Source organism: Miniopterus schreibersii (genome assembly GCF_964146895.1).
Source record: "Miniopterus schreibersii genome assembly, chromosome: 10".
Classification (NCBI taxonomy): Eukaryota; Metazoa; Chordata; class Mammalia; order Chiroptera; family Miniopteridae; genus Miniopterus; species Miniopterus schreibersii.
Genome location: NC_138110.1, coordinates 62679806 through 62750894, shown reverse-complemented (window position 1 = coordinate 62750894; position 71089 = coordinate 62679806). Strand labels below are relative to the sequence as shown.

The 71089-nt window shown below is 49.7% G+C and overlaps 2 protein-coding genes across 5 annotated transcripts in view; one reads left to right on the top strand and one right to left on the bottom strand.

Moving 5' to 3' along the window:
- The window catches only part of FAM110A (family with sequence similarity 110 member A), an 11582-nt gene extending 9940 nt beyond the window's left edge, over window positions 1-1642 (bottom strand). Inside the window, exon 1 of one of the 3 annotated variants that reach the window (XM_081149445.1) lies at window positions 1383-1642. The gene's annotated coding sequence lies outside the window, so the exon portion shown is untranslated. The other 2 variants (XM_081149446.1, XM_081149447.1) reach the window with 2 other exon arrangements.
- A 17603-nt stretch (window positions 1643-19245) lies between these two features.
- SLC52A3 (solute carrier family 52 member 3) lies at window positions 19246-34352 on the top strand. Of its 2 annotated transcripts, XM_081148678.1 has the most exons (6): window positions 19246-19316; window positions 20543-20921; window positions 28998-29606; window positions 30645-31162; window positions 32665-32788; window positions 33225-34352. In XM_081148678.1, the coding sequence occupies exons 2-6, from the start codon at window positions 20886-20888 to the stop codon at window positions 33435-33437; spliced, it is 1500 nt and encodes a 499-aa protein (XP_081004804.1). In that variant the 5' UTR covers window positions 19246-19316; window positions 20543-20885; the 3' UTR covers window positions 33438-34352. The 2 variants fall into 2 exon arrangements, with proteins under 2 accessions (XP_081004804.1, XP_081004805.1); XM_081148679.1 differs by lacking the exon at window positions 20543-20921 and having other exon boundaries at window positions 19252-19316.
- Window positions 34353-71089: the final 36737 nt, after the last annotated feature.

The window sequence follows — 71089 nt, the reverse complement described above, 5'->3', positions numbered from 1 at the left end:
CCCTACTGCTGCCACTTAGCCTGGGTCCAGTCTCTCCCTATTCCACGCCACGCTGCAGCATAACTGCACCTACATCACTTTGCCTAGAAGTGGAACAGCTGGACTGAGGGATGCACTTGTAATTGTGACAGAGATGGGGGGCTGTGCTGCATAGAGACCTTATGAGTTATCTTCAGCCAGCAGAACACACCACAAATGGTCAATAATGTCAGCTTTAGTTACTTTGATTACAGAGGTTGCTGGCACCCCTAAGTTCTGCACTGGAGGCGAGTACCTCGCTTAACTCATCCTAAACCCCCTCCTAGCATCAAATTCCAGGTGGGGAAGATGATAAACTCACTAAAAAGTGATACATAGAGGATAGCAAATGGAGCAACTGCTACAAAACAGACAAGGGGAGGGCAGGCCATATGGCATATGAAGTCAATAAATATTTGTTGAAAGAATGAATGAAAGACTTTTTTTCTTCTGAGTTCCCAGAGCTCTTATGCCCAGAGCCAGGAAAGTTTGGAGGAGAGAAGATAACTCCCCATGAAAAAATCCAAGACTCTCAGATGCTATGATTCTGAGTGTCTAGGATTCTAAGACTGAAGCCAGACAGACTGGGAGCCAACTGCAGCAGTGCCAAGTCTGACTGTGTGACTTTGGGCAAGGGTCTTATCTTCTTAGAACCTCAGTTTCCCCACCTGCAAAAGGAAACCAACAATAGCAACCTGGGGGTGGAGGTGAGGGTGGGGGGTCTCCAGGAGGCAGGACATAGTCTAGGTCAGAAGGGCACCTGGAAGAGTCCTAGCCCCACCCCCAACTCCAAAGTCTCTAGCGGCTCTGGTGACTAGTGGCTTCCTCTGAGGGGCTGCCTCGATCCTTTTCCCCAATCTGGGCCAGATTCCCAAGAGTCCAACAGTGACTCCAGGATCAGAGCACTTGTTGCCTACGAGGCATCTAGCCCAGAAATGTCAGTCCCGCCCTAAACTCCCGGAGCGGCCCTCTGAGAGAGGAACAGCCCAAGTCCAAGCCCTAGCGTGCTGGAGAAGGCAGATACCCAGAGAAGGCACCCAAAGATGGTGTGGGGTCAAGAGGGAGGTGATCCACCCAGGGCTCCATGGGCCGTGTCCCTGCTGCTAGGAGGCTGAAAAAGTGACCACCAGTTGCCCCTCTCACAGCAGATCTAGATCTACCCAGGCTAGAGACGGCGAGGTGGAGCAGAAAGTCCTGACCTGGATTCTCCGCCGGACCGCGCCTCTCTGAGTCTCAGCGTTCTCATCTGTGAAATGGGTTCCACCGCCTCCCCGCAGGTATGACCGGGGAGGACACACACTGCAGGCTCCCGGTGAACGGAGCCCCCAGACCAAGCTCGCGCCCCCGACCACCCGCGCCCTCACCTGGAGCCCACCCTAGGTGACTCCCGGCTCTTCCAGTTCGCGTCGCGGAGAGGCTGACAGCTCGCACCCCGGCCGGGAATGGCCACGCCCAACGCCGCTCCGGGGGGCCAGGCCCGCGGGACGACCCGCCGCGACCTCTTCGGAGCCGTCCTCCGCACCCGAGTTGAGCGGGGGGACGTGGCCGTCCCGAGGAGCCCACCGGAACGAAGGTCCCGGGCGCAGAGGAAGGGGAAGTGAGCGTGCCTCCTCCCTCCACCCCCGCCACGGAAATGGTTTGCTCCGGACATCCTGATTGGTTCCTCGCTTCCGTTCGAACGCCGCGCCGCCCGGGTTGCTAGGCGACCGTTTAACTTCGGCTGCGCCGGGAGCCGGCGACTCGGCAGCCCCGCCCCGCCCCGCCCCTTCGCTCCGGCCTCGGGTTCTGCCCGCGGCCGCCGTAGCCCGGCTGCCTCGACGCTCAGCCCGGACTCTCTCCTGCTTCCCAGCTGCATGAGGCACCGGTTAGGGTCCCGGGGCTGGTTCCTGGTCCTGACTTTGCAGCTAACTCGCCGTATGAGCCCGCGCAAGCGCCTTTCCCTTTCTGTACCCTTAACAGCGCAACGAGTGGGTTCATTTTAAAATGTGCAAACCCAGCCGTCTCGAAATTTACTACCGAAATGACCAAAGATAGGAGCAAAGACTTATGAAGCCCAGCGTTATGTATCATAGCAAAATAATGGAAACAACCTTAATGCTCGGCGAAAGGGGATTGGTTATATAAATCCATTCTGCGGAAGAGCTAAGTTTATTGAGCTTTTTACATGACATAACTCTTGTCAGTGCTCATGGCATGACCCTTTGAGATGGGTACCTTTAATTATCCCCACTTACTGATGGGGACTATTATGCGGTCATTAAAAATGGTGTAGTTAAAAGATATTTAAAGTATGAAGAACAGGCTAAGAAAGTGTTGGGTTTTTTAAAAGTATGTTTCAAAGCACTATGCACAACATAAGTATGCATTAAATACATAATTGTATCACATGTATAGATGTATACTCATAATAACTGCAATTAATTTTTTCTTTGTGCTTTTGTGGATTTTCCAAATTTCCAACATTTAAACATGTCAAAAAAAATTTTTTAACAGGATTATATTAAGTTAACTCAAAAGGCTCTTAGAGATGAGGAAATTTCATAGCTGTGAGTCACTGAGTCTAGGGCATTGCTCAATTTAGAACCAACCTCGGTTTTCTATTCCAGCTAGTGTCTTTCAAATTCTTGGATTGGATTGCCAATGATTAAGCACTTACTGAGTAAATGCCTTGGGTAGATAGGGGAGGGGGCTAATAATATACCAATAGCTCACAGCTGGGTGTTCTGGCCTGGGCACCTACCAAATCAGAACAGCTACTGTCAGAAACAGGGCATCTGGCTCTATCTGTGAGGACCAGCTAAATATCAAACCTGGCACTAACTGTGCCCTCTGCTAGATTGTGCTTGAGGCCCCACACACCTTGTCTCACTTGACTTTATTACTATCTGAGAAGATAGATTCTATTATTCCTATTTTATAAATGAGAAAACAAAGGTTTGTCTGGATCCAGCAGAAGTCCTCTTAACTATTTTGTTATTTCCCTGTGTAAATGTGCAAGGCCTGTTTGGCAGTAGCAGTGAGGAAAGGCAATGAGGGTCCTGTGATCCTAAAATACAGAGAAAACTGAGAAGGGGGAGATCCAGACTTTGTACTTCCTGAGGCTTATACAATTTAGAGAATCTTACTTAAGAAAAGAACTACAAAATTACAAATATAAAATTAAGTAATGAAGATTATTAGGTTAGAAAGATAAAAGAAATCAGGACAAATGACAAATTCCACAAACATTACAAAATCCAGAAAAATAATATTACTTTTATGAATAACCCCCATAATACTTTCCACAAACATGTAAGACCTTCGTATGTACTGAGATATAACCTCTGGCTCGTGTTTTCATGTCACAGTACCTCTTGAGTCAGCTCAGTGTGCTAGGAAGAGGCATTCCTGGAATGTCAGTTGGTAATAATTTATTCACAAAAGTGACTGGAAACAACATAAATAAAACCACTAAATCCAAATGAAATGTCACAGTCCTCTCAGCCAGATCCCCAAAATGCTAGCACTCACTCCTACATCATCTAACACAGGGGAAGTGAGAGTGAAAAGAGAAGGTGGTTTTAACAGAGTGAGGTTAAAATGCCTTGATTTGGCAGATTTTACTAAAGCATGTAACCATGTGAACACATTGCTAGACCTCAGCTTCCCCATTTTAGGGTCAGGAATGACGACAATGGTGTGGTGTTCAGATTCTTCTCTAAGGTCTACACCTGTAATCAGGGCTTGGGAGATATTTGAGATGCCTTGATAAAGAGCCTGCTGGCCCTAGCATCTTCAAAGCTTGCCTCTGCCCTGCATGCCCTGGAGCTTAAAATAAATAAAACAACATAAAAATGCTGAGCCTCTGCCCTGGCTGGTGTGGCTCAATTGGTTGGAGCATAAACCAGTGCACCGGAAGGTCGTGGGTTCAATTTCCAGTCAGGGCACATTTCTCTCTCTCTCTCTCTCTCTCTCTTTCTCTCTCTCTCTCTCTCTCCCCCCCCCCTTCCTCTCTAAAACCAATTTTTAAAAGAATGCTGAGTCTCATTCCCAGAGTAAAAAAGTGAGGCAAAAAGAGGGCAGAAAGAATCTCCCCTGGACTCCAAACTAGGCCTCACAAAGAGAGAGATCATTTGGGCACATTCAGAGTTTAGAACTCTGAGCATCTCCACCTGCCAACAGCGTATTGGTGATACCCCTATCTCCAAGGGTTCCTTAAGTACTTGTGCCAATTCAGAGAGACTGAAAGCACCCCAGTCCTACCCCTCCCTAACCATGTAGGGGTGGGGAGGGAGAGCCCGTGAAAATAAGGTGGACAAGCTGTCATTAGTGTGCCCAGATCAGAGGGAGCGGGAGGATCATTATGACCTTATCCTGACCCAGCACGTGAGCAGCAATAACACAGTGCCCTGTGCACAGGCCTGAAGCTGTTTCCATGCCTCCTCCAGCACCCTGACCTTGGCTGTGTTTTCTTCACTCCACTCGAAACCGAGATGAAATCAGCCTCAGATGTTAGTTCCCTATCTTCTGTGCACCCCATAGCTGTACTTTGTTTTGTTTCCTTTCATTGAAAGGGAGTTCTCTCTCTACATATTTGCTTACATCTGAACTCTTCTGGAAGGACCCACCAGCTACTGGGCTGACTGGGGACTAGAGAAAGAAGAAAAGCATTTTAGAAAATAATTTTTATACTTTTTGAATTTTGTACCTTATAAATGTCTTATCTTTTTTTTAATCCTCACCGGAAGATATTTTTTTTCCATTGCTTTTCAGAGAGAGTGGGGGAGAGAGAGAAACTCCGGTGTGAGAGAGACACAGTGATTGGCTGCTTCTGGCCTGGGGCCGGGGACCAAGCCTGCAGCCGAGGTCCGTGCCCTTGGCCAGAATTGAACCCGGAACCCTTCAGTCCATGGGCCGACACTCTAACCACTGAGCCAAACTGGCCAGAACTATATTATCTATTTTTTTAAAAATAAGTAACACCATTAAGGATACTCTATGAGAGAATAAAATAAGGCAGTGAATTAAAAGACAACTCAGCCCAGCCGGGCATGGCTCAGCAGTTGAGCATCGACCTAGGATCCAGGAGGTCGGGGTTTGATTCCCGGTCAGGGCACATGCCCGGGTTGTGGTCTGGGCAGCAGATCAATGACTCTCTCATCACTGATGTTTCTATCTCTCTCTCTCCCTTCCTCTCTCTGAAATCAACAAAGACATATTTAAAATATATATATATTTACTACAGCATTGCTATTAATTTAAAAAAAAAAACAAAACACACAAAAAACCCACAACTTAATTTCCTGGCTACAGGGCAATGGGAATGGTGAATGAGACTGGAATGGAATACCATACAGCCATAAAAAATGATGGTTTTGAAGAATATTGAGTGACAGGGAAAGCTTTTTTTGATAATGTATCTCCCAATTCATTTATTTGTTCCAGAAATATTTTTAAGACCTACTATGTAGATACAAGCACATCTTCCTGAGCTTCAGTTTCCTCACCTATAAAAATGGGATTTAACCATGCCTACCTCCCAGGCTTGTGAAAGGCACAGCACCCTGACTGACTCTCAGCACCCCAGGGCTATTGCTCCTGCTGCTTATGAGGTTGCTTGACAGTATAAACTCATGAGGCAGCATGTCCCCAGGTGTCACTCCCCTGCCCAAACCCTCCAAGGACTCCCCAACAAGCTCTGAATACCATAGCCTTTGGAAGCTGACCCTTGCCAACTTCATCTTCTACCACCTTCCCCCTCAGCCCAACTTGATCCAACCACTCGCCCTCATGTTACTTCTCAAATACACCGAGCACCCTCAAGCCTCAGGGCCTTTGCATATGCTGTTCCTTCTGCCCAGGCCCTTCTTCCCCACACAGCTGCCCCCTTACCTCCTTCAGGTCTCTGCTCAAACATCATCCTCCCCAGGAAACCCCTCAGCCTCCCCTCATCATTCACATTTCTCTTCAAAGCACTCCAACCTCCTGACACTTGGTGGGTCCCTGTGCTTGTGTCTTGTCTGTCTCCTCCAGTGACTGTGAGCTCCCAGAAGGCAGGGTCCACACTTCTCTTGCCCACTTTTCCCACAATCACCACAGTAAAGGCTCTGAGAAGTACTGGGTCAGAAACATTTCTCTTTGCTTACTCTACTATTTCCCAAACATATTCAACCCTGAAGCCCTATGCCTCACAGCACTTAATAAACAGCCCACAGAAACAGTGAAAATACTTTCTCCCGAGGATGGGTCTCTAGGATGTGACTAGGGACACTTCCTCCTCTGCTAGAGCCCCCTTTAAAGTATAGGGTGCCTACCCTAGGACCAGACTGCCCAGACACAGGAGCTGTCCTCAGTCTCTAGTTCCCCACAGTTCATGCCCCTCAAACCACCTTGGTGCCTCCAGAGGGCCAGGTTCCACCTGCCAAAGACTCAGGCCCAGCTTCCTATGGTCATATTCCAGGTCTGAGGACACACCCTGCTGGTCAGCCACACTGTTTGCTTCCCCCCATTTGCCAGGCTGGGTGGCCCTGGGCTGGGCCCTTCTTATCTCTGAGCTTCAATTTCTCCATCTGTACAATGGACTTAGGAAGGTGCCCAGAATACACAACCCCATCGAGGTTCTGGGTTTCTGTCCTTGGAAAGTTTTTTTTTTCCTAAACCAGGCAGGATCAGAGCAACCTCAAGGCCCAAGGTGCCAACACCTCATGGGGCGCATGGATTTCCAGGAAAAGCGTGCAGCCAGGAGGCCCAGCAGGGGAGGGCTCCGCTCAAGAGGAGCCCCCTGAGAGCCAGCCCATGGAGGAGAGACTGTTCCATGACGTGACCGCTTGTCTGTCCTGCAAGCTTGAACCCAGGCTGGAACGGAGATTGCCATCTGCAAACCCCTCGTAGAGTCAGCCTGATTGCAGTTGATGTTCATTCTGATACAAATCAACACCCCTCCCCTGACTCCTGCTATGTGCTGGTTCCGGAGCAGGTTGTTGCCTGACTTGGCCAAGTGTGTAAAGTAATTTCCACACCTGGCAGCATTCACAGACTAGTACCCGTGACTGTTCCCCCCCCCTTACACAGGGGTCCAATTTGTCTTGCAGCTCAAGACGTGTCTCGTATGTAAGTTTCCCTTAATAAACTCTATTAATTACCAGACTGAAGCGGCTAGCCTCTCTCTTTGGTTTTTCCCTGCCCTCAGCTTAGGGAGGGAGATTTTTCTCTGGGTCTGGATGTATGAACAACCCTCACAGCCTCCATGACCAACTCCCTGCCCTGTGTAGCCGCTCCAGCAACACCCAGCTGCTTGGAGCTGCCCCTCCACGCCACCACCCACTGCTCCCCTCAGTGCCCACTGCCTGCAATGCTCTTCCTGCCCTTCCTTCTCCTTCTCCTGGCCCATTCCACCATGTCCTATGGAAGTCCCTGCCCCAGAGCCTTTCCTGTCCCCTCCCCAGCTGAGCCAGGGACCCTTCTCCATGCTCCCACAGTCTCTGGTCATACGGAATTGTGTTGCATGTGTCCATTTGCAGGTCCGCTGTCCCCATATGGGCAACAGTGAACATTTTATTTAACTATGTTTTTATTGATTTCAGAGAGAGGAAAGGAGAGGGGGAGAGAGAGAAACATCAATGATGAGAGTAATTGATCTGCTGTCTCCTGCACCCCTACTGGGGATTGAGCCCAAAACCTGGGCATGTGCCCTGAGTGGGAATCGAACCACAATCTCCTGGATCACTGGTCAATGCTCAACTGCTGAGCCACGCCGGCTGAGCAACAGTGAGTATTTTAGATGTAGGAGGGCCTGGCCTGCTCCATCTCCCACACCCCAGTGCCCAGTCCAGTGCACACAGCAGGCACTCAATTGACATTTGAGAACCGAACTGAGAAAGTGCTCAAAGGTCACCTCCCACACATCCCCTGTCCTCCCTGTTTCTCTCCTCCCAAGGGGATTTCAGGGGGTGACGAGGTACAGGGTGGCAACCCTGATTCAAATGCTGGTTCCACACCCTCCTGCCTGTGTGATCGTGGGAAAGTGGCTCCACCTTTCTAAGCTATAGCTCTTCCCCTGCAAACTGGGAATGGTGACAGCACTTCCTAGGGATGTTATGAGAATCAAACAAGATAATAGACACCAAGCATTCAGCATGGGCCTTGTCACATGCTAAATGACCAACAGCATGATTACTATCACAGCTACTATTAGAATCACTGTTACGATAGCTCAGAGTGAAATTCCCACCTGGTTCCCCTAAAAGTACCTGCTCTGAATCCTGGGATGCCCCATCAGAGTATAGACCTACCTGTGACCAGATCAGTCCTGCTCCCCTTTCTGTTTTGTTGGGGAGCACTGAAGGCAGATTCTGTCTTTTTTTTTTTTTTTTTCCAACCTCCTGCCCCAGCAAGGGGTAAGAGTGAAGCCAGCACCCTTTCCTGAGACAGAAACCTAGGATACCCCCTGTTCTGCCACGTGGTGTTCCACCCCCTGAGCAGGCTGCAGGTTTTTTATTAGGTAAATGGAGGCATTGATGGCTCCCAGCCAACCTCCTGAGTGCTCCCTGGCTCCCAGCCAACCTCCTGAGTGCTCCCCGACTAACCATCTGAGAAAGGGCTTGGAATGTATCAAAAATGGGGCTTTCAGAGTGGGGCTGTTATCACTGAGTATAAAGCAGAGTAAAGAAACAGGCAAGATGGAAAAGGGGCTGCTGAATATAGCAGGGCCAGGGAGGCCCGTCCTCTGAGCTGAGACATGAAGGGTGAAAAAGAGGCAGCCATGCAAATGCGTAGAGGATGGCAGAGCGGGAGCAGCATGGGCAAAGGTCCTGAGGCAGGAATGAACTTGATATATTTGAGCCAAAAGGCCAGTGGCTGGAATAGAAAGACAGGAAGAGACTGGCATTAAATTGCTGAGAGTCTGTAGGCCACAGGGAGGGCTTTAAATTTTAAAGATAAAAAGTTTAAGGTCAAGATCAGGAATTCTGGGATCAGCCTGTCAAGGTTCCAATTCCAGCTCTACCACGCCCCCACTGCCTGGCTTGGGTAAGTTCCTTATACTCTGGACTTTCAGTTCTCTTATCTTTGATGGAAAGAATGATTTCACTTACCTTGTAAGGTGTTACCTTGAGTCCCTGGGATGATGCCAGCAAAACCCTTAGCACGGGACCTGGCCAGAATCTGGCTTGATGACAGTGCTCTATGCTAATGACCATATCAGAGATTATCCAGTACAACCTTGGGGGCTCCTGAGAGATCTCAAATCCTGGCAGAGAGCGCACATGCTTCTGCCCCGGGTTTTCTGGGGGTGAGGGACAGACTGAGGCAGCTGAGGGAAGCAGGGGGGGAGCGGACAAGCCCAAGGATCAAGCTGGATTTGGCTCCAGCTGAGACCCATCAGCTCTCCACTTCCAGTGCACTAGAACTTTCTGTGAAGGTGAAATGTTCTGTATTTATCCACTACAGTAGCCACTAGCTACATGTGGCTATTGAGACACTGAAATGTGACTAGTACAACTGAAGAACTGACTTTCAAATTTTATCAAATTTTAATTAATTTAAATGAAAATAGCCGCACAAGGCTAGTGACTATTGTATTCAACCGTATAATGCTAGAGTCAAAGTCATTTCATCTTCAATTCTTCCACTGTTTTTTCATCTCAAAGAAAAGGGTCTGTTTGGTGTTGCCCTGTTAGTTACCTGCTCCCTATACTTGCTCATTTCAGCAAAGAGGGGGGGCCTCAGAATCAGGACTAAACTGGATATTTTGTTCCTTTTTAAATTGTTGTCTGTGGAGGTAAATTTAAATACAATAAATCTCACCAACTCAGTATACACTTCAATGATCTTTGAAAAATGTGTATAGTCTGTAATCACCACCACAATCAAGAAATGATTTCCATTGCCTGGGAAAACTGCCTTCGTGCCCTTTTACAGACAATTCCCTCCACTTTACTTTGGCCACCACTGATCTGTTTTCTTTCCCTGTAGTTTTGCCTTTTCTAAAATATCATATAAACGTGTCCTGCTTCTTTCACTTGAAGCTAGACTAGAATTTAATAGCATAGCTTTATTCCCAGTCCATCATTTCCCCCATATTTTTCTAATTACGGCAAACGATAATGGATTTCTACTTAGAGAAATTTCTTTTCAATTGAATCTGTTTAAGGCACGTACATTCACTTAAAAAACCCTAAGTCACTAATAGAACAAGTGGACCATGGATATGGCAACAATTACATAAGTAGAACAGAAGCCACTGGAAAAGCCACCCAGTCCCACCTCTGCATGTAACACATGGGAAACCAAGGCCCCGAAAGGGGAGGTGACCGGCCTGGATCAGATGGAGCAGGCGACAGAAGCCTCGTGCAGCCCTGAACAGATGGCCGAGGCTGAGAGGAGAGGCTTGGGTCTCCCTTAGGGTTGGGGGCCTCTCCCTGCCCCCCACTCTGCGGCCTGCGCTGACTAGGCTGTCCAAGGTCAGAGGCTGGGCCTGACAGATGGGATTTTGCAGAGGAAGGGGGTTCTGGGAGTGAGGAGCCTTTGTCCTCTTAATGTCCCAACCCCAGATGGTAGGGCCAAGCCGGAGGCAGTTGGGGGTGGGGAGTAGGGCCCCTCCTGAACTGGAAGGTCACAGCCTAGAGACAGATTCTTTGTGAAAACTTAGCAGCCAAGACCCTCCACCCAAGGTGCTGGAGCAGGCCTTTCCAGCTTTCAACTTGACCTGTCCACTCCACATGCAAACCAGATGCAAATGAGCCTTGCTGCTGTGGAGCTTGGCCTCGGCTTCCCTCTCTCTCTTGCTGGGGTCCATCCCACAGGTCCAAACACTCATGACACCGAAGCCCCAGGCCCACATCCCAGGCCCAGATTCTCAGACCCCTTGCACCAGGGCAGGGGCATGAAACAGCCTCACCTGACCCATTTCTGCCTGGATGCTGCATCAGACCTTGGGCCACTCCTGCCCTCTCTCCCCCATCCACCCTTCACCCAGCTCAAGCAGAACTTTTATTTTCTTTACCACTAGAAATTTTATTTTCTGATTCTCAACTTCCTCATATGTGATATGAGGCTAATTGTGCCTCTCTCACATTGCTGTATCAAGATTCAAGCACATACCCTGGCCGGTGTGGCTCAGATGGTCATTGTTCCTTGCACTCAAAGGTTGCTGGTTTGGTTCCGGGGCAGGGCACATGCCCGGATTTCGGGCTGGATCCCCAGTAGGGGGCATGCAGGAGGCAGCCAATCCATGTCTCACTTGTACATCCATGTTTCTCTCTCTCTCCCCCTCTTCCTTCCTCTCTCTCTAAAAAGTCAATAAAAATATATTTTTTTAAAAGATTCAAGCAGAACTTTTAAAACATAAATCAGTATTACAAAGCTATCAAAAATAAAAAACCAAAGCTATAGAAATAAAAACAGTATGGTACTGACATAAAAACACACATAGATCAATGGAGCAGAATCGAAAGCCTAGAAATAAACCCACACATATGTGGTCAACTAATACTTGACATGGGAGCCCAGAAACACTCCATGGGGAAAGGACTGTCTTTTTAACTAATGGTGTTGGTGCAATAGAATATACAGATTTCAACTTATAATGTTGTACACCTGAAATTTATGTAATGTCAGTACCAATGTCACCTCAATACATTTAATTAATAAAATAAAATAAGTGGTGTTGGGACCACTGGATAACCACATGCAAAAGAATGAAATTGGACCCTTATCCTAATACCACTCACAAAAATTAACTAGAACTGGATTAAAGACGTAAACAAACATGAGACCTGAAACCATACAACTCTTGGCAGTGATTTTTTACAGATGACACTGAAGCAAATGCAACAAAAGCAAAAATCAGCAAGTGGGACTACATCAAACTAAAGGCTCCTGCAACAGCAAAAGAGACAATCAACTACATTAAAAGGCCACCTAAGGAATGGGAGAAAATATGAGCAAACCATGTTCTATGATAAGGGATTAATATCCAAAATATATAAAAAACTCATACAACTCAATAGCAAAAAAGGAAACAATCCTTGAATAGACATTTCTCCAAAACAGATATACAAGTGGGCAACAGATACATGTAGAAATGCAATGAGGGGGTGAAAATTTGTGATATCTATAATTCATGTTAAAATACCTGAGAAAGAAGTAGATGATACAAATATGAAAAATTCTAATGTTAAATCTGGGTGTTGGAAATAGACTTCATCATGTTATTCTCTATTTTTCTGTGTATCTAAAATTATCTAATTCAATCTAAGTCAGCCGGTGTAAAGAAATACATTAAGAAACAATCAATATAGAAGACCCTGGTAATGGCCAATATTGTGAACATGAAATAAGAATGGAGGAAGTCTGGGCAAGGCAGGGAGAACTTTCTGGGCAGGGAAATCCAGCCGTGCATCTGAGAGGCTCCTGGGCCCTGTGCATCCCTTCCCTGTCTGAGGCCCCTCCCCTGGGACACCCTGATTCTCCTTCTCAGTGCTGGCATCTGGCACTCTGAGTGGCTCCTGGGCCCTGCCTCTCACCACCCCCCTTCCTCGTTACACCTGCTCTCAGGTTTAGGGCCAAGCAGGAGACAGCTTTACTGTCCCCGAGCCACTCTGCCAGTGCCTGGAGTGGGAGGGGGCAGAAGGACAGAGCCCCTTCACATCAGCCCATTCCTGGGCTGGGGCCTAGGTATCTGTCCTCTCACTGTCTAACCTCACTGGACAGGCAGGGAAACTGAGCCCAGGCCTGACCCAGGTCCCCTGTTTCCAGGGCTGATATCCTTCCTAAGGACCAAGGACACACACTGCCAAGAAAGAAGAGGTGAAGAGAAGGCCCAGGGCACAGAAAGGGTCAGAAGCAGGCCTCTGGCCCCCAGGAATCAGGGTCACAGGCAGAGGGTAGGGAACAGGACCCCAGAAGCCTGAGATCTCTGGAGCGAGGGAATCGGTGCACTGTGAGCTCAACCCCAGCAGGACAGGACTCTCCCCTCCTTAGTCATGCCCCCTCCCTCAGTGCAGCCCGGGTCTCCCCAGCTCCAGGGGCAGTGCCCCCTCCACCTGCTGCTCAAGCAGGAATCTCAAAGTCCTTGCAGCTCCTTCTCCCTCACCCCCAAATCTGGTCACTCGCCCATCCGCAAGCTCTCCCCTTCCATTCAGTCAGTCAACAAATATTTCCTTTGCTCATTCTCTGAGGCACAAACTCAGCACCAGGGCTTCAGCCATGAGCAAAACAGACACAGTCCCATCCTTGTTAGCTGCCCTTGGTGGGAAACGCCAAACAAGATACGTGAGTGAACATCTAACACCATCAAGGGCACATTAAGGAAAACTGGAGGGGCATGAGGGAGCAGAGAGTGACAGCAATGAGGCTACTTTACTAAGGGTCACTTCTGAGGGATGAGATTGAGCAAAGGCCTGAATAAAGACCATGGTTATGTGGGGAGAGCCTTAGGTAGAGGGAATGGCAAGTGCAAAGGCCCTGAGGCAGGGAGTGCTTTTGCCTCTGAGGGAGCAGCAGGGGGGCAGTGTGACTGGAGCAGAGACTGAGGGGTGGAGGGAGGGAGACATGGTCAGGTGTAAGGGGGTCTGGTGAGGAGGAACCAGGAAGGGTCGGGAGGGTTCTAAGCAGAAGTAGAGTGGGCTCTGACTTATCTGCAACAGCTTCCCTTTGGCCGCGAGTGAGGTGATAACATTTGAAAGGGGAGAAAGGGTGGTAGTAGAATGGCCAGTGAAGAAGGGGCTGCAGTAGTCCATGCAGGACAAGAAGGAGGCCGGGTGGGGCGGCGGAGCAGGGGTACAGAGGGGCCCGGTTCTGGATCTGCTAAGATCACATGTAAGGTGCGGGAGAAAAAAGAGTCGGGAGGGGAGGTAAGTCCAGTTTAGAGGCCACGTTCCTTGCTGTAGGCCCAGTGCACAGGACACAGTGTATCTCAATCAATAGTTACTGAAAGAGATGGCAAATAAAGGAAGAAAGAGAATCTGTCTCAGGTTCCCCCTTCAGACCAAACCGGCTTTCTTTTTCAACCCTGTCAGAAGGCGGCCTCTGGTGGCTGATTATTGAAATTACTGCACACACACACACACACACACACACACACACACACACACACACACACCCCGCCCGCTTGAGGGCCATAAGGATGGAGAAAGGGCCCTGGAAGATCCCCAGCTGGATAAAATCAGAGACCACATTCCACCCTTAACCGTTTGACAGATGAAGATACTGAGGCCCATTGGCCTTGTGCTCCAATCTCCATTTCAGAGGCTGCCTCTTCTGTCCTCCCAGCTATTGTTTTCCGGAGCTGAATGGGCCTTTCAGGGAAACCCCCAAACCCTCCAAATTGGATGCTGAAAGTCCATCCACTGCCTTCTACATTCCTAGGAAGCTTCATATGCCTGCAGCTGCACACATTCCAGGTCTAGGCAGTCCCAAAATACCCATTAGCCCATATCACCCCTACCTAGCTGGATGGGAAATCTTTAACTCCTGTGGACTGGAATCTCCACCATCCTTCACTCCTAGAATCCTGCCCCAGAGCACCCAGCAGAGGTTTATCTGCAATAATCCGTTTTCCACACCCACAGCTGGAATCTGCTCCTCTCCCAGCTCAGTTCTTCCAGCTTCAGTAAAAGGCATGCTCCTATATCAGCACCCCATCCAAATGGCACCATGATTCCTCCTGCCTTCAACCCTTGGTGTTCCTCGGGCTGTCACTGTTCTTTACACAGGACAGAACCAAGGAGACGAGGGGAGGCCCCAGGTGTGTTCTGAGCAGAGCAGAGGGGGCCTTCACCTCCCTTGAGCTGCATGTAAGACCTCTACTGATGCAACACAAGGTAACATTTGATGTTTCATTTCTTTTTCTTCATGTTTCTTTTTTTAAAGTAATTTTTAATTTTACATTACACAGCTATCAGAGTTATAGACTCCCAGAAAACTGAAATATTTCAGTGAAAGCTAAAGTCCTTGCTCAGCAGTTGAGCATTGATCTGTGATCCAGGAGATTGAGGCTCAATTCCCAGTCACGGCACATGCCCAGGTTTCAGGCTCAATCCCCAGTAGGGGATGTGCAGCAGGCAGCTGATCAACGACTCTCTCATCATTGATATTTCTATCTCTCTCTCCCTATCCCTTTCTCTCTCTAAAATCAATAAAGACATATTTTATTTAAAAAAAAAAAAAAAAAGCTTAAGTCTCCTTTGATCACTCCCCGTTCCGGACTCCCTGAACAAAGGTAGCCACTGTTGTCAACCTGAAATCCAGCCTTGCAGATTTTTTCCTTTGGATGTATATGTGGCACACGGGCACACACCCCACTAAAAATATGTAGCATTTCCTTATGAGGATTATTTTTCTATACAAGTGGCCTCGTACTGTACATACTTATCCCGTGACTCTGTCTCCACTCTGCTCTGGACTCGAGTTGAGTTCATTGATATGAGATGAAATTCTCTTTGATGGGGAGCGGCATCATGTGCGAGCCCTTATGGAAAGTAAACCCATCCCCGGCTGGTCTGCAGGCACCCTCGGAAGCCCCTCTCCCTAACCCTCTGTACCCCAATCTCCTTTTCCCCTGCTCTCCTCCCTCCTACCTGCCACTTCCTCTCACCTTGGTACTTAGGCCCCACACAACCAACCCCTTGTGAGCAGGTCCTAAGCCGCCAGATGCCCTGGGAAAGGTTCATCTCCTGAGTTTGGAGCTCCTGCGATGCCTGTGGTTTCTCTGCCTCCAGCCCCCTGATCCACTCACCTGTGAACGAAAAGGGGCCACGTGCTCAACCTGACAAGCTCAGGGCAGGCCTGCGTGGCGGCCTTGCAAACTCAGAGACCTAAGGTGACCACCAAGGATGGTCTGAAATTAAAACTTTTTAAACATAAGTAGTGTATGGTTGGTAGCCTTGTCCTGTATTTTTCCCTAACAAAGGTTAATTTTCACCTTAGCTAAACCGGTAGGCAGTCTTTTGCATCTGAGATAACACACCTGATTAACACATGCCTTTGCAAAACGAAGTAATTTCCCCTTTTTCCAGGCCCTCCATACACCAGTGCAGAGACCAGGGATCCGCTCATTGTTATGGCTGTCTTCTATGTAAAAGAAGTGTGTGTCTGTCATTTTACTTTATCCAATCCCAGAGGTTTCCCCGCTTTGCTTTCTTTCACCTCCCTAATCTATCACCAGTGGATTTCATGTAACCCACTTGCGTCTCCCCCTTTGATTGTAATCTTTAAAGCAGGGTGCAAAACTCAATCCGTTGAAGTTTTGGCTCCCCGGAATATGTGGGCAGTCTGGCTCAAATAAACTCACAAAAAGGTCTGACCGTTTCTTGCACACGCCCATCAATTCACTCAGGACACTGCCTGCTCCTGAACCTATCTGCACCTCGTGGGCAAAAGAACAGGTGGCCAGGGTGTTTGCTGCAGCTTCGTTCTTGACAGCAAATTACATGTGCCCAGCAATGAAGCCACTAAGTTCATTCAGGCGCATTAGGGTAACAGAATATGTCTAGGTCCAGCCCTTCCCGGGCCTGGCTCTCTGGCCCCCTCAGTGTCGCTACTGGCTTTCCCAACTCTTCACCTGCCCCACTCAGTCCTCCCCACTCCAGGTCCCCCTGTTGCCGGGCAGACGAGGAGGGGACCTCGGTTCTTGTCTTCTTGAGGGAAAGATTTCAATCAAGAGACTAAGTGTAGAAAAGAAAGCAAGAATTTATTGGCAGCAGCAAAAATATACTTATGACAGTGAAACAAGGAAGGGCATAGAAGTAACAGGATAGCCTGGCTGGGCTGCTTCGGCTCACTGGGAAGTCACAGAGAGAGAAGAGGGCCTTGGAGACAGATTCAGGGACCTTGGAAACAGGTTCACGGGGTAAGGCCGGGACGAGCTGCCACTGCCCATTGCTCCCCTGGTTGCAAGTCCCATGGGGTCCCCTCGGAGGGGAGAAGGAAATGGAGCGGGCACGATCCCCTGGTGGGGAGAGCAATTTGGGAATCTTCATTTTCAGGGCTTTTAAAGGCTGGGTGTTTAGAGGAGGTCTTAGGGGAGGACAATAGAATATTCAGCTTTATGCTGATGTACCAAAATGAGATTTATTCTAATTTTTCTGTCCTTGAGTGTGGTTAGCAAATGACACTAATTGGATTTCTGTCATCTGTCTCCCTGAGTAGGGTGATTTGAGCTATGTACCCTCTGGCTGGGGAGGAAAAATGAAAACCACTTACTCTCAAGCATCCTGGTTTAGGGAAGATAGGATTTACTAGATGGCCACAAACTGCTGTTTAACTATCAGTCTCAGTTTCCCTGTTCCGCTCATCCTGGAATTTTCCTAGCTTCGTACTATACTATTACACCCTCGCCCTCCTCTTTCTTTTCTCTACAGGGCACATCTTCTATCTCACGAAGTAATTTCCTTACTTATTATGTTTATTGCCCATCTCTCTCTCCTAGAATGTCAGCTCTCCAAAGACAAAGGCTTTGTTCGATTTTAAACCCCACACACCGCTCACAGTCCTTGACACACAGCTGACTCTTAATAGAGGTTTGGTTAATGAATGAAGGTCTCAATGTACAGGATATAGAAAGATCCCTAAGCGATATTAACCAAAAAAGACAAGCTTCAGACCAATGTTGAATGGTGCACCCCACTGTATAAAGAATGTGGGTAGGATGCCTTCCTGTAAACCTAAAACCGTTATTTGTTTAAAAGTCTATTAATTAAACAACAACAAAGGCTATAAGATTTTCTGGAGATGACAAGGAAGAGGAGAACATTTTGGTTGGGTTTCATTCATTCATGTATCCAAAAAACAATGTATTAAGTTCCCGATACATACCGGTTATATTAGATAAAGATATCAGGAAAGATTTCTTTGGAGGAAGTGGCATTTGAGATTGGCTTTGAAATATCAACAGGCTTGTGCCAGAAAGAAATGGGGCAGAAAGGATACTCTAAGGGGAGGTTTGGTGGGGAAATCTTGTTGGGCAGGTGTACTATAAAGACTTCGAGAATGGTAAGCAGTTCTGGCTGTAAGTTGCAAAGGCTACACTCCAGAAAGACAAGTGATAAACTCGTCCGGGCTTATTGGTCCCGGCTGAGGAAGGACGTAAATGTGAGGCTAGGACATTCTTCTTGATTTGGTAAGCAACAGAGGAGTCATTGAAGGTTGATAATAAAGATACATTTTTAAATTAAAAATAGCAAAGAGGTACCTCTGAGAGTGTCAGAGTGAGGCCACATGGGCAGGGATGTGGGTCACACCTAAGGAAGAACTTCCTGTTGGAGTGGGGGGGGATTGGGGTCAGGAGCTGCCTCACTGCTGGTGGAAGCCAAACATTGCAGGCTCCCCAGGAGCAAACTGGTGTGCCCCTGTGACCCAGAGTGCTTGCTGCCAATACTTCCTGAGCCTCTGCCAGCTGAGAGAGGGGTCCAGGGTCTGCTCACCTGTCATCCCAAGCACACACCTGGAGAAGGACTCCTTGTTAAGTAAATGCCTGTCTCGGAGAGCGATGCAAAAAGGAAGCCAGAATTATTGGTAGAAGTCAACATTCAATGAGCATTTACTAAGTGCCAGGCCCTGTGCAGCTCATTTTATACCACGTGGGTCCCCCTTTGAGTCTGGGTTCGAATCCTGACCACTTACCTGCTATAGCACCTTGAACAAGTCGTTTAACCGCTCTGAGCCTCAGTATCCCCATCTGTAAAGTAGCACCTACCTGCTGCCTAGGATAATTGAGAGATTTAATCAGATAGGAACAATTACAGTTTTTCCGAGTAGTATTTGTCAGTGGGCATCAGAGACCAGCTCTGCCCCTGCTTGCCCATCTCTAAAATGGGGATATTTCTAGTATCGCTCCCAAACGCACGTGGAGCGGTCCTGGCACAGGGGCTGCTGTGGCGACTTCTGCCCTGTGAGGCGGGTGCTGCCGTTACTCCCACTGTCCAGGAGACGCTTAAGCGCCCGAAGTTTCTGCTCCCTGCAGGCAGGTTTCTGTGGGGAAGAAAATACAGTAGCCAGGGGGTGGGGCCAGAGCCGAAGGCCAGGGCAGGTCCTCTGCCTTTTGGAGACCAGCCCCAGGAAACGGGAACGGCCGTAAACTCTGGACACTGTCAGCCCTTCACTGCGGCAGGACTCGGCACCCGGCGGTGCCGCCCGCGGATTCCCCGCACACAGTAGGCTCTTGCGCGCCGGGAGCCCCGCCCCCGAGCCCGCGCCCCCGCCCGGGGGAGGGGACAGGTTAATACGCGCGGCGCCTCCGCCCTGCCTGCCGCCCAGACCGCCGGGGAACCGGCCCGCAGCGGAGCCGCGAGCGGAGCGCCCCCGGGCTGCGGGCGCCGCCGGTAGGGAGCACCCGGCGCGGGGGGGAGGGGCGCTCGCCCGGGGCGAAAGGCGGCCCGTGGCCTTTCCCTGGGCTGCAGGCTGCGGGGGGGGGGGGGGCGCGGAGGGACGAAGGGCCCCCCTGCTGACCAGTGGGGCTCGGGCGGGAGCTGGGACACCGGGAGCCCCGCGCGCCCTCCAGACCTCCCCGCCCCGGCCGCGGCGCGCCCCCCGGACCTGCGCCCGGCCGCCGCTCCCTGCTCCCGGGACCTCTGGACGGCAATGTTAGGGGAAGTTAGACGGGAGCGGCTGGGATGGGCCTGCCCGGTCCGAACAGGGGTCGCGCCGGTATTGCCTTCGGACCGCCCCTCCGTGGGCCCATGGCCAGCAGCCTGCAGGGGTCTAAGGGCGGGACCAGCAGCGTGCTGGCGGAGGGTACAGCAGGCTGGGAAAAGGTTGTTTTCCCAGCTCCGCCCCTCACTAGGCATCGGGGCTCCCTGCCCTGGTGAGTTTCTGTACCTCGCCCATTGTCCTTGCTCTGCTCACGTCTAAGTGCCCATATAACTGCCAGGTCCGGGCTGGAGCCTCACCAGCAGGGCACTGAGACTGGGGGTTGGGAGTTGGGATGGGCACTGAGGGGAGGGGAACCCAGCCAAGGTCAGTCCTGTAGGAGACCTGAAGCCCTTCCAGGCCCTGGGAGGGAGGAGAGAGAGGAAGGGAACTCACAGTCCCAGCTGGCTGGCCTAGGCTCCTGTTATCGCCCCACTTCCTCCCTAACACTCAAGCCCAACAAGCCTTGGCATCCTCAGAGCCTTTGGTGAAACTTCAGCCCGGAGAGGGTGACCATCTGGCCTGAGGACACCCAGCAATGAGCACAGGCCTGGGTGACTGGAGACAGGGTTGGGGGCTGGATAGAGTATGGGCAAGCACTGCCTCCTCTCTGGGCCTTGGTTTCCCCACATCTGTGAGATGAGAACATTGAATTGGATGAGGCCCTGGCAGAACTTGGAGGCATGGAGGGGTGGAAAAGGCCTCTTGGTGCTCGTGGATGTGAGCTGCTGCGTGGCTGAACCAGCCAGGCATCCAGCACACCCAGCTGCTCCTTGGCCTCCATCTCCTCACCTCAGCTCCTCTTTTTGCCCAGCCTATGTCCCTGTCTTTCTTTCTGCCCATTTCTGCTTCTAGCTTTTGCTTTCTTCCTGTCTCTCTGTGTGTCTCAGTCTCTGTCTTTCTCCATCTCTCCGTCTAGGTTGTGGGTTTTGATGCTCTCAGTGTCCCTGTTCTGTTGACGCAAAGTCAGCCTCCCCTCCACTCTTACTGGGGGGAAGAGGAGGCCCTCGGAGGGGGAGGGAGTCTGCAGGACTCACCAAAGACTCTGGGCCAAGTTCTCCAGCTGCCTGAAACCTGGGACAACATTGACTCAGACGCTTGTCCAGTCCTTGTCAGATTCTGGCACTGCCCAGGGCCACTCTGCCCAACTCAGCTCATGTGGCTAAGGCTGGCTCAGTTGGTGGCCCAGGCATTGGCAAACCAGATAGCCACCTGGGCACTGGAAGAGAGGACAGGGCCCTGCTCTCAGAGACAGATACTCCATGTGGGAGAGACCATCACTCAACAGATGGACTCAGGTATACTCCAGTAACGAGTTGTTGCACCATCACCCTGTGAAGGAATAAAGTAGAGAGCAGAACAGAATGCTAGGAGTGGAGGCTGCTTGGGCTCTGATGGTCAAGGTCAGACAGGCCCCTTCCTGCCTGCTTAGGGAGGAGATGGTCCAGCCGTACACTGAGAGTGTGCTGGCCCAGGTGGGAACTCCTCCTCCACTCCCTGAATCCCTTGGGCGTGGGACTCTAAGCTTTTTATACAAGAATGCAAAGAAGACACCCCTGCCTGGGGCTCTCCTGGCTTCTCTGTTTGCCTACCTGTTATGGGAGTGCCTTAAGTGTCTCATTCAAAGCCTTAGGTTTCTGATCTCCCACAATGGCAGAAGGGGCCCCAGGAAGCAGGTATATCTTAAAGCTTCTCTCGGGTTCTCTAGGGCCTGTACCCCTTCCCCGCCCAAGTGCTAGGGAGGCCTGGGGTTAGTGAAAAAGAATCCTGCTCAGCTTGGTCCCTGCAGCCTCTTCATAATGCCCTTACTCAGGCTGGTTAAGAGGCCTGGGCTCAAATCTCAGCTCCCAAGTGACTAGCTGTGTGGCCTCAGGTAAATCACTTTCCCTCTCTGAGCCTGTTTTGTCATCTATAAAATGGAAATAATCATAATGCCTACCTCGGGAGTGTTGAGAGGATTTGATGCATAATGTGTGTAAAGTGCTTAGCACAGGGCCTGGCAAAGCTGTATTATCTTTTTTACCTGAATTACTACACCAGCTTCTTAACAGGTTAATAGGTTTCACTCCTACTTCCACCCTGGCCCCACATGATTCTGTTAAAAACTAAATTAGAGCTGGTCCCACCTCTGCTTAGCAGTGAGGATTTTGGCTCAGAGAAAACACCCCACCCAACTCTCGCCTACAAGGCCCTACGTGACCTGCCCATCTCCGCTTACACTGCTGCAGCCTCCTGGCTGTTCTTCCAACACCAACATCTGTTTCTGGGACATGGAGGTGAGGCCCCACCCCAGGGCCTTTGCACTTGTTCCCTCCCCCTGGACTACTCTTTCTCCTCACACGGCTCACTCCTACCCTTTCTTCATGTTCCCTCGGACAACCCCACTTGTGATTCCAGCCAACCTCCGTGACTGCCCAATCCTCCCAGCCTCACTTTCCTTCATAGCCCTGATTAGTGGTTGACTTGCTTGACATTTCTGTTATTTTGCTTAGTGACTGCTTCTCACACTTCCCTGAGAGCAGAAATTGTTGTCCAGCACACAGAAGTACCTGACAAATATTGGTTAAATGAATGAACAAGAGAAAGTAGAAAACAGAGATAGTCATTAAAATATATATATATCCCAATGTACTCTATTAGTCATTCTGAGCTACTCCTTAGTTCTCTGAAAACAACCAGGCCTCTACACGTGCAGCTCCCTCACCCAGGACATTCCCCCACTCATTGCCATTGATGGCTGTGTCCCTCAGTCCAGGAGCACCTGGCACTTGGTGTGGCTGGCCAAGAGTGGGCCAAGGCAGGGGGCGTGCTGGGCCATGACTGTTTTCCAGGTAAGTAAACAGAGCTTCAAAGAGCCAAATCATTTCCCTCAAATCACACAGCTGTGGTGGGGCCTAGATGAGAATCCAGAGCTCAGCTCCATGGGGCGTGGGGATTTAGGCTTTCAGTGTGGGGGACCTATTGCCCGTAAGTGAAATCCAGGCTCCTCACCTGTCCTGCCTGCCCTTATCTTCCCATCAAGCCCACTCACTGCTCCAGCCATACTGGCCCAGGCTCATTTCTGTCCCAGGGCCTTTGCAAAATCTGTTATTACCTATATGTTCTTCCGGAATTTTTATTAGTCATGTGCCACTTAATGACAGGGACACTCTGAGAAGTGGTTTTAGGTGATTTTTTTATTGTGACACAAACCTAGATAGTATAATGTGCACACCCAGGCTACCAGCATGTGCAGCCTATTACTGTACAAAACCTCACAATGTTAAATCACGCACAAGAGGAATGATGCAATCAAGAGATAAGGCTGCTGCTGACGTACAAGTACAGTATAGTAAATACATAAACCAGTAACGGTCGTTTATTATCATTACCAAGTATTATGTACTATACATACTTGTGTGTGCTGTACTCTTATTGAACTGGCAATGCACGAGGTTTGTTTACACCAGCAGCACCACAAACACGTGAGGAATATGTTGTGCTGGGACGTCACTAGGCAATAGGAATTTTTCAGCTCCATTATCTAATGCGACCACTGTCATATGTGGTCCAGTGTTGACAAAACATTATGTGGTGCATGACTGTACTGGTTTTTTAATTTAAAAAATATTTAAACATTTGATCCATCTGGAATGGATTTTGGCGGTGTGGGTGTTGGGGGGTAAGAAGTAAGAAAGAGATCCAGCTTTATTTGCTTTTCCCAAATGATGACTCTATAGCAAGTCCTATTTCTAGACTGGTTCTGTGCAGAAAACTGCATATTTGTAAATGTGTAACTGGCCTCCTTGCTCAACTTCTCATTCGTTTAATAGCTTTTCGGGTGATAAAGGGAACCTGCTTCTGCGCACTCGCCTCCTGTCTTTAATTATTTACTTGTCCCTATTTATTAGGCATATCATGTATCGATCGCCTCCTCTACATCCACCAGCTTCTGGTGGCAAGGCCTAGGACAGACCTTTGCCCCCAAGTTTACTCCTAACCTTTCAGGATCTCTTTAAGATGTCCCTCAATAACTAATTTTGTTTGATTTTGGTTTTGTATCAAATCCTGGTTGGGGCAGGATCTGAGTTTTTTAGTTGGGGCATTAACAGTAAAGGAGAGAAATATACTCATTAGTTTTGGGTTACTCTAATTGGTCAGTATACATCCTGTACACTTAGGCAGTGTTTTGCTGTATATAGAATAAGAGTGTCAAACAAAATAGCTTATTTACAATTTAAACAACACTAAATAAACAAAATAATTCAGTGGCAGGCAGAACAGGGCTGGGATGGCCGCTCTGTACCACAGAGTTCAGAGGAGGTCTTGTCTCCACCCAGCCCCACACCATCCCCCATAGTGCAAAGTGGCTGCTGGAGTTCTGGCCATCACATCTGAGTTCCAGACAACAGAACAGAGGAAAAGAACTGTGCATTCCCTTATCACTAAGATTTCTTAAGTCCCTTATAACCTTGCTGTCCTCAGCTTGATCACATGGCCGTGCCTAGCTACAGGGAAGGCTGGGAGATGTAGTCCTTTAGCTTGGTGGCTGTTTGCCCAACCAAAAAATTTAGTCTCTGTAACAACTAAGGAAGAAGGAAAGAATGGCCATTGAGGAGCATCTAGAAGCCTCAGCCTTGGAATATCAAACAATGTTCTGTTTTTCCTTCCATACTGTTTCACCAACTGTAACCAGCACTCTGCCTGAGTTGGCATGCAGCTTTTCTTCAGTGGCATTCTGCCTGCGTTACACCAGATTCTGGTCTCAGGTGGAGTGGGCAGCCATCACCTGCTTCTGGGTCTTCTTGGACAGTACAGTGGGAAGCTGGGAAGTGGCACCAGAGCTCCTGGTTTTTGAGAGCTTGTTTGGAGGATCTAGCAGGAGAACACAGCTACTCGTACACACTTGTCCAAAGAACAGTCCTCTCCTCTATCAAGGAAGGTCATCCTATTCGAGAGAGAGTGCAGCTTTGGGAGAGTCTCACAGGGAGTAGTGAGAGAGGAAGGTGACACCCACCTAGACAGCCAGATCAGTTGAATCAACCCTGTAGATCAATGGGGTGACAGATGGCCCAGCCAGATTGCCCTCACATGCCAGAGCTCCTGGTCTTTGAAAGAGATCCTATCCCTCCTCCACTCCACTCATCCTCCAGGAAGACCTGCACTGATTTTGCAGCCATTAGGTTACCTGCCTTGGCCAAGGTAGGGGGAGAAATTCTGCCCCCCTCTGTAGTCCCAGCAGCCCCTCCTCTCTACCTCCAGCTCACTTCTGCCTTGGCCGTGGTTGCACTTGAGTTCAGCAGCCCACACACCACTTCCTCATACTTTTCTCTGGGGACAGCCCCTGTGGCTTTTTTGCTTTCATCCCTCAGAGCTGTGGACACAAAGTAGGTGCTTAATTATCCCTTGTTGATTGCTTAAGAGGAAGCAATAACAAAATTTCGCCATCCGGAATTACTTGTGTTGTATCCAAAAGTGTGTTCAGGGTAATTGCATGTTTTCAAGTGCAGTTTATATAATTTGCTGAAATATGAAATAGTAATTAGAACAGGTAATGTTTATCGAGCACTTACTCAGTGTCAGGTACTATTCTAGCATTTTGCAAGCTCATGGTCATTACAGTTCTGATGTTGGTACTGGGAGCCTCCCCATTTTGCAGAAGAGGTGTCAGGGACAGGAGGTTAAGTCATGTGCTCAGCTTGGGAGGGTTGAAGCTGGGATTTTACTGCAGGAGAGAGCAGTAAGGTCGCTGGAGGCAGTGCCGGGAGTCCAGGACTGAGAGAGAGGCCCAAAACTGGAATCCAGCCCCTACGTTGCCCCCAGCTAGTAAGAGGCCCTGGGCAAGCCATCCTCAAAAATAAGGGGTTGCTGTGCCTACAGGACCAGGTGGGGTCCAGGCAGGAACCCCAAGTTAAAGAGGGCCAACAGTGATGGTTGCCACTGGGTATGCAGGCCTAGTGTGGTCTTTCAGAATATTCTCAAGAAACCAGAAATCTTTTCTCCCCATGGGCAAGCTCCAGTCTTTATTTCCAATCTGCTGCAAACTCTTGCATTTTTACTTTTATAGTAAAAATGAATTACTAGAGAAATGGAAATTTTTAAAACTGAAGACCTACAAAACACACCCCACCCCCCATACCGATTTTTACTGTGAGATTTGACATAAGATTCCAAGAAACCAGAAATCTTGAGTTTTGTATGCTACCGCCCAACTTTCAGCAACTAATTGTTTATAACATACAGAAAACCGAAATAACGCATCTGCTGCCTGGCTAAGGCCAAGGGGTGACCAATTTACAAACCCTGAGCTCTGTCATTTGAAAAGCTCTTCTGCCTTCAGAATGCCATGTTCCAAAGCAGCCTCTAACAGCTTCAGTCTCCCCAGAAATGTGCCTGTACGTGTCCACGCCCGAAAACCTCACATGAAGGGGACCTGGGCTCAGGCTTGGAGCGGAGCACAGGCAAAGGGGGGAGCAGCCAGGCAGGAGGCCACTGCCCGGAGCTGCTCCTCTCCAGTGGGACCCCTCGGTGCCCCGGATCCAGGCTGTCCTGGGCTGTTGGGCCAGCTTCACAGGCGAGAGACAGTTTAAGTGGCTTAGCTGAGGCGGGGACAGGAGGTGGCGGGCCATCGGGACTGAACGCAGGCTGCTTTCTGCTGCAAGGACGGAGGAAGAAGGGAGTGGGGCGCTGGACAGCTAATTCTGGGTGTGGGAACCTTGCTGTGGTGTTGGGACTTCCCTCGGTGGCGCAGGGCCACAAGAGACACTCCTAGGCCCTGCCCGGGTGGTTCAGTTCATTGGGCATCGCCCTGTGCACCAAGAGGTTTCAGGTTCAATTTTGGGTCAGGGCACATACCTGGGTTGTGGATTCAACCCCCAGTCAGGGCACATATGGGAGGCAGCCAATCGACGTTTCTCTCTCCCCCCCCCCGCCCCCTCTCCCTTTCTCTCTAAAATTAATGAAAACGTCCTTGGGTGAGAATTTAAAAAAGAAGAAGGCCCGGCCGGGCGTGGCTCAGGGGTTGAGCGTCAACCTGGGATCCAGGCGATTGGGGTTCGATTCCCAGTCAGGGCCCATGCCCGGGTTGTGGGCTCGATCAATGACTCTCTCATCATTGATGTTTCTGTCTCTCTCTCTCCCTCTCCTTTCCTCTCTCTGAAACCAATATAGATATATTTTTAAAAGAGAAGAAGAAGAAAGAGACGCTCCTGCACGTTCTAGAAGAACAGCGACAAGGAGTTAGACTGCAGCGTGAGCTTCACAGAACCAAGGGACCGGGGTCACTGCAGGGTCATGCAGGGGGAGTGGGGAGCCAAGTGCCGCAGGGGACTGGCTCCAAATCCCACCTCCCCGTCTCAGGAGAGTCCCTGCACCCCTGCAGACCCCACCCTGCTTCCCATCTGTAAAAGGAGGGGCTGGTCCAATCGACTTTGGCATTTCTCTCCCCCCAGACAGTACATGGGTACCGCCAGTGATTTCACATGGCTCCTCATGGGGAATTTTCTCCCCTTTTTAAATTTGAATAATCACGTGTCCATTTTCACGTGAATTAGAAAAAAAGAACGATGTCCCCAAATCTGGCATTTCACGGTAATGATAACCCTCAGTGAGCGCTCGCTGTGTGCCAGGTGTAGTCTGAGACAACAGAAGCTCCTTAACATGTTTGCATTTCGTTGACACCGTCAATGTCCTATTTACAGATGAGGAAAGTGAGGTAGTGAGAGGCAGAGTCACTTGCCCAAAATCACTGTAGTAAATGGCAGAGCTGGGTTCAGGCCCAGGCAGCTGCTCCAGAGCCTCGCATCTGGCCTCCGATATTTTTGCTTATACTGAGGGGAGATCAAAGAGAGTAACGACCGGTCACTGGGAAGGTGGAAGCAGATGGCAGAATGGCTCCAGGGGGCTAGAGTTAGGCAGTCTCTCAGGGCCTGTCCAGCTAGGGAGCTCTGTAATTTCAGGAGAAAAATGCCAGATTGGAATTTGATGTCAAGTAACCATATTTTTGTAATAGTATGTTTACATGGTTCACAAGTCAAAACTATATAAAGAGGTCTACAAATCTTTTTTTTTTTTTTTTTTAATTCTCACCCGAGGATATGTTTACTGATTTGAGAGAGGAAGGGAGAGAGAGAAACATCGATGGGAGAGAGAAACTGATCAGTTGCCTCCCCCACGCACCCCAGCCAGAGATAGAACCCACAACTTAGGTGTGTGCCCTGACTGGCGATCGGACCTGCAGCCTTTTGGTGTGCAGGACGAAGCTCCAACCAAACGAGCCACCCAGCTGGGGCTACAGATCTTCTTGTATAGGCGCCACAAACACTCTAGCAGTTCCGGTGTGTTCTCCAAGGGTTGCTTTGTGCAACTGCAAGCACAAAGCAGCCTGTTTCCTGTGTCCAAAAGGCAGCAAGCACACTGTCTGCCTACCTCGATGTTGTTCCCTTATCAAATAGCCTTGAGACCTGTCCCTTGTCCGCCTGGGAGCTCTCCCACGTTCCTCATTCCAACTCATAGACATTCCCTTTTTAGCCCCTCCTTTATTGACAGGCATTTGAGTCATTGCCTATATTTTGCTATTACCAACAAGGCCACAAGGAATAACAACCTCATCCACGTGGATTTTGTCCAGGGTAGGTAACCCTTTGGGACAATCTCATGGTGAGAAATAGCACCTTGGAGTCATCGTTATTTACATTTCCCATGATGAATGAAAGTGATAATCTTTTCATATGTTTAAGGCTTATTTGTACTTTTTCTCTGAACTTTTTACATCTTTTTCCCAGCTCTCTACTGGGTCTTTTTGTTCTTAATTTCTGAAAACTCATTATGTATTAGGAAGATGAGCCTTTTGCCTGTGATTTAAATTACAAATATTCCCCCAGGTTGTCATCTGTCTTTTGATCTTGCTGTTGGCATTTTTTACGGAGTATTTTGTTATTTTGTTAATCCTCACCTGAGGATATGTTTCATTGATTTGAGAGAGAAACATCGAGATCTGTTGCCTCCCATACGCTCCCCCCCTGGGGCTTGAACCCGCAACCTAGGTATATGACCGGGAAGCGAACCTGCAACCGTTTGGTGTAGGGGATGGCGCTCCAGCCAACTGAGCCACACAGCTAGGACCCTGGTTGGCTTTCTGTGTGCTTTTGTGTTTTGATATTTATGCAGTTGAATGTAGCAAACTTTTCTTTGGTGGTCTCTGGCTTTAAAGTCATGGTTAGAAAGTCTTTCCTACTGAAAAGTTAGTTATAAAGGACTTTGTTCATGTGTCCTGCTAATTAAAAGCCCACTTGTTCATGAAGAAGGGAATAAGGGAAAACTCTGGGCCCCAAAGCCCAGTCTTTTGCTAGACAGTGAACCTGACGTTGCTCACCTGGTATTTTTCTCTGCTGCAGGCTGGTCTGGGAGGTGGCAGCCTCTGGCCCAGGGCAGGCATCACCATGGCCCTTCTGACACACCTGCTGGTCTGCACCTTTGGGATGGGCTCCTGGGTGGCCATCAACGGGCTCTGGGTAGAGCTGCCCCTACTGGTGCTGGAGCTGCCTGAGGGCTGGTACCTGCCCTCCTACCTCACAGTGATCATCCAGCTGGCTAACGTGGGCCCCCTCATCTTCACCCTGCTCCACCACTTCCGGCCCGGCTGCCTTTCCGAGGTGCCCATCATCTTCGCCGTGCTGGGCGTGGGCACCGTGGCCTGCACCCTCTTGGCCTTCTTCTGGAATGTCACCTGGGTGCAGGGCAGCCCCCACAGCATCATCTTCATGGTCCTCACCTTCTTCCTGGCCCTGGTGGACTGCACCTCCTCCGTCACCTTCCTGCCCTTCATGAGCCGGCTGTCCGCCCACTACCTCACCACCTACTTTGTGGGGGAAGGACTCAGCGGCCTCCTACCTGCGCTGGTGGCTCTCGCCCAGGGCTCGGGTCTCACCACCTGCGTCAATGTCACTGAGACGCCTAACAGCACCTCAAGTCTTACCACCACCAGGAAGGCCGACATCCCACAGGTACCCGGCATCGCCCGGAGCTGGCGCGGTGCTCTGTGCTCGCCAGAGCGGGACAGTGCGGAGGGCTCGTGTTTCCAAAGCTTTAGGTGGAGCCATGGCCTTGACCTGGTGGCACTTTAGACTACCTGGGAGAGCTACTGAAACACACCAGTGGGCCCCCCACAGCCAGACCAATTAAATAAGACTCTGTGTGTGAGGCTTTCTGGAAATCCTTGAGGTCAGATATGTTTTGGAATCTGGAGTTCCCGCTTTTAGAACACGCCTGCCCCGCCTGTGTTGCAGCATTCCGGCGCGGTGACACCACTGTCCACATCTGGAGGCATCCGTGCCCACTGCTAGATTAGGGCTGCCGATGGCCTCATGTCAACGGCCTCACATCCTGTCGAACTGCTGCCAACTGAATCATAAATTCTGAGCTTTTTGAATTTCAGAATTTCAAAATATAGATTGTGAACTTGTATTTATTCAAAATTCCCCAGGTGATGCTAGTGTTCAGCCGGGGCTAAGAACCATATGCTTAGACAGCGCTTCAGCACCTCATAGTGTTAAAACAGCTGTCGATTTAAGAAACATCCAAACCAGGAGAGGAATTTTGTAAGAGTTAGGAGGTGCACGCGAGGTGATGCGTGCAAAGTGCTGGTGCCCAGTGAGCAGCTGGCCAGTACGAGCATTTCTTATCATGGCCTCAGTAGTTACACGTGTATATTATTCATCATGTACTTGTTAGCAATGGTGCATCGCCCTGGCCAGTTGTCTCAGTGGTTAGAGCCCCAGCCCAGAGACTGAAGGGTCTCGGGTTTTATTTCTGCTCCCTCCCAGCGCCAGTCGGGGGCATGCGGGAAGCAACCACTGTGTCTCTCTCACAGTCTCTCCCCCTCCCTGCCACTTTCTCTGGAAAATCAATGGAAAAAATATCTTCGGGGGAGGATTAGCGATGATGATGGTGCATCGTAGTTGTTGTATGTTATCATTATCAACGTTGGTACTTGGGTCCCAGTGTCACCCAGGGGTCATGAGCCTCGTTGCGTCTTTCCCCAGGGAAACGGCAGCACTTCTGCGCCAGGCCTCCCTGGGACAGCCCCCTCCACGGGCCGCCTGGAAAGCCGCTACCTCCCGGCCAACTTCTCGCCCTCGGTCTTCTTCCTGCTGCTCTCCTCCATGGTGGCCTGCTCCCTCCTGGCCGTCTTTCTCCTCCAGCGGCAGGCCAGGCGCTGGAAAACCTCCACGGAAGACCTCCTCGCCTCCCAGGTCACCCTCCACTCCATCCGGCCACTGGGAGAGGACCCGGGCAGTCTGAGCCAGGGCCGCCTGGAGGAGAAGCCGGCGCCCCGCTGCCAGGGCCGCCTGGAGGAGAAGCCGGCGCCCCGCTGCCCAGCCCCTCTGCCCTTCACCTACGCCCTGGTGGCCCTGGTGAACGCGCTCACCAACGGCGTGCTGCCCTCGGTGCAGACCTACTCCTGCCTGCCCTACGGGCCTGTCGCCTACCACCTGTCCGCCACCCTCAGCTCCATGGCCAACCCTCTGGCCTGCTTCATCTCCATGTTCCTGCCTAAAAGGTCTACCTCCAGCTGGCGCGGGGGAGCTCTGGTTGGGGGTGCGCTTCATTTCAAAAGCCAGAATTCCAAACCCCACCATCGGGCTGTATGTATAGCGGTTAATCATATGGTTTCTGGGGCTAGACCACCTGGGTTCAAATCCCAGCTCTGCCACTTACTAGCTGTGAGATATTGGACAAGTCACTCTACCTCTCTGTGCCTCAGGGATACTTATCTGAAAAATGGGGATAATAATTGTTCTGCCTCCTATGACTGGGAGTATGAGATGAGCTAATTTTGTAAAGCTTTCAGAGCAGTGCCTGGGGCATGGCAGGTCCAGTGTGTCGACCATCACTGCCATGAGAAGCAGCAACCAGCGGGAACTGAGGTTCCCATTTACAAATGGAAACCCTGAGGCTCAGAGACAGGGTTGGCCCTGCTCTGATTTCCAAGATTTCAGCCCTGCCCACCTGTCTCCAGCCCAGGCTGGTTCCCTTGCAGCTGCAGTTCTAAAGAATGGCTGGGCAAATTGATAGGATGCAGGTGGAGCCAGCCTAGATTGGACCTGGGATTTCAAATTTTAATAAGCAACTTAAAATGGTTCTGACACAAGAGTTTCAGACCCCCATGGGAGAAAAGTCCACCTTGGAGTCTGGAAACTTCAGGTCCCACTGCCTCCCATCTACCCGTCCTGCACTCCCTCACTGGCCTCTCCGACCTGCACACACCCACCCTCCCCAGCCCTGTCCCCCCCCACCAGCCACATCCACCTCCCGCATCCCGGGAAGCAGAGAATGAGTACAGGAGAGTTAGACAGAAAATGTCCATGTGCCTAGAAAGCTCAATTGTCTCCCCTGGGGCTTAGAAAGAGTCCTTAGAGGCAGGGGCAGACCCGCTGCGCTCACCAGCACACAGGCCAGCCTTGGTGTTCTGAAGATAGGACAGGGGACAGAGACCTGGATTCTGAATGGAAGGCATCCAAGCTGGCCCCCAGGGCCCCCAGACCCTGCAAACCTCAGTTGTAAACAGGGGTAGCTGAGGCCAGGGGTTACACACCACACCCTGCAGTGCCAGTGCCGTGATCAGAGCCACCTCTTCGGCCCAGCATCCTGTCTGAGGTTGGGTGTGTTGCATGTTGCAGGAGGAAATGGCAGCAGGTGAAATACCAGGTAGGGCCCACAGCCAGGGCCAGCCCCTGCACATTCTGTCCCCACAGGTCCCCCCAAGACTCATTTCACATGTGAGGAAACTGAAGCTCAGGGACCAGTCTCACAGCTTAAATGGTGGAACTGAGATTAGAACCAGGTCCATGTAGGACCACAGTCATTTATTCTGTTTCTCCAGGGTGACTTAGGCCAGCCTTGTTCCTCAGGAGCCTCACTGACCCACTTGAGCCTGGTGGCCTGGAAGTTTCCACATGGGTCTAACCCTAGAGATGCTGCACATTCCATGTGGCTCCAGGGTGGGGGAGGCAGAGGTCAGGCTTCTTACCTACTCTATTCCTTTCCCCCGCTCTGCCCTAGGTCTCTGCTATTCCTGGGGGTCCTCACATTACTTGGGACCGGCTTTGGGGCCTACAACATGGCCATGGCGGTGATGAGTCCCTGCCCCCTCATGCAGGGCCACTGGAGTGGAAAAGTCTTCATCGTAAGTATCTGCTCCCACAGGTGTCCCTCACCTAGCCAAGGCCTGGGGAGGCCCAAGGTATAGACCTTTCTATTGAGCAAAGTCTCGGTGGTTGCTCCCTCAGGAAGCCCCACCGGGGCAGGGGGCGGGGGGCGAGGGGAGGGTGCTTCTCATTTGGAAGTAGAGGCTTTAGGAAGGTGAGGTGTCTGGCCCAAGATGATGGTCCGGCCTCGCCAGAAAACCACACTCTTCCCACCATGTCTGTGTCAGCAGTGGCCTTCTCCCAGAGGCCCTTGATTTGATGGTGAGAGGCAGAAAAGCCACTGGGCTCTCCTTTGCCCTTGGGGAGGGGTCAAATGATGAGGTCCCCTTAACCCTGTTAGGTCATCCTACACCCTTCGCCCCTCGGGGTCGCCCCAAAGCCCCCTACACTGCATCTCTCACCCTATCCCCGCAGGTGGCTTCCTGGGTGCTTTTCACCGGCTGCCTGAGCTATGTCAAGGTGATGCTTGGCGTGATCCTGCGCGACCGGAGCCGCAGCGCCCTCTTGTGGTGCGGCGCGACAGTGCAGCTGGGCTCGCTGCTCGGAGCTCTGCTCATGTTCCCTCTGGTCAACGTGTGGAGCATCTTCTCATCGGCGGACTTCTGCAGCCTGCAGTGCGCTGCCTAGCCCAACTGAAAACGGGGACCCAGAGGGACAAAACAGGGGCCCAGTGTCACTGGGCAAGTGTTGGGGGTCTCGGAGGCAGAGCCTGAGCACTTGAGGCATCCACACAAACTCCCTTCCTTAAGGTGGTTAATTCCACTGGCCTCCCAGGGGCCCTGGAAATGCAAAGCACAGCCCTGCCCCAACCCCGGGTCACAGTGCTCGCAATCCCACTCTTCCAGAACTTCCTTCAACACGCCTGAGAGGGAGCTGACTTGGAGCACCCAGCTGGAGGAGGCTCAGGGTGTCAGAAGGGAGGGGCAGGGGGCTCTTACAAGCTGGGGGACCTTGGGGAAATCACTTGATTTTGGGGGTGCCTGTTTCCTCATCCATAAAATGGGGATTATAAATAGCACCTACCTCACAGACTTGGCATGCGGATAAAAGAGAGACACCCCCAGTGTATAGCGAAACCACCTGGGCCACTTCCTGATCTGATGCCCAACCACAGTGACACGACTGACAATCGACACAGCCTAAAGGGGCCAGAGGGCCTGAGAGATGGCCCCTGCCCCATCTCCTTTTGTCCCTCTATCCTCACAAAGGAGCTTCGAGAAGACAGGCGGCTAATGGTGGAATTTCAGGCATGTTGACTCCCCGATTCCCAGTATGGAGGGACACACTCCTACCATCACCCCTCCTGACCCATGACCTCCTGGGAGGTGGAGAGAGGTGATGGGGGAGGGGCTACACCAACCCCCCGAAAGCCAGTGCTCCCACCCCCAACTCACCAAGGCTGAAAACGACACCGAGGACCCTGGGAAGCAGCTCTCCCGACTAGAGGGAGGAGTATGGGGAGGAGTGTATTAGTTACCTGATTTTTTTTTATTTTACTTTTTGTTGTTTTTTAAATAAAGACATTCCCTGCTTTGACACTAAGATCAACCTTCCAAGAGAAAGTCCACCATGAACCCCAAAAATGTATCAATATAATTAGTTTTCAGTCGGCTTCAAGGTCAAGACTGAGCTCAGGAATAAACAAAATCAAGTGCTTAGAGAATGTCTGGACCTGGGATTTCTTTCTTTAGTGGTTTAGTTGGCTTGCTACCACCCCTTCTTTTTAATTTATATTTAGTAGATAACAGAGTCACATGTTTCAAAACTCAGAAAATATAAAATGGTGTTCAGCAAAACAAATTCCATCTTCTCTCCCCCATCTACCCAGTTCCTCTTAACACATGAGCACTTTTTATTAGTCCCTCATTTACTCTTCCAGAGATTATGTTGATGTAAAAAAGTACAAATATAGTCCATTTACAGAAAAAAATATGAACTGTTGTGGACTTTGCACGTTCACTGAGAATGAAGGGAGCACTCTTGTTCTTTGTCATGAGTGCGTAGTACTCCACTATGGAGATGCCAAGGTCATTTAACCAGCCTTCTGCAAGATGTTGGAAGATACTGACAAAATTTTTTTTAAAAGTCTCCCACTAACCCAGAAAGCCTCTCCACAAAAGTAGAAAACAGCTTTATTGCTGAATAAGCATTAAACCAGATTGTGGTGCGTGGCACAGACAACCCACCAATAAGATGCGAAGGCAGAAAGGAACCCCGCCCTTTCACATCCGAGCAGATACGGCCAAGTACATCTGTGTTCTCAGAGGTTAGCTAGTCATGTAGGAGGGCCGGACACCGTCTGTCACATCGTTCATCCTGAGTTCACCTGGTCATCGGGGTGGCTGTCAGCTAACTGTCCTTATCCACAGGGAAAAGAAACTTGTATCTTTAGGACAGGAGGTTGTTTTGCAACTTGAAGCCTAGCACTGAAGTTGGGCGCCCACCCTCCCACAGAGACTGGGCAGTAGGGGTGCTAGTTTTCTTAAAATTTACAAAGAGATGGCTCCCAGGTCCTGGAGAGAAACATTCCTGGGTGGTAAAATGGCAAGAAGCTTATTCAGCATCTAAAAAGACATCTGAAAGGAGCAGAGGAGGAGTCTACAAGTTTTCTAAAGCAAAGGCTCGAAGGAAAGGGAGAAAGGTGTCTCTCTTCTCGGCACAGGAGAAGTTTTTATTTGTATTGGCCTTGACAAGGGCAGGGGGCGGTTTCCAGGCATTCCCTCTCAGGCCGTGCTGGAGTCGATAGTGAGAAGACCTCTGCTCACACGGAGGTGCTCTAAGGTAATTACACACGTGGAGCGCAGACGGAGAGGCCCGTGTGCAGCGCGGAGCTGCTCACACTGACACCTGCTGCCAAGGACGAGGTGAGGGGGCGAGTGACTGTATTTGGAAAAGACACCTTCGCCTGAGGCTCCTCTCTGGGGGTTGCTTTCACTGGCCATCCTGGGCAGTCTCGATGACACTGACATCTTTGAGTTCGTATGCGTGAGTCACCGCTCCTCGGTCTCCTCCCCCGTGCAAGGCAGATGAGAAAGCACCCCCCTCCCACTTTGTAAGACCTTTTTATTTTTAAGTTACCTTCTAATGTGTCAGATATATGGCATGAGCCTCCGTGTCCCAGGCCCTGTAAATGGGGTAGTGTGCTAGCAGTGGTCCAGATGGGGAATGACCCAGCCAGAGCCCCCCAGAAAATGGGCCGCAAAGTCAGGGCACAGACCTAGCTCTGAATCCAGGGTTCTTACTAATGAACCGTTGGTGCAAATACCAAGGTACCACATTCACATTTGTCCTAGAGGAAGGTGGCCCCAGGAACTTGGAAATGTAAAATCAGGCCAGGATTTTAAGGAGAGGCCCACAAAGTCATCTGAAAGGAAACTGGCAGGGATTACACCAACAAGCTTCCTCGGAGTTGGTGAGCACTGGAATGCCCAAAGAGGGAGCTTCTACCCTGTTCATCCTCACTGATGTCCACCACAGCCACCATCAACTTTATAGCTCTAAAGAGCCTTCCCACTGCCACCCTTCATGGCTGACCACATGCCAGGGCACGGGGCTATTCCTGTGGTCATCTTCTGAGGGTCTCCCGACCCCCTGGGTTCTTGCTGAGACTTTACTGATTTAATTTGCACAGAAGCCCTAAAAATACTTTATTATTATGGTACTATTTTGCAAATGAAAAAACTGAGGCATAGAGAAGTTAAGTATCTTGGCTGAGGTCACACGGTCAGTGAGTGGCAGAACCAGGACTTGGGCCCAGGCCTCCTAGGCTCTGTATTACATGATATTTCTGTGTCAGAGACACGAGTCTCGAAGCATGTGAACCAGTCAAGAAAACCTTAGCTTCAGATAGGGATAAAGTGCCTCCCCTGGCTCACTGTCTTCTGGTTTAAAATAGAAATATTGCAAATAGAAATAGAAAACTTCACCCTGGCGGGTAGCTCAGCTGGCTGGATCGTCACCCTGATGTGCCAAGGTTGCAGGTTTGGTCCCTGGTCAGGGCACAGGCAAGAATCAACCGATATACCCATAAATAAGTGGAACAACAAATCGATCTCTGTCTCTCTCCCCTTCCTCTCTCTAAAATCAATAACTTTAAAGAAAGAAAGAGAAAGAGAGAAATAGAAAACTCCAGTCGAGTCCCACGGTCTCCACTCCACCATGCACACACATCTGCACACACAAATCCCTCTGCAGGGGAGAGGAACGAGGGGTGGTGCTTTCGTAGGCAGCACGCGATCCACACACGGGCTAAGGGAATCACTTTAAGAAGGACGCGTAGCGGGGCTGAAACTCAGCACAGGTTTGTCATACACCCTGCCTTGCGATTCTGGTTTTGCAATGGGGTGGCCTTTTCTGATTCAATGATATTTATCAAAGGTCAAATCAGGGTAAATACTGGTGTTGCCAGGACTCTGCCTTTCATTTGGAAATTGCTGGTTGAGCAGCTGGCTTCTAGGTGTTTCTTAAGAAAGTTGCTCGATTACAACTTGCAGTTTGGCCTAGGAGGGTGTCCTCTCACAGAGGTCAATAGTTAGAGTGTAATAAGATAAGATACAGAACTTTCTCTCTTGGTAAGGAAAAAGTGTTATTGAAAGAATGAAGACAATGCAATGAACAGCACTGCTAGTTGCTATAATGTCCTCTCCTGTTTCTTTCATAGTCATAGAACCCCTGGCTTTTAGCTGGGCACGGGGTAGCCCAGAGTAAAGAACACATTCCCCAGGCTTCCTTGTGGCTAAGAATGGCCACGTGTTTCCATTCAGGCAAACATTACCCGGAATAATGTGTATGACTTCTAGGTTGTGTACTTAAAAGGCAGACACAGGACCTCCACTTCCATTTACCCCTTGATAGTGGTGGAAATGCAGACGTGGTGGCTGGGTCTGGAACAACTATCTTAGACCATGAGGAGGAAGCCAGGGGTTGAGAATAATACAGGAAAAATATAAAAGGAACCTGAAATCATGATTGTGGAGCCACAATTCCTACTAGGACCCAGATTTAATGTGACAGAGAAAAAAGCTTCTATGTGGTTTAAGTTTCTATAATGTGGGGGATATTGTTATAACAGCAGAAGTCCCATATTTTTAAATGTATGTTTATATGTATGTATAGATGCACACATACACTCACACACATACAATCACACAGAAAGAGGCCTGGAAAGATATATATCAAAATGTTAGCCTAGTTAATCTGGAGAGGGATTTCTGTGGGGGTTTTTTTTCTTCTTCTTCTTCTTGATATTTTGCTGTACTCTGATTTTTTCTTCAAGTGTGTGTTATTTCGAAACTCAATAAAATAGTCTAAAGAAAGGAAGGGTCCTATAAATAGATCCTATTGTTTAAATCACCTTTTTTTTCCATTCTCCAAAGGTCTCACACACACACACACACACACACACACACATGCACACGCACACACACTTAGATCTTATGGAATATTTGGCTTTGTTTCCTGTGGGTTATAGAGCTTTTTTTTCAGATGTCCTTTTTACTGAACAAAATGTCTTGGGGATGGTTCCATGTCCCCATGTACAGGGTGACCTTGTTTCTTATAACCAGCACAAAGCACTTTCTGAATGGGCTTTACTGAATGGTCCCTGTTGATGGAAATATATACTGTTTCCAATTTTAAACTACTGAAAAAAACACACACAGTAATGAAAGTCCTCAGACCTGCCTTCTGCATTTGTACAAAGATTTGAAGTCTAACAAACTTGGGTTTTAATCTGTGCGACCTCAACTTACTGAGCCTCTGAGTCTCTTGTCTCCTCACCTGTAAAACAGGGAAAATAAAGAAGCTTGTCTCATGAAATTACTGTGAGGATAATAACAAATAAAATTTATCATGTGCTTACTACATGCCAGGCACCTTTCTAAGCGCTTCCCTTGCATTAACTAAGTTAATGCGCACAACAGGGTGACAGATGTTCTGAAAGTTTTCTAGAAGCTTCCAGCTTTCAGACAACCAGCATGAAATTCTCTGGCTAAATCTTCTTAGGGAACCCTTCCACAGACTTCTTAGAAGTGGTGGTTAGAGAAGATACTTGTAGGATTTCAATCTTTTAAAATTTATCAAGATTCATTTTGTGGCCTAACATATGGTCTACCCCGGAGGATTTTCCATGTGCATTTGAGAAGAACGCATATTCTGCTGTTGTTGGGTGAAGTGTTCAACAGATGTCTTTCGGGTTAATTGATGACAGTGCTGTTCAAGTCTGTTTCCTTCTTGATCTTCTGCCTACTTGTTCTATCCATTACTGAAAGCGGGATTGTAATGTGTCCACCTATTATTGAATCGTCTAGTTCCCCTTTCAGTTCTATCCATTTTTGCTTCATATACTTTGGGGCTCTGTTGTGAGGTGCATATATGTTTATAACTTTTATATCATCCTGAGGGATTGACCCTTTTAACATTAGAAAATATCCTTCTTTATCTCTTGTAACATATTTTGTTTTAAAGTCTATTTTTCTCATGGACACAGACAAGTGTGGTGAATGCCAGGGGAGGTTGGTGGGGGGGTGGAGGAGGGTACAGGGGGATAAATGGTGATGGAAGGAGACTTGACTTGGGGTGGTGAACACCCAATACACTGTACAGATGATGTGCTGTAGAATTGTGCACCTGAAACCTGTATAATTTTGTTAACCAGTGTCATCCCAATAAATTCAATAAAAAGGGGAGGGAAAGTTTATCTTTTCTGATATTAATACGGCCAATCAGCTTTTTTATGATTGCTATTTGCATAATATATTTTTCCCATGCTTTAACTCTCAACTTATTTGTATCTTTGAATCTAGAGTGTCTCTTGCGGACAGCAGTTGGAGCTTCTTTTTTTATCCATTCAGAAAATCTCTGCCTTTTTCTTTAAATCCTCACCTGAGGATATGTTTCCATTGATTTTTAGAGAGAACAGAAGGAAGGGGGTGGGGGAGAGACATTGATGTGAGAGGGACACATCGATTGCTTGCCTCCCGCACATGCCCCTACTGGGGCGGGGATCGGGCTGCAGCCACGGTGCGCACCGCGAGCAGGAACCGGGCCTGCGGCGCCTCGGTCTGCTGGCCAGCGCCCCAACTACGCCCCAACTGCTGAGCACACAGGCCAGGGCAAATCTCTGCCTTTCGACTGCTTCCGTCCACACTTAATGCTATTATTAATAGAGTTGGACTCACACCTGCCATTTAACTTTGTTTTCTGTATATCTTGTATCTTTTTTATTTTTCTATTTTTCCTTTACAGATTTCTTTTACATTAAATGAGTACTTTCTAGTGTAACATTTTAATTTTTTAATAGTTTTCTCACTTTCCAAAATGAATGCTCTACACGTACCATATCCATCTTCACTTATCAGAATCTACTTCAGCTTTATACTAACAATTACAGTGAGATATAGAACTGTCCCTCCTATATAGCTCTATTCTTTCTTCTCTCTACTGGTACCATTCTTGTTGTATATGTTACATCTCATGTTACAAACCCCACAGCACTCCTCTAGGAGTGCTCACTAGCAAGAAGGGCAGTGAGGGGAGGGCAGCAGGAATCGTGGGTTAGATCACCCGCTTCCTCCAAAATCTCCCCCAGGCTCCAAAGCTAACAGCAGCCTTCCTTCCAAGGAACTGGAGGAGGCCCCTTTCCCCCAACTATCATGTGCACAGTCTATGGCCTGCTCAAAACATCCTCCATTAGGGCCTTCACCTTAGGTTACACACTGTCCTTGTTGAGGTTCCTCTTTGACATTGCAAGTGCCGTTCCCATCACCCCCTTTCCTCGCATGTGGAAGCAAGAAAGTTCCCTCATCTCCTAGCTTGATATATAATATTAATAAGTATTGAGAGAGCATTTGTATGGATAATCACATTGAATCATATTGATAATGAAATAGGTAATCATCTTATGAATGAGACTAATGAGGCTCAGAGAGGTCAAGTAACTGAGCCAGGTAACATGGGCAGTAAGTGATAGGGCTGGAGCTTGAACCCAGGAAGTCTGGCTCCAGAGGCAATAGGCATGATCACTCCATTGTGCTGCTACCTGAAGGTGATCATTAGAGAATCTATTTTCTCTTGGCAGTGGTAAATGTTTAATATCCATAAAGGAAAAAAACAAACAAAAAACTCCTATTTCCATTGCCAATTTCCATGGTGTAAATACTCTCACTGTTGCTGATTTCAAACTACAAATATGATGGTACTGAATGCAAAGTTGAGAAAAGATGCACACAACCAGCTCTCCTGAGCTGGTGCAGGCCACTAAATTGGGCAGGCTAAAAACCCAAGGAAAGGTGAACAGGAGGTGGGCAAGGGAGAACCAAGGGTCTTTAACAGAAACTTTCCCACCAAAGAGCTCACTGGGGCAATCTAAGTGCTATTATTCCTGTCTTTCAGATGAAGGAGCTGGGGCTCAGAAAGCCTCATGCATTGTTTCAGCACGCAATTACTGAGCACACACCCAGAACGGGCCCTGGATGGAAAGGACCAGTGTTTGGGATGCAGAGATGACCCAGACCAGGTTCTGGCCTGCCTAATGGAGCTTGTGGACTGACAATGGGTACACAGGCACACAGGCACATACACATGGCTCCCGTGGGGCCTCCATTCAAGTGGGGAGCATCATGGTTAAAGGTGTATGTTCTGGTCTCAGAGCATCATGGCTAAGAGTGTGAGTTCTGGTCTCAGACTCCCTGGTTTCAAGCCCAGGCTCTATCATTCACTGGCTGTGTGACCTTGCATTTGTTGCTTAACCTCTCAGTGCCTCAGTTTCTTCATCTGTAATAACAGTACCTACCTCATAGCACTGTTAGAAGGTTGATACAAATTAAAGCAAGCAGAGGGCTCAAAGTAGTGCCTGGTGCATAATAAATGCTCAAGGAATATTAGCTGTTTTACTATGTAATTTCAGAAATGCAACCATATGTGCCCAGAGAGAGAGAGAAGAGAGAGCGATATACACAGGGCGGGCATATAGTGGGCACTGCCTGGCCACGAGCCAACTGTGAGCGAGAAGCCGGGAGCAGAGAGGCACAGGCCCGGTGTGCACAGTCCCACACACCTGAGTCAAAGCGGAGCCCAAAATGATAGTTTCCAAATCTACGTAATTGCTCCCACATTCTGCTCCTCTTCATGTTAGTGTATTTATTACTGCAAAGGAAAACTGCCCATACTGTACTTTATGGGCGATTGAAAAGACTTGGGGAGTTTTTTTTAAAAAATTTTTCTTTTTATGATTTTTCTCCTCACATTAGAGCCCAACACCCACATTAAGTGCTCTCCCTCCAGTGTCTATATCCCAAAATGATAAATGTTAGAATAAACCCATAAGCATTTTCGGGTTGGGTGAGCCAGAGGGAGACCCCAGCCTGGGGACTCCCAGTCCAGTGCTGTTTCAGCTGCAATCTGGGCCCTGGGGGACAACGCTGACATTCTCCCAAGGACCCCTGACCCCAGCTCCTGGCGCTCCTCTGAGTAGAGGGAAGGGCAAGTTCAACCCAGAACTTGAACTCACCCTAGAAGGGTGTTTGGAGTGGTGAGAAATGGAGTGTGGATTGAAATCCCAGCTCTCGGCTGGCTGTGTGACCTCCCTGAGGCTCAGCCTCTATACATATAGAGGCATACACGTGTTATATTCTGCATCCAGCAGGCTCTCAAGTGTATATCCCCTTGCCTCTAGCCTAGTTGTACAGGCGGTGGGCTCTGGGTGCCATATAGCTTTGGGCCAATAGGTGACACTGCAGCCCAAGAAGCAGGAAAAGGGAGCCAAGAAAGGGATGTGCCTGAAGGGTTGATCAGCTGGGATCCTGCAGGCAGGTGGGGGGGCATTCAGAGGAAAGGTAGGAACCCAGGCCACACAGTGCCTCCCACACCCACGTTTGCAGACACACCCAGAGGCTCACATACCTGCATAACCAAGGCCCAACCTTGAACCAGAATAAGTCCTTCCCATACACAATTTCTTTGAATCCTCATACTGCCCAATGGATACTGCCAATGAGATCCCATTTTACAGGTAAGAAAACTGAGCCCAAAGAGGCAAAGTGACCTGTACCATGGCAGAGCTGGGATCTGATCTATGCTCATAATAATATCAACAACCAACTCTTACATAACTCCGGCATGTGCTAATATTGTCCCCAGGCCCTCTGCACATATTAGCTCATTAAATCCTCATAACAGTCCTATGAGGTAGGTATTAATACTTTAGTCTCATGTTGCAGAGGTTGGGCAACTTGCCCAAGGCCAAACAGCCAGAGAGCAACCAGAGCGCAAGAGCTGGGATTTTAACTCCAGCATCTCTGCTCTAAACCACCGCATTCATCAGCCTGCTAGGGGCCTGTTGGGAACAGACATACCTGTTTGCATGGAACACCCACTCTCATACTCACATGCTCAGCCAGGGCAGCTCTAAACTGAACAGAGTGAGGTCCCCTGGGTGCTATGAAGTGAAGAGGGCCACAAGCACATCCTCACCTGGCCCTGACACCCCCTTCTGTCTGGCCACCTCAGGAGCCATTCCTCTGGGGAAGGGAAAGGGAGGCCTCCCCACTCACAATCCCCCAGTAGCCAGCTAAGCTAACAGAATTTGATGCATTTGACGTGTGAGTGTGAGGGAAATTGTTATATGTAATAAAATGTACAGTTGGCCCTAGAACAACACAGGTTTGAACTGCGCGGGTCCACTTATACATGGAATTTTTTCAAGAAATACAGTTGGCCCTCTGTGTCTGCAGTTTTTCAGTCCATGGTTGGGAATCCACAAATGCAGAGGGCCAACTGTGTGCACTGTTCTACGTCATTCTATATAAGAGAGACTTGAGCATCTGCAGAGTTTGGTTTCTGCTGGAGGGGGGGTGGGTCCTGGAACCAATCCCCTGCAGATACTGAAGCACATATTATTACATAATTCTGTAATAAGATCATAAGTTATCAAGTGCTGCGTAACAAATGAACTCGGAACAGTGGCTTAAGAGGACAATAGCATTTATGTCCCCAACTATTTCTGTGGGTCAGGAACTCAGAAGTGGCTTAGCTGGGTGGCTTGGGCTCCAGTTTTTTGTGAGATCCAGCCTGGATGGGGCTGGAGGACTCATTTCCAGGACGGCTCACTCATGTGCTAGTCACTATCGAAGAGCCTCAGTTCCTCTCTGTGGGCTACTGAGTGTCACGACCTGGTGGCTGCCTGCCCCCAAGACTGGACAAGATGGAAGCTGAAGTGCCTTTTATGGCCCAGCCTCAGACCACACATGGTCTCATTTCTACACTATCTTGCTGGCTCCACAAGGAAGCCCTATCCGGAGACAGAGGGTCTTATTCAGGGTATGGATAGCAGGAGGCACGGACCACTGGGGCCATCTTGGAGTCCTGCCACCTAAAGAAAATTCTTCTCCTTTTTTTTAAATTGTGGTAAGATTTAAAAATAACAAAAAAGTTACAGTTTTAACTATTTTTAACTCTACAGTCCTATGATATTAGTACATTCACACTGTTGTGGAGCCATGGCCACCATCCATCTCCAGAACTTTCTCATCTTGCAAAACTGAAATTCTGTCCCCATTAAACAGTAAGGCCCCATTTCCCCCTCCCCCGGGCCCCTCGAAACCACCATTCTACTTTCTGAACATGATTACTGTAGGTACCTCATATAAATAAAATCACACAATATTTGTCCTTCTGTGTGATTTATTTCCCTCAGCATAATGTCTTCAGTGTTCATCTATGTTGTAGCATGTTTCAGAAATCCTTTCCTTTTTTAAGGCTGAGAAACATGTCATTGCATGTATAGGCCACGTTGTGATTATCCACTCATCTGTTGGTGGGCACTTGGGTCGATTCCCTCTTTTTGCTGTAAAAATGTCTGTTCGAGAGCGTGCTTTTAGTTCTCTTAGGTACGTACCCAGAAGTGGAATTGCTGAGTCATGTGGTAATTCTATGTTTAAGTTTTTGAGGGACCACTATACTGTTTCTACAACAGCTGGACCATTTTACATTCCCACCAGCGATGCACAAGGCTCCCAGTTTCTCCACATCCTCGCCAACATGTTATTTTGTTAGTTTGTTTGTTTACTAACCACCCTAATGGGTGTGAAGTGGAACCCTACTGACTGTGATTTTGATTTCATTTCCCTAATGACCAGCAGGGCCGAGCATCTTTTCATGTACTTACTGACCATTTGTACGTCTTCTTTGGAGACACATTTCTTCAAATCCTTTGCCCATTTGCTCATTGGGTTGTTTGGTTTTTGTTAGCTGCCTTCTTTCACTCACCCTCCGTCCATGCCAAGCCCGCCCTATGTTCTGGGGATGCCGAGGGGAGCAAAACCCAAAGGTCCTTGCCCGTGGAGCTGACTCCATAGAAACAGACGCTAACATGTCAGATGGTGACAGAGCAGCTTTTATATCAGGGACATCAGCGGGCAGCCCTAGGCCTTGGGCCTGGTATGTCAGCTCCTTACAACATGTTCTAAAAGCCTAAAGAGTTTCCAGCATTTAAAAAAAAAAAAATGACAGACATCAAAATGAAGATTTACAACTACTCTTAAGAAATGAAAGCTCTGACCACTTGGGCTGCTTTCCCACCTGGAGGGTATCACCTGGATCAACGTACCAACACCCACACCTTTCAGTGCTGGCTGCTGATGGCGCAGGTAAGGGGCTGCTTTACCCAAGGTTACATCTCTCCCAAGGCAGTCATTCCAAAGACCAGCCAATGAGCAGCACAGAGGCCTGACCTGCCTATCTCAGACTGTGACATCTCTGAAGGCTGTCCCAGCTCCGGAGCACCTGATGGGACTGCACAAGGCCTCTGTTGCAACTGTCTGACTGTGCTGTCCTCACTCCCCCCAGATCTCAAGAGCATTCCCTAGAAAAGCACCTGTACCCAAATCTCCATCTCAGGGTCTATTTCCCAGGGACCATGACCTTCAAGAAGAACATGTGCTTGCCAGCTCCCAAAGGCGCCTGCCCAGCCCACCTGGCCCACCTGGCATGAGTTTTCCACTGCTGGCTATGTCCTGGCCTCCCACAGTGATAACAAAAGGGGAGGGGGTGGCTAACACTCCCAAGGCAGGGACACATGCTCATGTGCTAGGTGTTATTCTCAGTGACACACTTGTTTAATCCTCCCAATAAAACCCCAAGACCCTATGATCACTACATACTTACTTTTAAAAAGACTAAATTAAAAAAACAAACACCTGACAATACTCAGTGCTCGTGGGAATGCAAAATGGTAGTCACACTGGAAAACAGGTTGCCAGTTTCTTATAGAACTATAAAAACACCTACAGTGTGACCCAATAATTATACTCCTAGGTATCTACCCTAGAAAAATGACAACTATGTCCACACAAAGACCTATATGCACAAGTTTGTAGCAGCATTCTTTATAATCACCAAAAACTGGAAATTACCCAAATTCCTTTCGACTGATAAATGGATAAATAAGCTATGGCGTATCCATACACTGGAATACTACTCAGCAATCAAAAGGAATGGACTTCTGATCAACGGAAGGACATGGATGAATCTTAAACGTGTTACACTGAGTGAAAGCAGCCAGACTCAACAGGCTACATACTGTAGGCTTCCATTTATCTAACATTCTTGCAAAAGCAAAACTATACAGACAGACAACAGGTCATGGTTGTCAGGTGTATTCATTTCCTAGAGCTACCATAACAAAGTAACAGAAGTCGGTGGCTTAAAACAACATAAATTTATTCTGTTACCGCTCCAAGGCCAGAAGTCTGAAATAAAGGTGTCAGCAGGGCCGCACTCCCTCTGAAGGCTCCAGGAGAGAAGCCATTGCTTGCCCCTTCCAGCTTCTGGTGGCTGCAGGCGTTCCCTGGCTTGTGGCCACATCGCTCCAGTCTCTGCCTCCATGGCAACACTGCCTCCTCCTCTGCATGGCCGACCCTCTCATAAGGACACTGTGATGGCATTCAGGGTGCGCCTGGATAGTTCACTAATCTCCATCTCAAGATCCTTAATTTAATCACAGCTGCAAAATCCTTTTCCCAAATACGATAACATTTACAAAATACAGGGATTAGAACTCGATATCGATCTACTACACCAGAAGTTAGCGGAAAAGATATTGACTACAAAGGGGTAGCAAGGAACTTTTGGGGTGTTGGAAATGTTCTACATCTCAATTGTGGTGGTGATTACATAGCTTACACATTTGTCATGAGTCCCCCAAAGTACCCTGGTTTTAAGGGGCAGAACTAGAATGAATGAGGCAGACTGTCACTCAGTCTGTTCTCAGTGTAATCAACGGTCTATCTATTATTTGAGGAGGAAATAAGGTGGGGGTGGGGCTCCTGGTTCCACTGCTAATAATTGGGAAAAAAAGTTTGAAAATGACAGGAACGGATGAGCTCCCCCAGCCGCGACCTGTCACGATTCCGCAGTTCCTCGTGTGGACTCTGCTTCAGAATTCGGCCAGGCTGAGAATGCTGCCACTTCGGAGCCCCCAGAGCAGTTGCCTGGGATGCGCTGGCAGGGGGGGGAGGGGAGAGCTGATGGGGACGGATGACAATAATAGTGGGGGGAGGGCTCTGACCCCTCTCCGTAGAGCACTCACGCCCAGTCCCTGGGGACCAGGCCTCTGTCCCCTCCATTCACTCACCCCAGCTGATGCTACCCCCCCACCAGAGGCCTCCCCACCTCCTCTCATTGTCTGAAGGGCTCAGATGGAGGGGCAGCCCATTAACCCCTTCCTGGCCTCATTGCTTCACTCCGCAGCTGTCACACCCGAGGCCTCAGGCCCGAGCCGGGAAGAGGACCGGGCAGTTAATCACAATTACAGCTCGGAGTGTCAGCTGCGAAGCTGGCCTCCGCCATCGGCTGCCAGCCGGCCCAGGCTGAGGGACGATCGGCATCAGCCCCGCAGCAGGTTCTGAGCCCTTACGGAGGCAAAGAGAACAGTCCCTTCCCGGTTCACTCCCAGGGACATCCACAAAGATGCAGCAAGGTGTCCTCCATTGTCAGAGCTGCATCCGGTCGCTTTCGAACCTGACAAACCCACTGGTCCTCCTGCGCCAGCGTCTGCCTGATCCTGGCGTGGCAGGCCCCTCATTCTGCAGGCCCCACTGAAACATCACCTCCTCCAAGAGGCCTTCTCTGACCACCCTGGCTTAAGCGAAGCTGTTCCCAGTCACTCTCTATCACATGCCTTTTCCATGCTTTGTTTTATTTTTCAAAGCACTTGTCACCACCTAGAATAGTCTTAGGTGTTGACTGGTTTAGTGCCTGTATTACCTTCCCAGGGCTGAAGTAACCAATTAGCACAAACTGGGTGGTTTCAGACAGCAGAAATTTGTCTCAGCCTGGAGGCTCAGAGTCCAATATCAAGGTGTCAGCAAGGCCATGCTCTCTTTAGAGGCTCCAGGAAAGGAGCTTTTAGCGGTTGCCTGCAATCCTTGGTGCTCCTTGGCTTACAGACACATCACTCCAATCCCAGCTTTGTCGTCGCACGGTGTTCTTCCCTATTGTGTCTGTGACTGTGTCCAAATTTCCCTCTTCTTATAATCAGTCATTGGATTAGGCCTTCCCTAGTCCAGTGTGACCTCATAGCTGATTACATCTGCAAAGACCCTGTTTCCAAAGCAGGTCACATTCACAGGTACCATGGGCTGGGACTTGAACATATAACAGAATCCCAGAACTGTGTTTTTTCTGTATATTCTAAGACCGCAGGGCCAAGAACAGACAAGGAAGCAGGTTCATCCCTAAAGATGTCTCCCATCCATCTCCAGGGACCCTGGAGTCCAGTTCACAGGAGCATCAGTAAACACGGTCACCTGGACAGATGAGGAAGAGGAGAGAGCACGGGGCAGGGGCACCACGAAAGCCAGAGGAGCCAACCCAGACTGGGCACTGCGAGAGCTTCACCAAGCAGCTAAGCCTTACAGGAAAGGAGTGGCTGAGGGAACAGCACAGGCACAAGGCCTGAGAGAGCCTAGGTACTAAGCTGTCTGCAAGTAGATAACAAGCAGCCAGAGAGGATGCTGCCTGGATGGGGCCAGATAAGGCAGGAACAGCTCAGAGTCTGATGTGGAGCCACTAAAAAATTTAAAGCAGGGGTATGTTGATTTGAATTTGCATGTAACTGATCCTGTCATTTTTAGTTTTTATTAGGTAGTACATTCACCTATGTCTTTAAGAGTCAACAGGTATAAAAGGATATGGCAAAAAGTCTTCCTCTTCTCCAGCCTCCAGCCCCCAGCCACCCATTCAGCAGACAACCACTGTACCAGTCTCTTCCAGAGAGTCTATGCAGATACCAGCAATTTTCCTTTCTTTTTAAACATAAAGGATAGCATAATTTACACTCTGTTCTGCACCTTGCTTTTTAAAAGATTGAAGTATAATTTGCATGTAGTGAAATGCATCTGTGTAACCAACACCCAATCATAAAATAAAAGATCTGCAGCACCCCATGAAGTTCTTTCATGCCCCTTCCCAATCAATCCCCCATCCCAGAGGAAGCCAGTGATCTGGTTTCAGCACCATAGATTGATCCGTTTCACCTGTTTCATCAATGGCATCGTTACAGCAAGCCAGTTTTTGTGTCCAGCTTGTTTCTGCTCAGCATGTTTTGAGATTCTTCCATGTGCGTCATGCATCACTGGTTCTCTCGTTTATTCTGCAGTGTAGTTAGTATTCCATCACATGGACTCTCCCATTTGTATCCATTCACTTATTGGTGGGCATTGAGCTGTTTCCTGTTGTTGTCTATTAAACTGTTGTGAACATTTGTGTAAAGTCCTTATAGAGACTTTTTTGGGGGGGCAAAATCCTAGGGGTGAAGTTGTTGGGTCATAGGGTAGGTATATGGTTAACTTTATAAGAAACTGCCAAACTGTTTTCCAAAGTAGAATATCTGAAATACCATTTCATAGCAGTGTACAGTGAGCTTCCTCGTTTGTGTTTATGGCTGTGTAGTGCTCCACTGTACAGATATCCCATCATTTATTTGACCAGTCCTTTATTGAAGTTGTTTCCAGTCTTTTGATGTCACAATGCTGCAGTGAATAATCCTGTAGATATGTCACACAGATGGGTGTACCTGTAGGACACACTCCTAGAAGTGGAACTCCTGAGTGTGACAGAGACTGATGGCTGTCCTCCAATATCCAGGCTCCAAAATCTTCCTTTGAAATAGAACTCCAATTTTCATCTGGACACACAAAGCCCAGAACACACGCCATATTTCTCAGCCTTTCTTGTAGTTTAATGTAGCGATGTCATCAAGCTCTGGCCGATGGAATATAAGCATAGGATTACATGTGACTTCCAGAAAGGGTCTTTAAAGGGACTTCCTTCCCTCCCTTTCTAATAACTGAAAAGCTCTCCATCTGGGATGTAGATGTGATGGCTGGCGTTTGAGCAGTTATATTGGGCAGTGAAGTAGAAGACACATACTGAGGGTGGTGCAATAATAAAATAGGAGTCTAGTTCCCTGAACTATGGAGCACCATGCCAGTCCTAGCCTGCCCGCCTTCAGACTTTATTTACATGAGAGAGAAATGCCTCTACTTTACTTAAGCCACTACTACTATGTGTTTTCTGTCACATGCAGCCACTGGGTTATAGATCCTGTGCATTTATAATTTTGAAAAGTAGTGCCACATAGCCTGGCTTATAGAAGGTCATTGGGGGGGGGGGGTGATAAAGTGCAGGCAGACTAAGGGGCAAAATAAAGGCAGACAGGGAGAGAACAGGACAGTGGTCAAGAGGGGGAAATGAGAAGGCCTGAACCCATTTGGGAGCAATTCAGGTGGAGGTGGGAGCAGCCAAATTCCCTCCAAACCTAACGAAGAGAATGTTAAACTGGAAATGATCTGAGGGGTGTTCCTATCCTACCCCACGCGCAGCCCACACTTTCACCTGGCCCCAGCCCACTTCACCTCATTGCTCACCTCCATTCCGCTGCACAGTAAGTTCCAGGCCCCTCCCCAAGAAGGGGATGCTGCTCTTCCCAGAGGGCACCTTACTTGCTCTTACCGCAACCCCTCTGCACCTACTTAGCCCTCTCTGGAAAGGTCTGACTCTCCCATGCCCCTGGCTAATTTCCACCCGTCTCTAGGTCTTCTCTCAGACTGGGCCTCCTCCAGTTAGCCCTCTTGGGCTCCCTCCTCTCCCGAGGGTCCTCTTCTGGGCCCTCCAAGCCCTGTTGCGGCCCTTACTCTAGCATTTGCCAGGCTGAATTGTGATCGTTTGTAAGTCGGCCTCGGGCACTAGGCTGACAGCCTTTCGCTGGTGAGGATGGGAACCGAGGCGCCCAGCCCAGGACGTGGCATTTAAAACATGTGGCCCGCTTGCCAGGCCCCGTCCTCAGCTCTTACACTGACTCCTGCAATCCTGAGGGGATGCGCGAGTGGACGAACGAATGAGTGGACGAATGAATGAGTGGACGAATGAATGAGTGGACCAACGAGTGAACGAATGAATGAGTGAACGAATGAATGAGTGCATGAACGAGGTGCCCACCAGGGGGCGACGGCGCTTTGCCACGGAAACTGGGACCGGCGAGGCCCGGGCGAGCTGCCCCCCACCCCCGCCGTCCCTCCCTCGCCCCTTCGGTCTCAGTCCCCCAGCCCTCCCCGCCCTCCGCAGCCCCACCCCGCCCAAGGTCTCCGCCCCACGAGGGAATCGCCCGGCCCCGCCCGCCCCCTCCCCGCCGCAGATAATTAACTCGAACCAATAAAACGCTGATTGCGGCGCCTTTGTACGCACCGCCTCGGCATTGTCATGGAAAACGGGGTCCCCTCCCCATCCGGGCTGCCCGCCCCTCCCGGCCCCCGCAGCTGAAATCGTCTCGAGCCACCTGGACGGGACCAGGGGACCCCGAGCCGTCCGGCGCCTCGTCCATCTGCTCCCCTTCCCCGCCCGCACGGTCAGCTGCGGACCCCGCCAGCCCGCGAAGGCCCGCAGAGCGCCCTGCAAGCCCGCACCTCTCGCTCCGCTCCGCCCCCGGGGCCCGGGGAGCAGGCGGCCCGGATCCCCGCGAGCAAGCCTGGGTCTGTCCCCAGGGACGGCGGGTGGAGGTGCGTTCATGACAGAAATGACAACTATGTCGAGAAGCCAAAGAGTACAGAAGGGAAACGGTGAAAAAACCGCCCGATTCCCAGTCCCCTGAGAAAACCTTCCAGAAATCATCTATCAAATATCTGTACATATATGGACATATTTTAAGAGGATACGAGTCACACAGGAAAACAAGTTGGAGGTACCCAATTTAAACAATGCCGTGGCTTTTACAGGATTGCTCCCCTTTCATCCTCACACACACACACACACACACACACACACACACGACTGTCGGTTTGGGGGTATTTCTCCAAAGAGCTTTCTCTGCATGCACACTCATAAGTGTACCTGCACACACGCGCGTTAGCCTCAGTGGAATCACCGCTACCTATTATCTATGAGTCGCTTTATTTTCTTTGACAAGTAATGTGGTAGAGATGGGTTCGCCCCACGGTGTTTACAGCAGCATCGCCACAGGCCCCTCCTGTCAGCCCTGATCTGCTGTCTGGCCTGCGCGTGTGTCCTGACTTCGATCGTTTGTGAGCAAAGGCTCTGCCCTTGTGTCCCGTGTGAGTGGGGGCGGGGTGGGGTCTGTGTGTTCCTGAGCTTCTGGGGACCTATGAGGTTTGTGAGCTGCCTTTCAGCAGAGAATTGGAATAATAATAATAACAACAACAACAGCTGTAAATAGAAAAACATCCCAAACTTGGAAATAAGACAAAAGGAAGCCTGTGTGTCCTTTCAATGTCACACTAAGGCGCTGTCTGACCAGCCTGCCTGAGTCACCTGACTCTCTAGCCAATGCACCTTTGTTTGACTTTGCCATTTATTACTGATCAGAGTCCCAACACAGGGAAGTTCCACGTTAACTTATAAAAGATGCACAGTTGCAAATGATTTCTGTCCTGTCGTAAAAATGCCACGGCTTGTGGGTTTGCTGCCCTGTGAGACGCTAACCCATTTGGTACCTAACTGTGCCATCTTCCATCGAACCAGCTTTTCCATCCTGCTGGTTCCCTCATCAATGAGTTAAATAAACCTTTGACATGTGCTCACTATCTATTTGTACAAGATTCATGCTTTCAACTTTCTGAAAAGACTTTGACCCAGTTAACGTTTCTTGAAGGTTCACTGTGTGCCAGGCACCGTCTACACACAGCTTCACACGGAGAAGAGGCTTAGACGGTGGGCTCTGGAGTAGGACAGATCTGGGTGTGAATTCCCCTTCTGCCACTCACCAGCTGCGAGGCCTCTAATAACAACAACAGCAGCAGCAGCTGTGAAGATTAAAAGTATCCAAAACTTGTCCTGACTCAGTTGGCAAGTCATCCTATGCACCAAAAGGTTGCAGGTTCAATTCCGGATCAGGGCACATATATAGGTTGTGGGTTCAATGCCCTGTAGGGGCGAGTACGAGAGGCAACCAATCGACGTTTCTCTCTCACATCGCTGTTTCTCTCTCTCCCCTCCCTTGCCCTCTCTCTAAAAAAAATCAATAAAAGCATATCCTTGAGTAGGGATAAAAGGAAAAACCCAAAACTTAGAAACAAGACAAAAGGAAGTCTGTGTGTCCTTTCAATGCCGTATCAAAGCACTGTCGGATCAGCCTGCCTGAGGCACCTGACTCTATTAAGCACCGACTGTGTACCGTACCAGGCCCATTCACATTCTTCTCTCTTATTCAACTCAAATTGCACAACACTGTAAGATGAGATTTGCACTTACAGTTTTCCAGTTTTCGTGAGTCCCTCTGTGAGTCCCTTCCCTCCTCCAGCCTCAGGGTGTTGGGCTGTAAGTGGGGGTGGTTGCAGCCGCCTCCCAGGACTGTGTGGAGAGGGAGTACAATCCTGGGTGGGAAGGCAGCTCCATCAGTGGGAGACCTTGTTACTTGCAGTTCAGCAGCAGAACTCAGGGCGGGGGAGTAAGGAACCCAAAGTCGCAAGGTCCCTAAGCCTGGGCTGTCGCTCCTGCTGCCTTGGTCACTTAATGCCTCAGAGCCTCCATTTCTTCACCTGTAAAACGGAGTAACAGATGAAAGCAGACTGTCCGGCAGGGGGGTCAGCTGCGTGGCAGCTGCAAACTGTTAGTCTTGCGGTTGCACGAAAGCTCGAATGTGCACGTGTCATGCATCAGGGGCAGCTGCTGAGATACCATTTTGGTTCTTGCTTTTAGAGCTGGCACCTGAAAGAAGTAGTATTTTTCTTTCTGCCACCCCAATAAGCCAAATTCGTGCCCTGAGCTCCGGGTTCTTGCTGGAGCGTCTTTGGCAGCCTCTTTGGCAACTTCTTTGTGTGTCTACGGTTTTCTTTCCTGGGATGGACCCCGCACAGAACTGGGGTCAAAGGTGGCAGCTCCCAAAACCTCAGGCTTGGACCGTGTATTCGTTTTCGGGGGCTGCTGCAAAGTACTGCAAATCGAACGGCTTAAAAGAACAGAAATGTATCGTCTCACAGTTCTGGAGGCTAGAAGTCGGAAATAGACGTGTCAGCAGCGCCTGTTCTCTCTGGGGGCCCTGAGGGAGAATCTTCCATGCCTCTCTCCCAGCCTCGGGAGGTGCCCCCAATCCTTGGTGTTCCTTGGCTTTTAGACACATCACTCCAACCTCTGCCTCCATCATCACAGGGTGTTCTCCCCCCTTGTGTCTGTATCCAAATTTGCCTCTTCTTATAAGGACACTAGTCATCTTAACTTGATTACATCTGCAAAGACCCTATTTCTAAATAAGGTCACATTCTCAGGTTTTGGGTGAACATGAATTTGGGGCGGTGGACAGGGGGATGTTATTCCACTCAGTACAAACAGCAAGCATCTCCCTGGTGACCCTGGATTGCAAAAACCCCAGACTCCTCTGAGACCCTCTGGATGAGCTATAGCAGGCAGTGTCTGCCCATCCTATCAGCAGGGAGCTAGAATTGCATTTCCTCTTATGAGACAAATAAAGCAGAGGTGCTCACCACCCATGTCTCTCTACTCAAAGCTGTGCACATGAGTGCTGGGCTCTGAGCTGCCAGCCAGCCAGCCTTGCCTCTCTGGTCTATACATTCTTCATCTGTCAAGTGGGCACAGTGAATGTAATTGCACTTCCATGAATTTCAAGAACAAGCAAAATTTATGGTGATAAAAATCACAATAGTGGTTACCTGGTGGACAAGAGGGAGCTTGCTAGGGAGTGGAAATTATATCTTGATCTGAATGGTAGTGATATTGTATGTAAAAATTTATTGAATTGCACACTTTAGATGTGTGCACTCTAGGTACTTTATTGTGTGTGTTTTATATATTAAGAAAAAGTAGAAAGAAAATAAGAAGGAGGGAAAGGAGAAAGGAAGGAGAGAGGGAGTGGTGGGGAGAAATATGAGCACAATGATCACTGCCCAGCCTGGCTTCCAGGAAAAAGTGAGGAGGCCGTGGCCAGTTCTTTCTGCAAATGGTGGGCAAAGGGCACCGAGATCTAGCTTTGACAGCAGAAATGGAATGGAGGGGCATGCCCCTCTTTCTTTGCCCTCCCACCCCAGGCTTCCTTAACTGGAAGAAAGTGGGGCTTTGGAGTCATACTACTGGCTGTGTGACCTTGGGCATGTTTTGCCTCCTCTGGGCCTCAGGTTCCTCCCCTGGAAAACTGGAATAACACTCTCAAAGCACTGTGGAAAGGACTAAGATACCAGCTGAACCACCCTTAGCAAGGTGGTGCAGCCCCTGGTCAGCTGTGCTTCCTGGCCCAGGCCCAGCGTGGCAAGGGACATGTGTCTGAGTGCCAGCCACATTGTCCTGATGATGGTCACAGACAGCTGAGAGGCAGTGTTTTTCCCAGTTCAAGTCCTGATCTTTTTCTGCTCACTACCTGTGTGACCATGGGCCAATCGTCCTGGTTTCCTCCTTAGCCTGTCATTTCACTCACTCCTTTACCTTGGGCAATTTCCTACACTTTTCTGTGGCTCAGTTTGCTCATCTCTAAAATGGGGGTAAGCCCTAGCCAGATTGGCTCAGTGGTTGGAGCATCGGCCTGCAGACTGAAGGGTACCGGGTTTGATTCCAGCCAAGGGTACATACCTCGGCTGCAGGCTCGATCCAGGCCCCGGCCAGGGTGCGTACGAGAGACCAGTTGATGTGTTTCTCTCACATCAGTGTTTCTCTCTCTCTCTCTCCTTTCCACTCTCTCTCTGAAAAAAAATGAAAAAATTAATTAATTAATAAAATAAAATAAAATGGGGGTAAGAACAGTCCCCACAGCATAGAGTTGCTGTGAAGATGAAAAGAATTTGCACAGAGCAGTGACTGGCACAAAGCACGGACTCAGGAAGCCCTTGCTGATATTACTCTCCATGACCATCCACTGAGCGAACACCCACTGTGCATTGGGCACCATGCTGGGCACTGGGTCCTTGCGGGGCTGGCAGTCCAACTGGGGGCTGGGAACATGCTTCATCCAAGATCATGCAGGTGGATGACAAGGACACCCCAGAGCACCCTGCTTTCCGAGGCCACTGCCTCCCAGGCAGAGCATTTCAGCTGTACCCGGGCCAGATGCACAGTTCAGCCAAAGGAGGCGCCAAGAGAGGCTGTCACCCGGTGGCACAAAGGCGCTCGTTGTGGGTGGAGCCCAGGGAAGAGCTCCAACCACCTGGCTCTGCAACTGCTCATGGGGCAGCCTGGCCTCAAGCCTGGGCTCCCCTGCTCTGTGTGCAGTGAAAGGAGGGGGCAGTGGGTATGGCAGGGGCACAGACAGGCCAGAGATCCCTGGCAGAGAAGAGGTAAGAGCAGGAGCACTGGGCCTTGAGAGGGAGGGAGGAAGGGAGGGAGACCACACAGACAGTGAGAAGAGGAATGAAGGGAAGGACATTAATGGTGAGCAACTGAGACTCCCCCAGCCACTCACTGGGGTTGGGCCCTGGTCTAAGTTACTCCTAACGACCTTCAAGAGAGACACTGTCAGTATTCCATTTTACAGTTTAGGAAACCAAAGCACAGAGAGATTAAGTAACCTGCCCAAGGTCACAGAGCCAGTATGTGATAGAGCTGGGATTTGAACCCAAGGCAGCCAGAGTCCATGTTCTTAATCATTATGAAGATGAAGAGGTGGGGAAGGAACGGGCAGAAGACGAAAGGCCAGACAGAAGAAAGGGGGAGAGAAAGGGGAGAAAGAAAAAGGAAAGGATGGGAGCGGGGAGGTGGAAGAGAGGAGGGAGGAGGAAGATGAGAGCCATGGACACGCTGAAGGACAAGGGAACATGCAGGAGGGAAGGAGGCCCATCCTGCAGGGAGTCTGGGGGAGAAAGCTGCCCTCTGTCCTGTCCCCTCCCCCTTCCCCACCCGCACTGCTGTTCCTGTCTCACACCAGGCCCCTGGGACAGCCCTGATGTCACACCAGGAGAGGTTGGCCCTCTGGAAACAGTGGCTTCCCTGGGAGGGGCTGTGGGCCAGCAGCTGCCCAGAGCCAGAGAGATGAGGTCAAGACCAAAGACCAGGAGGGCCTTCCGGGCAGGAGCCCCTGCTGGGTCCCGGCCTGCAGGCTGGTTTCTACGCCACTGCCACCCCCAGGGGGGACTTTTCTCCAACTCCAGGTTGAAGAAGCTCAGGTCAGAAAGGCGAAGGAAGCCCCCCAGGTCACAGGGCTGGTAAGCTGGGCAGGGCTCGAGTTCATCGTCCTGCTCGGAGGCTTCTCTCGGCCTCCACACCCTCCCGCCTTTGTCCTGGAAGAGGCGGAGCCCTCAGCCAAGTATCAGCTTCAGCGGCAGGCAGAGCTCGCTGGAGATGTCGGCCTGGGCACAACCAAATGGGCTCTCGCCCTCTTCCCCTTAAATTGCCTACTCGTCAGCTGCAAGTCAGCCTGTACCCGTGTCTGCCTCCCCAATGCACCCTAAGTGTCCTGGGTTGGAGGGCTGACCCACACGAGCCCATCGCTATTTGCCAAATGCATCAATGATGGATGGGAAACACCCCACACACAACAGGAGCCCCTTTAGAACACAGAGAGGCACTGAGGCATGGCTGAGAACCTCCCTGGGCCTCAGTGCCCCCACTGGTCAAATTCCAGGGAGGCCTCTTCCAGTCCCAAGATTCTGCTATTATACTCCCCAGAAGTATTCAAGAGACAACACCTGGAAATTAGAAGAGATGGGCCCTGGCCAGTGTGGCTCAGGTGGTTGGAGCATTGAACATGCACCAAAGGGTTGTGGGTTCAGTTCCCAATCAGGGCACATACCCAGGTTTCGGGTTTGATCCCCAGTCTATCCCAGGTTGGGGGCGTGTATGGAAGGCAATCAATCAATGTTTCTCTCTTTCTCCCTCTCCCTTCTTCTTTCTCTAAAAAAATCAATTAAAAAAAAGAAGAGATGGGTCAGAGAAGGGTTCAAATCCCAGAGCCTCCCCTTACTTCATTTACAAAGTCATTGGCCTCTCCACACCTCTGTTACCTCAGCCATAAAAGGGACTAATGCTCCTCACCTCCCAGGGAAGCTGAGAGGAGTGAGCGCTATGGCACAAGACGGGTTCAAATCCTGGTTCCACCACTGGGCAGATGACTAAATCCCTCAGCACTTCAGTTTTCCCTTCTATTAAATGGGGACAACTGAGTTTGAGCTGTCAGGTTGCTCTGTGTCTGAAACTGCATTCATCCGGTAAATGCTCCACCCAGAGCCCGGCACCCAGAGCCAACTGTGGCAGCTGTGTGAGGGGGAGCTCCATGTCCCTTCAAGAAAGAACTTGGAAAAAGGCACATCTGTAATATTTTAAACAAAAATTAAAATTAAAAATTTAAAAAAAAACAAAAAAACTTGTCTTTCAGGTGCAAGGAGAGCGGTGAGCTGACAGCCTCCAGCTGTGGCACCTTCAGGACCCACCTCAGCCTCTGAGCGGAGGCCATGCCCTTCCCAGGCAATCCCAGCGAATGACCGGGCCGGCAGGGGAGCCAGGGCCATTCTGCCTAACGTGGGGCTCCTATGATGGGCGAACTCTTCTCCAGGGCTCCCCGCTGGGGTGACGGTGCCAGACCTGCGCTGCGGTCTGAATCTCTCCCTGCCCAATTCTGCTCTGGCCCCTCGTCTTTCACAGGCGAGCATCATGCCTCTTACTCTCCTGGCCCCATCTCAGGCCTGCACCAAGGGGGACTGAGCACTCAACAGACCAGTGGTTCTCAAAGTGGGTCCCCAGAACCAGCAGCATCAGCCTCACCTGGGAACCTGTAAGACATGCACATTTTCAGGCCCCACCCCAGACCTGGGACTGGAGCCCAGCCATTGCACTCAACTTTTAGAACTGCTATCATACAAGGAAGCTATCATAGTAGCAGTGTGGCCAGGAATGTGTTTTGTGGGAAGGAGGGAATGTTTTATCACAGTCTCAGCAATTCCCTACCCCTAAGTCACTTCTTCATTTATTCCAAGTATACAGCAGGGTGACCCAACAAGCCACCCTGCCCACCCCACTCAGGGGAAGGATCCACTCCCAACCTCTAGCTGGAGACTTTGCAGGCCTGGATTTGTGAGGCTGCACACAGCCCTGCCTTCTTCCCGCCCACTCCTCGCCCCTCCACCTCCCTCCCTCCCCAGGGGCACCCTGGCCACACCCACCTGCCTCCCCTTTGTCTGCCAATCTGTCTCCATCCCAAGATGAGCCCCCGCCTCACCAACCAGTCTGTGCTCCACCTTCAGGACCCAGAGAGAGGCCTCTATGCTTCTCACTTACTCCGGGGAAAGGTCCAGGAGACTGGTTCATGCCGCAGGCTCCCTGTCCCAGCCTTGGGCAACAGTGGCTCCTTCTCACCAGAAGCATACTCTCCCTCTAAGGTGCTCAAAGCCTCATCAGTGACAAGTGAGAAAACCGGGGACAGAGAGGTGCAGAGAGGTCACACAGCAAGAGAGGGGAGCAGCCAGGATTTGGACCTTGCTCTCTCTTCCCACTTCAGCCACACAATCCCAGGCCCCAAGTGACAATTTTGAGGTGGTGACATGAGGCAGGAACACAGTTGGCCCTGGAAGGTCTGAGGCAGTCGAGGATTCACTAAAGCAGTCACAGCCCACCATGGTGCCATGTTCATCTTTCTCCAGTGGGCATGACCCTTGGCCTTCATGCTGACGCCTCAGCCTATTAGATAAAGCTCAGAGACAGGCGGACACTAGCCAGGGGTCACAAAGCTGCCTTTGCTTTTCTAAACTGGCAGTAGGGTGATACGTTGGCACCTTCCTGCATGGGTGCCCGGCTCATCCCGTCCAGGACCACCTTAGGGAACCCTGGAATGTCAGGCCAGAATAAGGGCAGTAATGATAGGCACATGTATCGAGCACACACTCTGTGACAGGCATGGCTGATACATGCTCTGCAGACACTGTCCCGTGTCATCCTCACCAGGACCCCAGGACAGACATGCAGGTTTCAGCCCCACTCCACAGATAAGGGCACAAGACTCCGAGAGGCTAAGTACCTTAATCCTAACTGGCCTAGACCAACCCCTCCAGTTATACAGTTGAGGCCCAGAAAGGCAACATGATTTCTTCAAAGACACACAACTGGTTAGTGTCAGAGTCAGCTGTTCCCAGGCAGCTTACTATGAGAGTGATCCTAGTTCATTCATACAGCACTTGACCACTGGCCGAGCCCTCCACTCAGGAAGGCAAGGTTTCTTTTGTTTGGTGGTTATCATTTTGGGGTGTTTAAATGATGTGCCAATATGGTCCTAAAGGCTTTATAAATATTAACCCATTTAATGCTCACAAATATAAGGCAGATGCATTTATTATCCCCACTTTGCAAATGAGGAAACTGAGGCACAGAGAGCTTAAGTAATCTGCCTGAGGGCACACAGCCAGGATTCAAATTCAGGCTGCCCGAGGCTATAAGCACTATAATGGGCTGTGCTTTTTATAGCTGAAAAACCTGAGGCTCAAAGAGAGGACATGACTTACCAAAGGTCACACAGCTGGAGATGGGGGGGTGACCGTGGTAATGGCCACACAGCTGGGATCTCCTGCCTCCGAGGCCTGTGCTGGTTCCCTGCCCCAACAGTGATCTTTCTCACTCCATGATTAACACTGACTGGGAACCTTCTTTGCCAGAACAACCGCCACAGTGTCCCTGCCTAAAAGGCAAAGCAGACAGGAAGCAGACACCTGCAATACAGAAGGAAGAACAGGTTCATGGAGGTATCTGAGGCAGCTGTGGGAGCACCTGGAAGACACTGCCCATCCTGGGAATAAGGGACTGCTCTGGAAGTCTGTTCCTTGAGCCAAGGCTTTAAGTTCAAGTGGGAACTTCTCCAGAAGGACAGGGTGGAGTAGGGCACCCCAGACTGAGGATACAGCATGCGCAAAGGCCGGGAGCGTGAGAGAGAATGTAAATTGTTGTGAAGAATTCTGTTCAGCCCTGAGTGAGGGTAGGGACAGAGAAAGCTGAATATGAAAGGCCCCTGAGGGAGTCAGTACACTGGAGTCCTTGCCACAAATCTGTCCCTGTCTCAGACTGACCTCAGTATTCCCATCTGTAAAATGGGAGCGGGGGTGGAGGGTTGGTGTCTAAGGGCCCTGCCAGCACTAACTTTCAACTGGTGGAGTCAGAATGGATTTGAACAGGAGGGCAGATTTGCTGTGAGGGCAGAAGGCAAGGGAAAGAAGGGTATTCTGGAAAGAGGGACCCACAGGAGCAAACGTTCAGAGGAAAAAATGTTCAGGGCAGGTGCTGAAAATGATAAGGAGAGGATATGGCTCCTATAGAGGGTCCCTGGGATGATGAAGACAGAGGAAAGCATGTGAGGAAGTTGTATCAATGGGGACTTTTCATTTACAGTGAAAGAAAGGAGAAAAAAAGGAATTATTGTTTTATATAACTGAGAAGCCCAGGGTATTGACTTCAGGTATGGCTGGATCCAGGTGCTGACATGTTATTGTGAGGACCCTGTCTCTCTCTACATCTTGGCTTTGATTTCTTCATCACTGATTTGACTCTCAAGGCAGCTCTATAACCTCATGGAGGGAAAGGTGCCACCAGTAGCTCCAGAATCCATCACACAAACTATACTCCTGAAGGCAAAAAAAGATTCTCAAACTCTCCCATGTCATTATCCTGAACCTTTTTCTTTCCCTCACATCTAACATTAGGTTTATCCTCAAACCTTGTTGAATCTACCTATAAAAGAGATCTGTAATCTTACCCACTTCTCCACACCTCCAGGGATAACAGCCTGGCCCAAGTCATCCTCAGCTCTGGATTTTATTTTTTAAATTGAAGCATTACATTCATGTAGATGAGAACACAACTGGATGTGTAAATCCAGCTCAATGAATCTTCACACAGTGAGCACATGATGTGATCTCCACTCAGATCAAGACACAGATCACTGACAGCTCCCCAGCCTCCCTCAAACCCCCTTGTAATTAATAACCCCCTTAACAGTATGTCCTCTGTGTGCCTGAGTCACCATCATCTCTCGCCTGGCTTAGTACATTGGTTCCCAGCCATCTCAAGCTTCTGCTCTTGCTCCTTTCAGTTAATTTAGTCAATTCAGAAATCCTATAAAAGGTAAGTAAAAGATGTCCCTCCTCTGCCCAAAACCCTCCCATAGCTCCCATTTCATTTGATATAAAAGCCAAAGTTCTTACCATGGCTTGCAAAGTCCTATACAAGCTGGCACCTCCTCGCCTCTCTCCCTTTGCTTTCCCCCCAGCACCCCCTGCTCCAGACACACTGGCTTCCTTCAGTTCCTCAAACACACATAGGCACATTTGCACAGGGCCGTTCCTGTCACCTGGAATCCTCTTTCTCTCCTCACCCCCATATCCTCATGGTTCACTCCATCACCTCCTTCAAGTCTGTGTTCAAATGCCTCCTTCTGACATCTGTTCCCCCTCGAGATGGAACAGCAAAGGGGACTGGATTTCCTCACCCACTTCAAACAACCAACAAAAAAATAAAACAGGCAAAATATATGAAATAACAGTTTTCAAGACACTGAGCAACAGGCAATGAGGATAGTGATCCCTGAGGCGAGCCCTATGATTGCCCTAGTTTTACAACCTGGAAAGAGTTTCCAGATCCTAGTGCCATAAGGGGAACCCAGGTGGAGTCCAGCAGACTCCCTGAGCTGAGAGTCCAGGGAGACCAAGGAGAGCAGAGGTTGCAGGACAGAGTATCCAAGAGGAAAGAGCTGCACACAGAGAGAATTCCAGAGATCTGCAGAAAGTCTCCCTGGAGTGTTAGGCTAAGCACCAATTGGCACTTTTGTGTGACAAAATTATTCTGGGCTAGGAAAAACCACGGGGAAAGATTAGAAAACAGTGCCTAGCACTCACACAGGACCAACACAGTGCCAAATAGAAAAAAATTCATTAATTCATGGCACACTGGTTAGAGTACAGTAGTCCCCCTTATCCATGAAGGATCCCTTCCAAGACCCCCAATGGATGCCTGAAACTGCAAATAGTAGTTTTACTACATATACTATGTTTTTTTCTATACATACATGCCTTTTCACTTAAGAAAGCACTTCATGGCTTCTCTTTGGCATATCTGAATTGACATCATCACTGTTCTCCCACTTTGGGGACATTATTAAGTAAAATAAGGGTTATATGAACACAAGTACTGCAATTCTAATAGTCTATCTGATAACCCAGAGAGCTACTAAGTGACTTAACTGAGGGAGGAACACATACAGCATAGACACAGGCACACCAGACAAAGGGATGAATCATGTCCCAGGAAGAACAGAGCAAGACAGCTTGAGATTTCATCACGCTACTCAGAACAGCACACAATTTAAAACTTACGAACTGTTTACTTCTGGAATTTCCCATTTAATATTTAAGACCATGGTTGATCACTGGTAATGGAAACTGTGGAAAGTGAACCTGTGGATAAGAGTGAACTACTGTACTCAGGAAGGTCTTTTCTCACTATTGGTAAAGATTTAGCTCTCAACAGAACACTGCTCTGGACCCACCCAACAAATCATAAAAGCAAGACTTGAAAGGATCAGACAGTTTCCAAGTAACCTAATTGAATATCAGAGCAAAACTCAAGAAGATTTATAGAAATATAAAAATATACAGCATCCAACAAAGGTAAAATTCACAATGTCTGGCATCCAAATAAAGATTACCAGCTACACAAAGAAGCAAGGAAATGTGGCCCATAATAAAGAAAATGGTGAGTCAACTGAAATTGACCCAGAACTGACACAGAAGTAGTGGACAAGAATAATAAAAAAAATATATTAAAACTGTATTCCACATGTTCAAAAGTTAAAGAGACACATGGAAGATATTAAAAAGATGCAAATGAATGTCTAGAAATGAAAGCTACAATGTCTGAAAGGAAAAATATACTGGGATTAATGTCTGACTAAATGTAGCAGGAAAAAAAGATAAGTGAATCTGAAGCCAGCAAGTAGAAACTATCCAAAATGGAACACCTAGAGGAAAAAAATAATTTAAACACACACACAAGAAAAGTATCAGGAGCTGTGGACCAATTTCAAGCAGCCTAATATACATGTAATTAAAGTCCCCAAAGGAAAGGAAATATTTGTGGGGGGAAAGCTGAAAAGGTTCCAAATCTGATGGAAACTATAAACTCAGAGATCCAAGAAGCTTAACAAACCTCAAGCACAAGAGACAGGAAGAAAATTACCCATCATAATCAAATTGCTCAAAACTGGTGACAAAGAGGAAAATATTTTTTAAAACAGTCATAAAAAAGGCTCGTTATGTACAGAGGAACAAGGATAAGGATAATAGATTTCTTTTTGGGCATGATACAAAGAATAAAATAGTTGACAACATCTTTTAACTTACTGAAAGAAAAAAAAATGTATCAACATAGAATTCTATACCCAGTTAAAATATCTTTAAAAAAATGAAGGTGAAATAAAGATGTATTTAGACATACAAAAGCTGAAAGAATTATTCACCAATAGATGTGCACTACAAGAAATGATAAATGAAATCCTTCAGACAGAAGGAAAATGATACCAGATGGAAATCTGAATCTCCACACAGGAATAAAGAGCACTGAAAATGTTAACTACCTAAGTAAATATACAAGTTTTTTTTTTCTTATTTAAATGTCTTTAAAAGATAATTTACTGTTTAAACACAAATAATAATAATATTTTGTGGAGTTTAACATTTACATAAGTATGACAATAATAGCATGACAGTCAGGAGGAGAGAAATAGAAGTATACTATTGTAAGATTCTTACTCTACACATAAAGTGATATAATATCACTTGGCAATAGACTGTGATACGTTAGAGATACATACCATAAATCCTAATGCAACCACAAAATAACAAAATGAAAAATTATAACTAATAAACCAACAAAGGAGGTAAAATGGAATCATAAAAAATGCTCAATTAATCAAAAATGAGGCAGAAAAAGATAAAAAAGGAAACAAAGAGCAGATGGGATAGAGAGAAAACAAATAGCAAGATGTAGATTAAATCTAAGCATCAACAATCACATTAAATGTAAATGATCTAAACACCCCCAATTAAAAAGCAGAGATTTTCAGATTCAATTTTTTTAAAGACTCAAACACGTGCCACCTACAAAAAAGCATACTTTAAGTATAAAGACACAAGTTAAAAGTACAAGGATAGAAAAAGACAAACCACACTAACACTAATCAAAAGAGTGGCTAGTTTAATATCAGACAAAGTTCATTTCAGAGCAAAGACTCTTACCAGAAATAGATATGGTCATTTCATAATGATTAAGAGGTCAATTAAGCAAGAGCGTATAACAATTTTAAATGTTTATTCCCCTAATGGCAGATATTCAAAATACATGAAGCAAAAACTGATAGATCTGCAAGGAGAAATAAATCCACAATTACAGATTGAGATTTCGAATATCAGTAATTGAAAAACTAGAAAATCAAATGTCACCTTTTAGTGCATCCTACCTTGACCATCAATTTTACTCACATACCTCACTCCCTACCCCTCTGTCCTGTACACACCACCTTCTAACAAAATATTTCTTTACTTTATGTATTTGTATAATGCCTAGAACAGTGTCTGATAGTTAGAAAATTCTCAAAAAAATACCTAAAAACATGATTGAAAGACAGTTCATTGCTGTTATTATGACTTGTATTATGTGACTCTGCATGTAGTCTTTCTCTGTTGTCATTTCAAGGCACAGACCCCAACAAAATCAATATAAGAGACTCAAAATTCTAGAACATAAGGGCAGAAATCACAGAAATCTAGAATGTTTGTGTAAGATGCATAAGAGGTTAATATTCTAGAAAGTCAGAAGACAAAATGTTAGAATTCTGGGATGTTTAAAGCCAGAACATTAGAATCAGGGGCTAGAGTTGATAAGGGATCTCAACCTGGAGGGTACTGGGGAGTAAGGGGAGTTCAGGGTCAAACAGTACTTTTTTTATTCTAACTGCTGGTTCTGGGTGTCCCCTAACTATAGTAGCCATAGGGAGGTTTACACCCAGCTAACTGAGCTCAGCAAGGCAAAGGGACTGAGAAACTATTCACCCATGGCCTCAGGGGCTGTGGGAATGAGGGGAGTGAGGAAAGGGGGAGGGGGGAAGGGAGGCTGTATTTCTCCATTTTAATTCAGCTCCTGCTGACAGGGCCCCTTCTGGACTGTGGGCCCATAAGGCCTTTCCCGTCATGCAAGACTGGAGGTTGTCATTATCAGAAGGAACCACCACTACCTCCACAGGAATAAGGGGGAGAAGCCACAGCAGCCTGAGGCCTGCCCATCACCCTAGGGACCCCATGGCCACAAAACTGGAAGGGAGGCTGGGTCCTAGGGAGTGTGGAGATAGGCAGCCCCTTATCAGGGTGGCCTTACATCTCTAGGCCCAGGACTGTAGCCTTCACTGCTCTGGCAATGGGGCATCCTGGTGGGGGTGGGGGTGTCCAGCAAGTGGAGCACACACACGCGATCAGCTGTCCTGCTTTGTTTTTATTTACATCTCTTATCACCCACTGAACCTCATGTCTTATGTGTTGATCTTCTTATCCATCTCCCAAACTAGATTGTGAGTCTGTGAGGACAACCAACAGTTTGTCCTTTGCTCCTGCGGTCCCAAGCACCCAGTGGTGCTACTGTGAAGACTCCACCTACAGTGAGTGTTCAATCAGTGTTGCTGGTGAACTGTACAGACGAAGCGGCTTGTCCTACCCTGTACACAAAGATTCTGGCCACACCCCTCTGATGTGACCTAGTGAAGGCTGTCAGTTCTCTACCCAAAATTCACACCCCTCACATCCCTCAGGAAGTGTCCTAAGGAACACACACACACACACCCCAGCCCCAAGCTCTGCACAGACCACAGGTTTTCAGCCCACACCCAGGCACCACTCTACCCCGCCAGCTCAGGAGCAACATGACACTCAAAGGCCCTTCCCAGCACCACCTTTCATCCATCAGTTTTCAGCCCTGGCCCTTCCTCGGGAAAAACAGGGAAAATACCAAGAACCAACCCTAATGAGCACATGCTATACTCCCAGCGCTGACCAGGGTAGTCTCAGCCCATCACTTCCACCACCCCAGGCACAGAGCTCTTGCCTGTCACACAACCTCACACAGTGGGGGGGGTGGGGGGGGCACTTTCTGAACCTCTTTCTAAACAACCTGCTATATTGGCCTCTGCAATAGCCCAGACTGACCCTCCATTTAGGACTCAGGTTCTCAACCTTACTGGAATCACTGGCTGCCTTTTTGAGGCTGGGTTGACTGCTGGCAAAACCCCAGAAAAAATGCACAAAGAGGGATGAATTATCAGGCAAATTCCCAGGGACTCTCCCTCCCTCCTCCCTGCCGCCTCCCCATCACCGCCACCGCAGTCCTTAGAGCCTGTAGACCCCCAAGCCAGGAACCAGGCATTACACACCTGGGGGTACAGGATGGGTGGCCCGGTCCCGTCTTTTTGGGACACTGCTGGGGAGCCCCCCGCCCCATTCCTCAGACTGCGGCTGCAGTGCTTCGCCCTCCCCCTTGATTACTACCGCGCTGCTTAATTGGGCAAGTCGCGCGCTCGCGTGCCCGAGGGGGGGGCCTCCCCTCGTCCCCCGCGTCCCCGAGCAGGGGTGTCTCCCCTCGCCCCCCGCGTCCCCGAGCAGGGGTGTCTCCCCTCGCCCCCCGCGCCGGAGCAGGGGTGTCTCCCCTCGCCCCCCGCGCCCCCGAGCAGGGGTGTCTCCCCTCGCCCCCCGCGCCCCCGAGCAGGGGTGTCTCCCCTCGCCCCCCGCGCGCCCGAGCAGGGGTGTCTCCCCTCGCACCCCGCGCCCCCGAGCAGGGGTGCCTCCCCTCGCACCCCGCGCCCCCGAGCAGGGGTGTCTCCCCTCGCACACCGCGCGCCCGAGGAGGGGGGCCTCCCCTCGCCCCCTGCGCCCCCGAGCAGGGGTGTCTCCCCTCGCACCCCGCGCCGGAGCAGGGGTATCTCCCCTCGCACCCCGCGCGCCCGAGGAGGGGGTGCTGGCTTCCTGCCCAAGAGCGAGCCCCCTCCCCCAGCCCGGCCGCCGGAGGATTGGGAGCCCAAACAGATGGGCCGAGCCGGAGGGGCGGGGTGCGCCGACGGGGTGCGAGACGGCAGCGCGGCGGCCGGGCCTCGCGGCGCCCTGACAAAGGCGGGGGCCGGGGCGCGGGGCCGGGGCGCCTTATCAGCGCCAGCAGACCGCTCGGCCGGGCGGGCGCCCGCGGCCGGCGCTCGGGCGCACAAAGCCGGGGGCGGCGCGCGGGGGGGCGCGAAGATTAATTGCCCAATCAAGGCGGCCGCGCGGCGCGGGGGCGGGGCCGCGGCCCCGGGGGACGCGGGGCGGTGCATAATGAAGTGCAAAAAGTTAATTTGCTCCGCGACTCGCTGCTCCCACAATCAAAGGCGGACGGCGGGGAGGGGAGAGCGGGGGGTGCCCCCGCCCCGGCGCGCGATCCAGGGTGGGGGGAGGTGCGGGGACACGGAGCACCCCCGCGCCAGAGGGAGCGGAGGTCCCTGGACGTACGTCCACCCCCAACTCCCTCGCGCCCCGTTTCCCCGCCGCTCCGCCGCGCGCACAATGGTGGCCCTTCTGGAGGCTCGCCCCGCGCGGGCTCCGCGCCGAGCGGCTTCTGGCGCCGTCTCCTCCGCGCGCAGCCGGCGGCGGGCCCGGGCGCGTCCCGCCTCGCCGAGCAGGGACCCGGGAACGGGCGCTCGGGAAGGGCTCGGGTCACACGCGGGGCCTCCCACAGCCCCGGGGCCGCAGGCGGGAAATGGCACGGAGAAATGTCAAGGACAAAGCATACGTCGGACAACGGGGAAGACGGTTTCATTCCAGCTCTTGCAATAAGGGGAGCGCCCGGGCGGGCAGGTCTGCCCAGGCTCTCCCAGGGAGGTGCGGGCGGGTTACAGGTGGGGGTTTGGAGTGGGGACTGTCGGGGAGTCTCCTCGGCCGGCGGGACAGGAAATGTTTATCGCAGCGTCTAGCTTCCGACGGGACAAACAGTTCTCATCTCAGCCAACCAACCGTGTGACAAAGAATAGGAAGTGGGAGGGTCTGTCTGGCCTTATCAGCAGGTGCAGGCAAAAGGGGAAAGGTCACAGGCAAACAACGGAGTCATCCCTGAGCTTTACTTTAGAGTCGAGAGAAAGATAGTCTCAGGTCTCAGTCGCTCGGGGAGGTGGTTCGTTGCCGTTGGCCATTTCCCTGAACACGAAATGGTAGAGGCATTTCAGAGAACAAAAGGTTGGGGGATTTCTTAACCATCACTATTTTTCCAGGAGCCCGGGGCTCAGATCCAGTTCAGCGTTGTCAAAAGGTTAGCTGATGGCACAGGTAGAGAGGCCCCAGCACCCTGGAACAGCAGCTTTACCGAGAGGCTTAGAGTCACTGCCTCGGGCGGAGCCCATCCTGGGTAAATCTAAGTGCCCCTCAGGCATTCCCCCAGGAGGCACCTTGGGCAAGTCATTTAACCTCTCCTCCATAAAATGGAAGCAATAATAATACCTTATAGGATACTATTATCAGTGAGAGCGTAAACAGCAAGCACAAAGCAAGCACGGGGAACATGGTAGGTGCTCAGTTCATCTTAGCTACGAGAATTCGTTTTTTTCTCAGAAAGTAGTGGTGTCAGGATTTGAATTCAAGCTGCATGGTTTTGGAAACTGCACACTCACCCCCAGGTGCACTGCCAGATCTCCGTGTATTGACTCGGTTCTCCAACACCAAACGTGTTCCAAACCTGGGTGTCCTGACAAGAAAAGGAACAGGCCCTGTCCTCCCTGAGCAGCTCATCCTGCTGAGAGGTAGGCCAGCCCTAAAAGGACAATGGCACTGAAGCCACAATGGCCCTGGGAGCTCAGAGGAAGTGCCAAACACGGGGTAAGGACAGCTTTTGGGAGGGCTGGCAGTCATGTCCCAGATGTTCACGGGCCAGTTGACACAGAATAGCACCTGCCCTGGTCCCCAGTCCCACCGGACTCCCACCAAGGCCCCCTCCCAAGAAGCAGCTTCCAGGACAGGCTCACCCCCTTGCACTGACTGGTGGCTCCTGAGTCCTGGTTCTCTGACCCACTGCCCAGGCCTGTCCCTGGGCCCAGACAAGTCCAGGGAACTGGAGAGGGAGCCCTTGAGGGTGACAAGAGCCAGGCTTGCGAGAAGGGGTGGGATCACAGCCAAACCAAGATTTATGGGCCCAATCATAATAATGAAAGAAAGAAAGAAAAAAGGGACGCGTGTTCGGCAATGCCCAGGGACCAGGACTGCTGCCCTATTACCAAAAATGTCGTCGCTCTCGACTCTGCAAATTAGCATAAAACATGCTGTTTTGCATTCGTTTGCATGTCATTTGCATGCTAATGACTTGACACCACAATGCACCCAGTCCCCCAAGCGGCTTCTGGTCCTTGCTTTTCTCCCAGCCCTCCTCATTGTCTTGCATTGAGGAAACCAGAAGATCTGGGTTCTGGGATAGGCTGAGCTACTCACTCCCTGAGGGGCCTGGTCTCTGCCCCTCTCTGAGTCTCAGTTTCCCTGTGAGCCAAAGGAGACAAACTGAGCATGAGTTTTCATATTATGCTCCAGTAGCCCCTTTGGGGGCTACTGACATAGAGATGGGGGAGCAGGTGGGGTAGGCGCCCCCCTTCCACCCTCTCCTAACAGCTGGGGCTCTGAGTAAAATTTCTCTTGAGCAATGCAGAGCTTCTCTGTTAAAAACAAAGACCAAAAGTTTGCAAACAAATGGACCCAGTTATCCCTATTGTCTTTCCAGTACAGTTCTCTAAAGACTTAGATAATAATAAAAATCGG

Bases quoted from the DNA above. Each gene is read 5' to 3' on its own strand.
- SLC52A3 (XM_081148678.1), top strand. From the start codon at position 20,886: ATGTGGGAGAGACCATCACTCAACAGATGGACTCAG. The intron at 20,922-28,997 runs GTATACTCCAGT...TCTCTGCTGCAG, and splicing joins CACTCAACAGATGGACTCAG to GCTGGTCTGGGAGGTGGCAG. The intron at 31,163-32,664 runs GTCTACCTCCAG...GCTCTGCCCTAG, and splicing joins TCCATGTTCCTGCCTAAAAG to GTCTCTGCTATTCCTGGGGG.